Raw genomic sequence first — 58,667 nt, forward strand, 5'->3', positions numbered from 1 at the left:
AAAAACGAGATCAGGTTCGTCTGACATGACTTATTTTTCAGAAATCCATGCTGACTATTGGTGATCACAGCATTCCTTTCTAGGTGCTCACAGACTGTTTGCTTAATGATCTGCTCCAGAATCTTCCCTGGTATTGATGTCAGACTGACTGGGCGGTAATTATTTGGGTCCTGTGATGAAAATGTGATGAAAATGATGTATCGATGGTATGTAACACCAGTGAAGTTAGCAAGGATGTATAAAGGATGTAACAAATGTTGGAAATGTAAAGAAAAGGAGGGTACATTCTATCATATGTGGTGGGAGTGTAAGGAAGTAAAAAGCTTTTGGGAAATGATATATAATGAATTGAAGAAAATGTTTAAGTACACTTTTGTTAAGAAACCAGAAGCGTTTTTACTTGGTATTACAGGAAATGAGGTTAATAAGAAAGAAAAGAAGTTATTTTTATATGCAGTGACTGCAGCAAGAATACTGAAGCAAGAGGAGTTGCCTACACTAGATGAATGGAGAATGAAGATGACGGACTATGCAGAACTCGATAGACTGACTGGAAGGATCCGAAATCGACGAGATCAGAGATTTATAGAAGATTGGGAAAAGTTTACAGAATATATGCATAAATTAAGTGATAATCAAATAACGTTTGTAAGCTTTGATGAAGCTCTGTAAGAAGAAATGTTAGAATATGAGTAAAACTAAGAAATAATTTATAAAAATAATTGAAGAAAGGTTTTAGAAATGTGTAAAAAATTAAGAAGGGAAGGAGTATCAGGCAAGTTGAGGGAAGTCAAAAAGAGAATGGATATAAAAAAGATGTATGATTTGTATAAATTTTGTACTGAAAAAATTGAATAAAAATAATTTATATATAAAAAAATAAAGCTCTAAACGGCCTCAGTCCAGTATACCTGAAGGAGCGTCTCCACCCCCATCGTTCAGCCCGGACACTGAGGTCCAGCTCCGAGGGCCTTCTGGTGGTTCCCTCACTGCGAGAGGCCAAGTTACAGTGAACCAGGCAGAGGGCCTTCTCGGTAGTGGCGCCCACCCTGTGGAACATCCTCCCATCAGATGTCAAAGAGAAAAACAACTACCAGACTTTTAGAAGACATCTGAAGGCAGCTCTCTTTAGAGAAGCTTTTAATGTTTAACAGACTACTGTATTTTAATACAGTGGTACCTCAGGTTACATACGCTTCAGGTTACAGACTTCGCTGACCCAGAAATAGTACCTCGGGTTAAGAACTTTGCTTCAGGATGAGAACAGAAATTGCACGGTGGCAGCAGGAGGCCCCATTAGCTAAAGTGGTGCTTCAGGTTAAGAACAGTTTCAGGTTAAGAACGGACCTCCGGAATGAATTAAGTACTTAACCTGAGGTACCACTGTACTTTGTTGGAAGCCGCCTAGAGTGGCTGGGGAAACCCAGCCAGATGGGCAGGGTATAAATATATTATTATTATTATTATTATTATTATTATTGAAAGCCAAGTCATGAAGTTATGTGTGAGAGGCAGTGTGGCCTAGCGGTTAGAGTGTCAGACTAGGCCCTGGATCCCCACTTGCCCAGGAAGCTCCCTGGGTGCTGCCTGTCAGCCTAACCTACCTCACAGGGCTGTTGTGAGGATAGAAGAAGGAGGGGGAACCCAGAAGGAAATAAGCCAAGCGAGCATAATCTGCCATGTTTGGTTAACATTTCAGTGTGGATCTTAAATATACGTATTTGCTGTATGGGTGCCAAGCCTTTCTGCGAACTCTGCTGTGTAAATCATTAATCAAGCAGAGGTGGAATTCCCCCAAACTGACCTTTGGAACTGTTCTCAGCTTGCCTATTCCATCTTGCAAACAGAAAGTAAAATAAAGGGTAACCGGAGTATTTTTCTTTTTTTACTTCCTTTTGCAGCATACATACACACACACAAAAACCAGCTCTAGTAGCGAACGGATTTTGGTTTTAGCCTAAAATACCCCCTCTTCCATCTCTGTTATGCTCTCCGTACAGGGTTCAGTCAAGTTTTGCAAGGCCAAAAGAAGATGAGATCACGCCCTGCCTCTGCGGAGAAGGTGTCTTGACAACCGTTTGTCTGAGGGGAGTGCGAGAAATTGCAGATTTAAGAAAACCAGGTGAGTCATGAAGAGAACTGCATCTGGAGGACTGGCAGTCCCTTTTGGGTTCCCCGTCATTGTCTGTGTGTTCTAGGTGGATATGAACCACCTCCCTCCTCCTCCTAGATATTTACAAGATTAAATGGGGGAGAAGGCATAATTTACGTTTTATCAGTAGAGGACAAGCAACCATCCACACAAAAGACACTTAACGTAGATTCCGGCGTATAAGACGACTTTTTAACCCCGGAACAGAGGTTAAAAAGTCGGGGGTCGTCTTATACGCCGGGTATGGGCGACAGAGCTGCCCAGAGTATTAGGCGACTGGGCTTATAAGACGAACCCCCAAATTGCAGCTGCCATTTGGGGGGGTCATCTAATACACCCATTAAAGGGACATGGGTGGTGCTGTGGGTTAAACCACAGAGCCTAGGACTTGCCAATCAGAAGGTCGGCGGTTCGAATCCCCGCGACAGGGTGAGCTCCCATTGCTCGGTCCCTGCTCCTGCCCACCTAGCAGTTCGAAAGCACGTCAAAGTACAAGTAGATAAATAGGTACCTCTCTGGTGAGAAGGTACACGCTGTTTCCGTGCACTGCTCTGGTTCGCCAGAAGCGGCTTTGTCATGCTGGCCACATGACCCGGAAGCTGTACGCCGGCTCCCTCGGCCAATAAAGCGAGATGAGCGCCACAACCCCAGAGTCGGCCACGACTGGACCTAATGGTCAGGGGTCCCTTTACCTTTACTAATACGCCCAGTCACCTAATACGCCGAAATCTACGGTAAAGATTTGGTCTGTTTTAAACGAATTGTTAATAGTGCTATGTAGTAAGTGTTATGTAGTAATCTGTGCCAGCCCTGCTGTTAGGCACCGTGATACAACTGCCTCAGGTGGCAGATGGTGGTGGGCAGCAACAGCTACACCTGATCTGTTCCTCTTGAGCTCTTCCAGCCTCTCTTCAGACCAGTGGCGTAGCGTGGGGGGTGCAGGGGGGGCCGGCCGCACCGGGCGCGACATCTGGGGGTTAGGGTTAGGGGGCGCAAATCCACGGGTTAGGGGGCGCAAATTACTTGCCTTGCCCTGGGTGCTGACAACCCACGCTACGCCACTGCTTCAGACAGCAAGATTTCTTGGGCCGTTTCAGCAATGTTGTCATTTTTGATATGGCTGTTGTTTTGGGACTGTTTATATTCTCTGTACCACTTTGAACCCGAGTGCATTTGTGGGAAGTGTGGTTTGTTAAGTATGCTGGGAATTGTAGTTCTTTGTGGGATAAACCACAGTTCCCGGGATTCTTTGGGAGAGGGGGGAGGTTTAAAAGTGCTGCAGCAGAAGTCTGTGACTGCAACCAAAGGGGTTTGTATGCAAACCTACTATATAGATCCCATTTTTATGGTTTATAATAGCCACATGGAGTTAGTGCAAATGCAATGCTCTCTATCCCTTTACACAGTGCTATTTTTATAGAAAAAGAGGTGCCGGAACTCACCATGAACACCTCCTTTGTTCTATTAGAATGGCAACAATGGCACCCACGTGAAAGGTACCAGAACTGAGTTCCGCTGAGTTCCAGCTGGAAAAATGCCCTGCCTTTACACTGATTAAAGGTCTGGGAGTCAGCTGTTGGATTATGGCGTCCTCTAATCCTTCCAGCCTCCCACTTCCGCACACAAACTCTCCATGCTGGGCTTTGCTATGGTTGTGTATCCCATGGGCATGGAAAACCAGAGTTCATGCTAGCCAGGGCTTTAAAGGGAAGGTAAAATAAAATAAAAGCACAGGGATTTGTGTTTATGCCATACATATTTAGAACATGGGCTCACTTGGTGCACAATTTGGCGGCAAAGCCCTCCCAGGCAGCCACAAGTGGCAGTGATGGGTGGAAAGCTCACCCTGTGGTATTTCTGCCTGTCACCCCACTCACTGAAAGGACGGGTCTAGTGTGGGAGGGGGCTGGGGAGCGGCCATCCTACGGTGCCATAGAAGTAGGAAAACTGGGGTGTCAGTAGGACAGCTAGCTGCTGTCCTTTCGTTAAAAATAAATAAATTATTAGCTGTACTTTTTCTTCCCCGCTCCACCTCCTGAAATTCCTTCCACGACACATTATTCAAAGCACAGGAGATTCATTTCCCCCTTTACACTTGGCCGGCCTACCAAACACGGCATTACAAAAACGGATTGCACGTTTCAAAACCACAGAGCAGTAACCATGGCGATCGACGTATTTCTGATTTCAGAAAACTTAAGCTATCGAGGGCCCCTTTTAACCGAGGCAGAGTGTGCAAACGAGGTTTCGCCTTACAGGTCAGAAACAAGTACTGAATCGACTCCAGAGATCAGGCCAATAAGCGGCGCAGGGAAAAATCAATCCCTGGACTTGCCTTGACCTGCTTGAGATCCTTGGAGGTTTTCCATCTTCAGCTTCACTCAACAGATTGACAGAGAGGAAGGGAGCCCTATTATAGTGTGGAGATTGAATGTCATCTTTTTAGTAGGTCAGGGACATGCCTGGATGTAGCACTGAACACATCTGGCCGGTGGCGGAGTAGCAAAATTCAAAGTGTGGGAGCTCATCATTATAGCAGTTATAACCAGACCTGCAAGGAGACAGTTGGGTTGATTCATTGTTGTTAGGGATGGGGGTTGGAAATCCAATTAAGTTGGCTCTTTAAATGCAAACCTGCCCAATTTGCATTTTTCAAAATGATGTGCAAGCAGCCAGATCCATTTGCACTTCTCCAAATTTGGAAATGCAGTTCTCCAACCAAGTAACGTGTCAAAAAAATGCATGTATTAGGGTAAAATGTGCAGAAATATGCAAGTATTTGTGAAAATCATAGAAAACTGCACTATATTAGGGGGAAACTGGTTTGCAAAAATGTGTGCATTGGGCGAAATCGCATACAAAAATTAGGTTTCTTAGGATAAATTCGCACAAAAAATGCTGCTGAATTTTCACAGCAATTTTTGAAAAAGTGCAAATTGCCAAAGAAATGTGGAGAGCCGTAATTTAAGATTAGAAAAATGAGAACTTGAGAAAGCCCAAAGTGACAGATCTGACCATCCCTAGTTGCTGCAAAATGTCCAACAGCAACGGGAGGAAACTATCAATGTGTTTTATGAATGATCTCAGACAGACAGGCTGGGATTTATACATGCAGGCTTTGTCCAGGGCTTTGAGAATGCCATGGTCTTAGCCTGGGACCAGACAATGTGTGGGCAGGGCCAGAATAAGACCTTTAGGGGCCCTAAGGTCCCAGACATAGCCTGGATTCGTCCATCAAAAACCCAGCTGCATGGCAGCCCATACTGGAAGTACAGATTTTTGTTGGTGATTTTCCTAAAAAGAAAAGAGAAGTTCAACAACTTTGCCAATAAAAGCTTGTGTCCGGATTTTCACTTTTTGAAATATGGCAACCCTGGTCCCCATATTTATCTAATTCAATATATAAACTGTAAAATCACACACACACCCCAAAATGAAACGAAACCTACAGTAAGATGGGAAATAATGCTTATTTTTGTATTTATATTTTAGGGTGGAAATTCCCCTACTTTTTCTAATTGCAAAGCCTTTGATCAGGTCCTCAAAACTAAAATTACATAACACATCTGCTTCTGGAGTTGGCAGAGATAAGGCATGCCTTGTTGCATAGTTGTTCTGTTGGGATTTTTAATGTACTTCAGCGGAGAAAATGAACGCTCGGCTGAGCAATTTGTGACCATTAGTGTTAAAAATCCGGCAATGGAATGTTTCTGTGGTGCCCCCCCCTTTTTCTTGATGCATGTGTTTATTTCACTTAATGGTTAATTCAATACTGCGTATGGGTGCTTAAATCGCTTCTGGAATGAAAGGGGCAAGGTGGGTGTGCAACAGCAGCCTCTGCAATTGGCTGGCAGTATGACTGTACAGTGGTACCTCGGATTAAGTACTTAATTCTTTCCAGAGGTCCGTACTTAACCTGAAACTGTTCTTAACCTGAAGCATCACTTTAGCTAATGGGACCTCCTGCTGCCGCCGCGCCACCAGAGCACGATTTCTGTTCTCATCCTGAAGCAAAGTTCTTAACCTGAAGCACTATTTCTGGGTTAGCGGAGTCGGTAACCTGAAGCGTATGTAACCTGAAGCGTATGTAACCCGAGGTACCACTGTATATGCTTTATGGGGGGGGGAGAATGTGTCATGTGAGATGTTTCAGCTTCTCCCCAGCCATCTTCTGCCCCTCATTGCCCCACCATCTCTCATCCAGCCTCAGTCCTTGGAAACAATCACCCAACCCAAACTTTTTCTCTGTGCTTGCAGAGGCCTCTTTGCATCTAACCTGGAGCTGTTTTTCACTCTAGCAGTCAGCTAGACATCACCCTCCAAACTGGTTTTTACAATTTTTATGGTCAGGCAATGATACTACAGTCAGACCTCGGGTTGAGTGTGCTTCAGGTTGACCGCTTTCGGGTTGTGCTCCGCGGCAACCCGGAAGTAACGGAGCACGTTACTTCCGGGTTTCGCCGCTCACGCATGCACAGACGCTCAAAATGACGTCACGTGCATGCACAGAAGCGGCAAAACACAACCCGTGCAGACGCACCATTGCATCTTACGTTCCATTCAGAATGCGAACGGGGCTCTGGAACAGATCCTGTTCGCATCCTGAGGTACCACTGTATTACATTGTGCTGGGCCTGGGGGTAACCCATGGAACACAGTCAAGAACCGGTCCAGAATCCGAAGGTTCCACTGGGAGTCAGTCCGACAGGGCCAAGGCAGGACACGAGGCAGGAAACCAGGCAAGGACAGATACAGAATCTCAGGCAGGATCTACCATACAGCGATGTTGCTCCCGCAACCTAGGGCAGGGTCCGACAGCCTTTTATCTTTGTTGGGGTAGCGGCTGGTCTTGATCCCCTGGCGACTCACCTCCCTGTCTCGCCCAAAGGCGAGCACTCCTCCTGCGAGTACTCAGGTCTCTCCTTCTCTCAGACCTGAGTCTCTGCAGCTCGGGAGGCGTTGGTGGGTGACTAGACCCAGAGGCCGCCTCAGCCTCCCCTGACCCAACTGGTAGTGGAGCAGCTGTAAGTGATGGCCCAGCTGAAGGCAACGAGGTAATCCTCACATCTGGAGCCAGGGCAGGCTCAGGCCCCTGACTTGGCCCAGCTGGTGTTTGTTGTAGGGGAACCTGAGCAGACTGGGACTCTTCAGGATCAGGCCCCAGACTTGGTTCAGATGATGCCTGAGGCAAAGGATCTGGTGCAGACTGAGTCTCCTCTGGTTCCAAGTCTGAGCCAGAGTCCCAGGCCATCACACCCATATGTAAAGCTGGCCTTACTGATAGTGGATGTCTACTGCACATGTCAGCAATAGTTGTTTCCTGCCTTCCACTTCTGTAACATACTGATTAACTTTCCTGCTTTGTTTCCCTGCCCTCCCCCCCCCCCCCCGTCTCCCACAGTAAAAAAAAGAGAGAGACAAGCAAGGGAGACGAGTGGGGAAATGGAGTTGCCAGCGTCTCCAGAAAAATGCACAGAGAGTGAAATCGGCGGTTGTCTTCCCAAAGATTCTCCGCCCTTGAGTCAGCAAGGAGAAAACGAGCCCAAAAACTTCATCAGGGGTATCAGAGAAGTGCTGAGCTTCAGAGGAAACGCATCAAAATTGGCCAAAGAGAAACTGGCTGAAGCTAAAATGGATGGAGATAAAACAGAAATAAGCGGGAGGAATGGTAAATTGGAAGTGCCATCACAGCCGGAGTCTCCAGCGAAAAGTGCGGAGAGTGAAGCTGTACACTGTCCTCCCGAAGACTGTCCATCCGTGCATAAACAAGGAGAAAACGAGCCAAAAAGCTTCATCAGGGGTATCAGAGAAACGCTGAGCAACAGGAAAAGAAAGTCTCAAAGTCTCAAAGAGAAATTAAGTGACACTGACACGGATGGGCATAGAACAGAAACAAGAGAGACCGATGGGGAAATGGAGCCGACCTCAGAACCAAAGTCTCCTGCAAAATGTACGGACGGTGAAGAGGCATCAGAATCTGCCGAAGAGAAATCTACTGAAGTCAACATGGGTGAAGATAAGGCAGAAATAAGGGAGGCGGACGGGGAAATGGAGCTGCCAGCAGAGCCAAGATCTCTGGCAAAACATACGGAGGGGAGTGAAGATGGCAAGCGCCTTCCCAAAGAAAAGGAGCCCCAAAACATCAATAAGATAATAAGAATGAGCTTGAGGAAAGGTAGATCAAAATCTCTCAAAGAGAAATCGGTTGAACCTAAACTGGATGAAACTAAAACAGAAACGAAGGAGAAGGAGGAGGAGGAGAAAATGGAACCTTCAGTGAACCACACAGAAGGAGAAGGTGACAATTTGTTGTTGTCAATTGTTTTTAATGTTGTTTTTAATGCTGTAACCTGCCTTGGGACCTTAGGGTGAAGGGTGGGAAATCAATCAATCAATCAATCAATCAATCAATCAATCATTGCCTTCCCAAAGGTTATCCGCACCTGAGTCATCAAGGAGAAGACAAGCCAAAGAAATTCAAACCAATTCGGAGCTTGAGCCTGATGGGAAGTGCATCAAAACCTGTCAAAGAGCAATCGGCTGAAGAAGCGAACCCCTCCAGGTCCAGCAAGTCTTTTTCATTCTTAAAGAAAAAAAAGACCAGCCTTCCGAAGGAGAGTAAGGAGCCTGAAGAAGAAGAAGACCATGTTCAGAACGAACCACTGTCTGGTAAGAAACTGAAGATACTGTTGCTTGATGTTGTTTTTCTGGGTTGTTCTGGATGGCAAGACTTGAAAACAGGTGTACAGTTCCTTCAGCATATCACAATACAGGGCATATTTACTATACCAAATCAAATATTGAAACTGAGTTGAGTGCTGGTGCCTTCCTTGTAAATTCGGTCAATGACATTTATCAGGTACCCCTACTGAACGAGACTCAATGGGTGTCCATCAGAAGCAGGGACTTTTGGGTGGTAGTGCCATCCTGACCACTGGCTGTGTTGTTTCACGGATCTCAGGGCCCTGTACTGTTCAGCCCCCTTTACTTTTTGTTCACATATCAACCTAGGGAGGATGGTTAGATCTGAAAGATACGGCTCTGAGAGGTCACAGTCAGCTTTCTGGATGAGCAGGGAACTGAACCCAGGTGTCCCTCAGCTATTATAATTTGTGGGAACGACAGTTAGGAGATTTGTTTTCTTGCTTATAAGTGCCTCTTGGACGCTGCTTTTGCTTGCTTTCAGTTTTGCGTGAGTCTCTTTTTATCTGCTGGAATGCGCTCAGTACTTGTTTCAACTTTGCCTTGAAAGGAAAATTGGTAAATTAATTGGGGTCAGCCACTTTTTCGAAATCTAATCTTCAGCGCCTGCCAGAGCCCAAACTCACTGTCTGTCAGCGGTATTTTGGTACAAGTCGTTACTAGCCAGCTGCCTTCGCTCACATCACACACAGAGGCACGACGCAAATCATTTCTGTGCATCTGAACTACACAACCGCAAAGTGCAGAGCAGGAATTTAACTGGGCCATGATGGGAGCAGTGTCTCATTACCCTGCAGAGTTTTATCAATCTCCGTCTTGTCCTTTCTTAGCCATCTTTTTCTGAACACAAAAGCTTTCAGTACAGGGGTGAACAACCCCAGGCCTGGGGGACAAATCCAGCCCTCTGGCCTGCTCCATCTGCCCATTGGACTCTCCTCAGGCCACATGCCTGCTCCAGCCCTCCTTCTCACTCCCCATAAGTGTTTCTGTCTCTCTGGAATGTGTTCTTGAACTCTGATAATGACTCTGGCAGGGGACTAAATAGTACAGTCGCCTCCCTTGCATCCTCATTGTGAGCTTTTCCGTCTTGCTGTGACTGTCAGTTTGCATTTTTAGTGCAGAAAGTATTGATCTGATGTGTAGAGGTCTTTCCTATTCTTCTTAATTCAAGAGGGTTCTGGAAGCTTCTCTGTGTGAAAGAAAAAAGCAGAAGGTTCATGATGTTTGGGTTTGTGATGGCCTGGGATTCAGATTCAGATGCTGAACCTGAGGAATCCCAGCCTGCACAGGATCCCCCGCCTTCAGAACCAGCTGAGCCAGGGCTGGGGCATGAGCCTGAAGGGTCCTCACCTGTGCTGGATCCTCAGGTGCAGGCACCAGCTGAGTCTGCTCTGGCCCCTGAGGTGTTGGGGGACCCGTTGCCTGCAGGTGCTCCACTCACAGCCCCGTCAGAGGAAACTGAGGTTGCCTCTGTGTCCAGTAACCCTCCAGCCTCTCCTGAGCTGCAGAGGCTCAGGGCAGAGTGGCGGAGGGAACTAAGTTCCCGCAGAAGGAGTGCTCGCCTCCAGGCCAGGAGAGGCGAGTCACCTGTGGATCAGGGCTGCCTTATGCCTCGGGGCATATAAAAGCCAGCCAGCCCCAGTCCCAAGTTGCAGGAGCAATGTTGGTGGTTGTCAGTCCCTGTCTGAACCCTGCCCTGCACCCAGGTTTGACTTTTACGCACTGCCTTCATCTTGCTTCATCAGCCACGGACTGGACTTGGACCTTGCCTCTTGATTAACCCCCAGGACCGACACAGGGTTATTCCTTCAGATAAGCTGAGTACAGCTGGTTTAAACTGATATCTATTCAGTCAAGGCCAGAAGGAACCTGGGTTTCACTTTCTCTTTCTATCTCTTCCTTCTGGTGTTCTGTATGTAGTGTTGAGGTTTAGACTTATTATAAGTTATTGTAAGTTTAAGTTAAGTCTGCTGCAACTTCCTGACAGTAACTTTCTGACAGTAAGAGCTGTTCGACAGTGGAATTTGCTGCCAAGGAGTGTGGTGGAGTCTCCTTCTTTGGAGGTCTTTAAGCAGAGGCTTGACAACCATATGTCAGGAGTGCTCTGACGGTGTTTCCTGCTTGGCAGGGGGTTGGACTCGATGGCCCTTGTGGTCTCTTCCAACTCTATGATTCTATGATTCTATGAACTGGACTTCTTATGGGCAGTGCCAATCCTGAATGTACTGGATTTGTGACCATTATGTTCATTTGCCTTCAGTAGCAGTAAAGCTCTGCTGGATGAAATATTAATTGCCTCTGGTCTATTTTCTGGGAATCCTGCAATGTGTTTAAGTTTTTACTCTGCTAACTATGCATTAGAGTTCTGCTCTGGATCAATATTGAGTAGAATTCCATGACAGTGACTTCCTCGCAAAGCACTTTGTGGACAAAACCGCTTGCATCCACTGTGATCTTGACTCCACTGTTTACAGCAGATAAATATCATAAGATATGCAGAGCACTGTCTAAGGCTGGATCTACACTCATCTTTTAAACATTTTTATCATTTTAAAATGTCACAGGCATTCCCTTACCTTTAACACACAGTTTCCCAATTGCCAGTGGCTGTTTACTGCATTTGTAATGTTATAGGGAAAACATAATTTGCCCTTATACAGTACGTTATGAAATTCCTAAAGCTCCCTTAATGTTATAAACCATGAGTGTAGATCTGCCCTAGTCCTGTAGTGTTGGATGAGTTTCAGTTAGCAAGGCTCAGGGATGTGGAGAAGGCGCTTGGACTGGTTAGGGCAACCACTGGCACTCTTAGCTGATAAAAACTAGCAAGGAGGGGACAGCTGGCTGGACCAGGGAAGTGATTAAGGATTCCTTGTGAGGTGGGTTGGTCCCTGCCTACCTGAATGAGGCAGTGGTAAGACCACTCCTCATGAAACCTCTCTGGATTCAGAAAATCTAAGTAATTGCCAGCTAGTTGCCAATATCATAACCCTGGTCCTGAGAGATCTGCATTGGCTCCCAGTACGTTTCCGAGCACAATTGAAAGTGTTGGTGCTGACCTTTAAAGCCCTAAACGGCCTTGATCCTGTATACCTGAAGGAGCGTCTCCACCCCCATCGTTCAGCCCAGACACTAAGATCCAGCGCCGAGGGCCTTCTGGTGGTTCCCTCACTGTGAGAAGCTAAGTTACAGGGAACCAGGCAGAGGGCCTTCTCGGTAGTGGCGCCTGCCCTGTGGAAGATGTGAAGGAATTAAGCAGCTATCTTATCTTTAAAAGACATCTGAAGGCAGCCCTCTTTAGGGAAGTTTTTAATATTTAATGCTGTATTGTTTTTAACACTCAATTGGAAGCCGCCCAGAGTGGCTGGAGAAACTCAGCCAGATGGGCGGGGTATAAATAAATTATTATTATTATTATTATTATTATTATTATTATTATTATTATTTATTATTTATTATTATATCTCCCCTTTGGGGGAAGGTTTCTTGAGTGGGTGGTCTTTAATCAGATCCAGGCACTGTTGGGCGAAACTGATTTTCTAGATCCATTTCAATCAGGGTTTAGGCTCAGTTTTGCCACAGAAGCTGCTTTTGGTTCTCCTCAACCTCTCAGCTGCTTCTGATGCCATCAACAATGGTATCCTGAAAAAGAACATCTGGAGGTCCACAGGTTTCCTCATGTCTGGAATAGATGGACCTTCAGTGTGATCCAGCAAGTCTCTTTACTTGCACTTATGAACTGGTTAGGCTTGGACATCTCCCTCCAATAAAACTTATTATTAATAGCAGAAATGTTTTGGGGGTAAAAACAATGTCAGAATAGAAGGAAGGAAATGCAAACTTTTCATTCCAGTAGAACATTTGCCGCCTGTATTTGGGGATGGAGAACCTGCAGAGCCTTCAGAAGTTCTTGGACATGGTCAATGGCCGGGGAAGATAAGAGCTGTAGTCCTGGAATCCCTGAAGGTCCACAAGTTCCCCACAGCTGTTGTAAAGGATTAAAGCAGTAGTTTTCAACCAGTGTGCCGTGGCACCCTGGGATGCCTGGAATGGTAGTCAGGGATGTCGCAGGCAACACTGGCCTCTGTCCCTCTTCCCTTCCCTCCCTCCTCTGATGCCCTCTCACGTCTCTGCCTCCCAAAGGCTTGTACAGCTGCTTATTGCAGCAGCCCTGCCTACAAGCTTCACAGGCGAATGGTGCCTCAGGGGGTGCTGGTTGCCAGGAGCTGAGGCAGCCTTGAAGTAAGCAAGCAAGTGGGCAAGGGAGCCCAGCCAGCCACTCCACCAGCTCTTCCGGTTGGGAATGGACAGACAAGTCCCAGGCCCCTGTGCGGCAGTGTGAGGAGGCACCTCTCTTTGAGATGAGGGGGCAGCTCAGAGACCAGGGGTGGCAGCAGCAGCTGCCCAGAGGACTCCTGAGGAGAGGAGGGGAGGCTGAGGGAAGATTCTAGAAGGGAGGGTGCCCAAAAAAGGGCAAGAGGCTGCCAGCTTTGCAGGCAAGGGGTGACATAACATGGCTCCTGAGCCCCACAAGGGTGCCGCAGAAAGAATGTAGTTGGTCAAAGGAGCTGTGGAGTCGAAAAGGTTGAAAACCTCTGGATTAAAGTACAAGGAGCCAGCCTGGTGTAGTGGTTAAGAGCAGTGGACTCGTAATCTGGTAAACCAGGTTTGCGTCCCCGCTCCTCCACATGCAGCTGCTGGTTGATTTTGGGCTCGTCACACTTCTCTGAAGTCTCTCAGCCTCACTCACCTCACAGAGTGTTTGTTGTGAGGGAGGAAGTGAAAAGGAGATTGTTAGCTGCTTTGAGACTCCTCAAGGGGAGTGAAAGGCGGGATATCAAGTCCAAACTCCTCTTCTTCTTCTTCTCTTGAGAACACAGAAATAGTTCTATAACTCCTTTTATTCTTGTTCTGTATGAAAGATCCACCTCCTGCGGTGAGACAATAGACAAAGCATCTTGTTTAGGTTTCGTTTTATTCAACAGAGCATGAGTGGGACACCTCTGGCCCTCCAGATGTTTATTGACCCCAGCTCCCATCAGCGCAAGCCAGTTTGGCTAATGGTCAGGGATTTGGGGGGCTGGAGTCCAGCAACAAGTAAGAGATCATAGGTTCCCCACCACTGCCCCAGATGAACTATTCCAAATTATTTCTGAAGAGGAAAACATGCAGTAGATGTGGCTTGCTCTCACACTCCATTTCTCTCTTTAGTTATGCAGATAAATGAACTTATTAAAAACGGGCGACTTCTAGAAGCCTTCAAAAACATCAAGGGTTTAGAAAGGGAGCTTCTGGCTGAAATAGATGCCAAGAAATATGAAGACAACCCCAAGGAATGCATTGTGAAGGCCAAGGACATTGACTTGCTCTACGACTTTGTTTCTAAGGCCATCCAGCGCATCGTGGAGGAAACCCTGGAGCTTCCCAGGGTGGATGCAAAGGCTTTAAACACTCTTGTGACTCTGATCGCAGAGGAAGAAAAAGCCCATGCTGGGGCTACAAGCATCGCTGCCTCATCCGAGGCTGTGTCCAACCTTGGGTTAGCCAGGAACTGGAGGCAGCTTTGGGAAGACACTGTCAAGCGAAGTGTGGAAATCAGGGTCTCAAAAGTGCCTGTGCCACTGAAGGAGGACAACACCTCTTGGCTGTCGATACACTTAGGATATCTCAAAGAAGTCGTAAGAACAGATTTGTTGACAATCAAACACTGGGTACACAAATGCTATCCACCAGACTACAGTGTGGGCGATGCATACCTGAAGGCTTTCCACAAAGCCCTCTCTTTGCATTTACAAAGCATCCTGGAAGAAGATGAGAGCCTGGGATGCAATCAATTCTATGCAGTACTCAACTGGGTCACTAATGTATATCGCAGGTAGGTTTCCCATTAATCACATGATGATTAGGAAAAGGTAATGGACCCCTGGATAGTTAAGTCGCAGTTATTGTTTGGTCCATGTCACAAGCTATAGGTGCTGCAGTCTTCAGTAAAAAGGTAAAGGACCCCTGGACAGTTAAGTCCAGTCAAAGGCAGCAATGGGGTTGTGGAGCTCATCTCGCTTTCAGACTGAGGGAGCCGGTGTTTGTCCACAGACAGCTTTCCGGGTCATGTGGCCAGCATGACTATACAACTTCTGGCCCTACGAGACACTGTGACAGAAACCAGAGTGCATGGAAATGCTGTTTACCTTCCCGTCACAGCGGTAGCTATTTATCTACTTGCACTGGCGTGCTTTCGAACTGCTAGGTTGGCAGGAGCTGGGACAGAGCAATGGGAGCTCACCCTGTCGTGGGGATTCGAACTGCTGAGCTTCCTATTGGCAAGCCCAAGAGGCTCAGTGGTTTAGACCACAGTGCCACCCATGTCCATGTGATTTCCATGTGATCAAGATGCAGCAGGCTTGTACCGCTGACCCCTCCCACGTGCTTGTATGGATTCCTCCAGCTTCCCCTTCATATTTTTGTTACCCTGGAATCCAGTAATTACTAGGACATCATTGGAGGCTACAGAGTCACTGGCTAATGAAATGAACCTGGTTCCTGGCTCTAGGTCCGATGCTGGTAATCTGATTTGTGCATCTCTACATTTTGTAAAGCTGTCCTTAATTTTTTTAAAAAAAATACAAAACACTATGCTACAAAAAAGTGCACACAAAAAGCATGTATTATTATTATTATTATTATTATTATTATTATTATTATTATTAGTGCATACTGCCCTTCATCCAAAGATCCCAGGATAGTTCACAACAGAAAAATACAAAATAAGAATACAGAATGCATAATAAAACAAAAACAAACCAATAACCCTTCTCCCCCCAAAACATTTTAAAAACCATAGATTTTTAAAACGTGTATGTTAGTAAAAATAACACACCAAAATGAATTAGATTAGGGACCACCCCAGCTGCTGTCCTCCTTTCCTTTAAAGTGATGGGAGGGAAAGACTTTGCCAAGACCAGTAATGTATTTTCTGTAAGCCAGATTCTGTCCACAGGCTTCTGGAAGAAGGTCCCAGATGTAGAAACATCATGGAATGCTGTTTTTGTTTTTGTAGTGAAAATCTCTTAGGATGCCCAGATCTTAAACCAGAAATAAAAACTGAAGCTCTGCCGGATTTGTTAACTTCAGAAGATTTAGACAAACTGAAGAGCAACTACGTTAACTCTGTCCAGGTAACATCTCAATTTCCTTGTATAAATCAAAGGAGAGGGTGGGGAAGTTTGCATCGCTGATTGAATCCTTTGAAACCGAACACATGCTGCTTTTATTCCAGACTGTAGCGTTCAGTGCCCCAACTTCCGTTGGAATGAAGTGATCGCCTTAGAAAATGCATTTATGAATGGGATCCAAAGGCCCCTTAAACTTCCACAGGAGCAATGCATTATTTGTTGAATGGAGATTCCTTGTCTACTTCCTGGTTTACATATGGGGATGGGGGGAATTCGATTCAATTATCATTTAAAGGCAAACCTATCCAGTGCTCAGGTATGCGGGTGGCGCTGTGGGTTCAACCACAGAGCCTAGGGCTTGCCGATCAGAAGGTCAGCGGTTTGAATCCCCGCAACGGGGTGAGCTCCCATTGTTCGGTCCCTGCTCCTGCCAACCTAGCTGTTTGAAAGCACGTCAAGGTGCAAGTAGATAAATAGGTACCACTCCAGTGGGAAGGTAAATGGCATTTCCGTGCGCTGCTCTGATTTGCCAGAAGCAGCTTAGTCATGCTGGCCACATGACCCGGAAGCTGTACGCTGGCGAGATGAGCACCGCAACCCCAGAGTTGGTCACGACTGGACCTAATGGTCAGGGGTCCCTTTACCTTTACCTTTAACAGACCCTAGGCCACAACAAAGGCATGCAGTAGGGCATAATCTCCAACATTTCTCCGATGAAAATAGGGATGCAAGGAGCATTGAGAAGTGAGTGTGAGCTCTTTTCATCAAAGCCCCATGACGGGTTCATTTAGTGTGCAGGTTTGACTAATGTACACATTCTTGGAAGCAATTTCTCCTAATATAACGAAACTTTTGTACGTTATTTTTACTTTACCCTAATAATATGTATTTTATACACATTACTTGCCTGGAGAACTGCATTGCTAAATTCGGCAAATTCTCAAGGATGGCTGTGTTTTGCTGTTCAACATATCGTTTGCAAAAGGGAAGATTTGAATGGTTTGTCTTTAAATGCGGACTGAATTGAATTCTCACCCACCCACCCACACTTAGCAGTGGGCCACACTGTTTTGCAAGGCAGTTTGTCTGCCCTTGCTGATTTTTCTCAAGCAGCAGAACTTGACTAGCTTCCAAAGTATCTTTTGGATCCATTTTGAAAACTATTTTACTGGAGAGCTACAGGGAACTGGGATGCGTGTGCATAAAAGAAGTGTCTGCATATATGATTATGTTGAGCTGTGTTGTTCCCCTTTATCTAAATATTTAGCAGGAAACCAAGAACTGCTTGGAGAATATTTTGATGCTGGAGACCAAGGAAAAGTGGAAAGGACAGCCAGATGAGCAAAAAAACCCATACGATTCGTCGCTGTCCTACGATGTTCAAACGGTATTTGCTGAGATTGTTCATAGCACATGCATGTTCTTTGATTACAGGGAAATTGAAATATTACCTTCTGGTATGTAGGTGTCGCCTACTGTGCTAATTTATGTTAGTCACGTCCTCGGAGAATGTATTAGCAAAATGTAGTTTTATTACAATTTTTAACACTGCCACCCCTCGCTTCCTAGCACAAATTAAACCTGCTGTCAATTGTGTCACAGACATAATAGGCAACTGATTTTTAGAGCCTTTTTAGAAGGAAAGAGGGAGTGCAGAGAACAGGGTTGTTACAAAAAAAAAAACATTTGGTGGGGAGAAGCCACTTGCTACTAGGCCTGTGGCAGCCTCGAAGAAAGAGAAAGGAGGAGGGAGAAATTGGGGGTGAGGTGTGTGACCACAGCAGAATGACAACCTCCCACATTTAATGAGAGAGAGAGAGAAATAAAAGCCCCTGCTAGATTTAGGGATTGGGAGATCAATGAAACCAGGAGGAACTCATATTTTTGCAATTTGCAATGGGCTGAGTCATTTCAGTTAAATAAAATGCAAAAGAAATAATAAACCCATATTGGGAGAAAATTAAATTTAAGGTGAGGTGTTTTGGAGGGAGGGCTTTTTGTTCTGCTGCCATTACTAACGTTTCATGGGATCATTATATGTTTTCAATAATCAAAAACTATATGGATTAGCAGAAGTGTTGGGAATTTTGTAAGGGGGTGCAGCAGCTGCCTTTGTGTCCTGTTTGCTGGCTTCTCTGAGGATCGGCTTTGACCACCTTACAGAAATAGGAAGCTGGATGCAGCGGACCTGATTCAGCAGCAAGGCACGTCTTATGATGTTAATCTAACAGGCTTCCTCAACCTCAGCCCTCCAGATGTTTTGAGACTATAATTCCCATCATCCCTGACCACTGATCCTGCTAGCTAGGGATCATGGGAGTTGTAGGCCAAAAACATCTGGAGAGCCGAGGATGAGGAAGCCTGATGTTGGTTAAGGCACGGCCATCCCTCAGAAATCAGAATAACACAGGCCTGCTGGTAGGGATGGAGCAGAAATGTGATTCCGTTTGCATTTAAAGGCAGCCCTGCTTAATTCACACTTTCTGAAATAAAATGAGATCCTTCAGAAATTGCACTTCTCAAAAGCTACACCCCCCCCCCACTTTTTTAAACCTTTCCCTGACCTTTGAAAAAATGATGAGGTGTTTTACTACCCCAGTTGGTTAAAATTCTGGCAAATAGATTTCCCTAGCCTCACCCAGGTCCTTCTTGTTTCCTCTTTGCAAAATGCAAGCTCTGGCATGTTCTGTGTCTGCCACACCTGAAAAAATCATTGAGGTGCCCATTGTACTCATCAAACAAAGCCATTGCCTCTCTGCTTTTTGTTACATCCCTTGTCCCCTTTGGTCCAGCTCGCCAAACAACACAGAAAGGTAGCCGGCTGCATTTGCGAAAAAGTGGAAGACGCCGTTCTCAAAGGTATCGTGAAAGAAGTGACAGAATTCCTACCACGGTAAGGTCTGCTTGCTTCAAAGTACCAGTGTCTAAACTGGATCACGTTTTATGCTTAGTGGTTCTAGCAAATAGGCATGATGGAAAAGCATCAGTTGTTCTGAGGACGTAGCTGAGGCTTTAGCTCAAGTGCAGAGGCAAATGCTTCCTCTTCAAATGAATCCAAATTCTGACTCTGACATCGCCAGCAAAAAGAACTTCAGACGGAAGAGCTGGAAAAGAAATCTGGGGCCTGTTTGGCCATCTCTGCAAATCACAATGTCCTCATCACCAACTAGTAGTCAAATTCATATTGCTTCTCTAAGCATGAAGGACCCATTTTAGCTGACCTGGCTAAACATGATTGATAAAACTATCATCCAATAACTCCCCTGACTTTTATTTTATTTTATTTTTGTATTTATTTTTTATTAAATTTTCTAAATTACATTTCAAAATATTCATTTAAACAACCGTAAACCAATGACTTCCCTTCTTCTCTTTCTGTGGTTCATTTTGCATAACATACATCCCTGCATATTTTGCATACACTAAACCATTCAGTAGTCCATCAAAACTTATTTACACTGTTGGATTTATCTTAATGCTACCAGCGTTTTTAAATGAACCCAATTTTCACCCATATATTCAGTAAACATTTTCCAGTCTTCTTTATACATATGTTCTTCTTGTTCTCTTATTCTATATGTTAAATCTGCAAGCTGCACATATTCCATCAGTTTAAGTTGCCATTTTTCTTTGGTTGGGACCTCACTTGTTTTTCATTTTGGGGCTAACAAAACACGGGCCGCAGTAGCGGCATACATAAATAGGCTTTTTTAACAGTTGGGAATTATCCCCAATGAAAAGGACTCTGGTGTGTGTGTTTTTTGAAAGGTACTTTTAAACGGGTTTTTTTCCAAATAATTATATATCATTTCCCAATCCTCTTTTACCAGTCCACCACATATGATAAAATGTACCTTAAACATCATTACATCTCCAGTACTTATGTGATTCGGACTTATACATTTTAGCAAATCTACTTGACATTAAATACCATCTGTAAATCATTTTCGAAGATGCTGTTCACATGCTGTGAACTTCAAATCGCTCTCCCAAAGTTTTTCCCAGCTCCTCTGACTTTTAAAAAACCCACATTAGACAGTGGAGTTTGTTGTAAAGGAAGCCAAGCTGTGAATCCCCCAGCCAGTAGGTTATTCCTTAACCCCATGGCTCTTGGACTAGACCAGTGTTTCCCAAACTTGGGTCTCCAGCTGTTTTGGGGCTACAACTCCCACCATCCCTAGCCAGCAAGACCAGTGGTCAGGGATGATGGGAATTGTAGTCCAAAAACAGCTGGAGACCCAAAGTTTGGGAAACACTGGACTAGACAGACAGGATTTCTGCTAATCCTCAAATGCAGGATTCCTCTAACAGGAAAGGATGCTGAAGTCTGTGGTGTTTATGCTTGTTCTGTGTTTATCACTGGTTAGTGGCCATTTTTAATGAGCAATTTTATTACAGCTTTGGGAAAGCATTTTTGGACCAAGCGAAAGATCACCCCCAGTTTCTGATGTTCATGATGGCCTACCTTAACAGCTTCCAGGACTTGAGGTAAACCTGTTTTTTTTTCTCCTCACCCTGTGTTTGAAGAGGAGATGTTGGACCAGATCTTAGGATTTAGCACAGAAGGCAAATTGGTTGCGTCCTTTTGGACAACGGAACGTCCAGGGATCGTTTTGCAGGGGAAATACAATTCCTCAGTCTCCGCACATTGTGCTGGGTGGAAGTACCAGTATCAGGGGAAGTTATCCAACAAAGGTAAATTAAGGTGTGACACAAGTTCCCTATGCCCATTTTACTGCCTTACAATTTCTTTTTAGAAAGCAGCCCTGCACAAAATTTACTAGTGCACCCCCAAAAAGATGAACCTGCCCACTGAGAGGCCAGTAACCCCCTTTTCCATTCTAGTTATGGAGATAGGAAATTAGACACACACACACCGCTTTCATACCCTCCAACATTTATCCAATGAAAATAGAGGCATTTATTATTATTATTATTATTATTATTATTATTATTATTATTACTACTACTACACCACGCATCTGACTGGGTTGCCCCAGCCACCAACATACAGTATATAAAAACATAATAAAACACTAAACATTAAAAAACTTCCCAATACAGGCATGCCTTCAAGTGTCTTCTAAAGGTTGAATACAGTGGTACCTCAGGTTAAGAACTTAATTCGTTCTAGAGGTCTGTTCTTAACCTGAAACTGTTCTTAACCTGAGGTACCACTTTAGCTAATGGGGCCTCCCGCTGCCGCTGCACTGCTGGAGCACGATTTCTGTTCTCATCCTGAAGCAAAGTTCTTAACCCGAGGTAATATTTCTGGGTTAGTGAAGTCTGTAACCTGAAGCGTATGTAACCTGAAGTGTATATCACCCAAGGTTCCACTGTAGTTACTTATCTTCTTGGCTCAGGGGTCGTATAACTCCATAGCCTCCAACATCTCTCCAGTGAAAACAGGGATGTCCTAAGGAAAAGTGGAACATTCCCGGATCAAATCAGAAACTGGGACGGCTTCTGTCCCTTAAAAATGGGGACATTTGGAGGTGCATCCGCCCATAGTCACCATGGAAATCAATGCAATAAAAATTAACATGCAATCGGAAAGACAAGAGAGACAAAAACACGTTATCATCTTACAGCCATTCAAAATCTATTTAAACACAGAATATAACTAAAAGCATTAAAAAATATATATCAGTAGCCCATTTCACATATATAGTATGTTTTTAGATTTTATTTTCTGCACTAGCATTATTCTGCCTCTAGGTGGCAGGGCACCTCCAGTAATTAGCAAGACAGTAGAAGGGGCTGGAAATAAATTCAGCTTGTTACTGTCATTTTTTTTTATCCACAGAAGAAACCCAAGCAGGCAATTAAAAGAAAAACAAGAAATTATTGTGTAAATGTAAATATACATTTTTTTGTTTTGAAAGATTAGTACACCCAGCAATGTGTGGGGTGCATTTTCCCCCCTCCAAACATGGTTAAAAAACAAACAAAACAATTGTAATGACTAGGGATAAGCAAATCTGTCAGCATTGATTGTACTTAGTTTCTTGTTTTTCCCGCCTTCAATTCACCACATTTCTGCACCAGTTTGCAATTTTAAAAAGAAGCTGCTCGTGATAATTCACCTGCATTTTAGTGTACATTTCTCCTAGTATACACATTATCAACTAGTATACACATTACTGCAACCAATTTCCTCCAATATGTAGACATGTTTGTGCATCCTTTTGTTGTTGCTGCTGCTGTATGGCACCCCAAAATTCAGAGAGGTACAGATTTTAAAGGATAACTGTGTTCCTATTTGTGTATTGCGTTGGAAAGTGTGAATTAATTGTGTTAAAATGTGAAGCAAATGAATTTCACTCCTCTAGCCCTAGTTTGGGTTTCCTTTGGAATGAGGTACAGCAGAGACTTTGGTGTCTTTATGATATACAGTTTATTTACATGTATATGCGACCTGAGCCTACAATAAGGAGGACTTTGCTTCCCCCATAGCTGCAGCCTTGGATTCAAACTGAAATCAAGCGAAGCTCTCACTCTCTGCCTTCCCAGCCTGTTGCTATCCCCCTTCTAGCTCACGTCACTCAACTCCCCATGCTGGCCTTTTCTCTTTCTAACAACCAGCCGGTCAAGGAAGGAGCCCCACCCCTTCGTCATCTGGCACAGATCCATTTCCTTTGTTCCCTCAATGGCCCACAAACCTAAGCTATCCCCTCACCAGGAATTTGAATCCTTCCTCATAGTTTAACACTTGGATCCACAATAAAGTGGTACCTCTGGATACGAACGGGATCCGTTCCAGAGCCCCATTCACATCCTGAAGTAAACGTAAGATGCGACTGTGCATCTGCGCACGCGCGGGTCGTGTTTCGTCGTTTCCGCGCATGCGCGCGATGTCATTTTGAGTGCCTGTGCATGGGCGAGCGGTGAAACCGCGAACTAACGCACTCTGTTACTTCCGGGTCGCTGCAGAGCGCAACCCGAAAATATTTAGCTTGAAGCTACTTCAACCTGAGGTATGACTTTAATGCTAAAAATAATTTTATTATTTATATCCCGCCCATCTGGCTGGGTTTCCCCAGCCACTCTGGGTGGCTTACAGCACATAAGAACATTAGACATTAAGAAAATTCCCAATACAGAGTTGCCTTCAGGTGTCTTCTAAAAGTCAGATAGTTGTTCATTTTCTTGACATCTGATGGGAGGGCGTTCCACAGGACGGGCGCCACTACCAAGAACACCCTCTGCCTGGTTCCCTGTAACCTCACTTCTCGGAGCGAGGGACCCACCAGAAGGCACTCGGTGCTAGACTTCAGTAGCTGAACAATGGGTGTAGAGACGCTCCTTCAGGTATACTAGGCCGAGGCTGTTTAGGGCTTTAAAGGTCAGCACCAACACTTTGAATTGTCCTTGGAAACATTTAAAGCCCTAAACAGCCTCGGTCCAGTATATCTGAAGGAGCATCTCCACCCCATCGTTCTACCCGGACACTGAGGTCCAGCGCCGAGGGCCTTCTGGCGGTTCCCTCGCTGCAAGAAGCCAAGTTACAGGGAACCAGGCAGAGGGCCTTCTTGGTAGTGACGCCCTCCCTGTGGAACGCCCTCCCACCAGATGTCAAAGAGAACGACAACTACCAGACTTTTAGAAGACATCTGAAGGCAGCCCTGTTTAGGGAAGCTTTTAATGTTTGATGTTTTACAGTATTTTAATATTTTTTTGGAAGCTGCCCAGAGTGGCTGGGGAAGCCCAGCCAGATGGGCGGGGTATAAATAAATTATTTATTATTATTATTATTATTATTATTATTATTATTATTATTATTATTATTTCTCAATCACTTTCTTGATTAGATTGGAGACAAATTGACGGACTGGTTTCAATATCACCAGATGAACGATATTTTTAACTAAGATAAAATAAAACATGGCTTTAATAAGAGTAAATCAAACATAGAATTAATACTAATAGAAGGAAAGGCCAAATTACTAACCAGGGTCTACAATTATCTACAGTTAAATACAGATGAGGAAATCAAAGTGGTAATGACGAAATGGGCAATAGATGTGGGTCACAACATCCAGTTTGAGGCATGGTCTAAACTCTGGAACAAGGGCATAAAATTTACGGCATGCACTGTATTAAAGGAAAACATCATGAAGGTGATGTATCGATGGTATCTCGCCCCAACCAAGTTGGCAAAAATGTACAGGATTTGAAGTGAAAAATGCTGGAATTGTTTAGATAAGGATGGCGATTTTTACCACGTGTAAAAAAACAAAAGTGTCTGGGGACAGTATATACAATGAACTTAGAAAAAATGTTTAGAGATACCGTACCCTCCCTAAAAGGCCGGAGGCATTTATTTTAAGAATGGTTGGGGATGAGATACCAGATGAGAAGTTGTGTTACACATCTTAAGCACCCCTTCTCAATCACTTTCTTGAATCCATCCACTGCTTGACGGACCCCAGAGCACAAATATCTCATGCAGCACCGGTTTTTCCTCCTTTCAGCCAGCAGGTGAACAGTGTCACCATCCTGGGATTCCCTGACGGATCCCACCCTGTGGCTGACGGCTTGGGGGGAATTCCAGAAGCGTATCCATCACTCAGGAAGCGAAACACAGACCCGCTCCTAAGCCAACTGGCAAAGGGGGATGCGGAGCTAGGCATTCTCATACCCTCCAACATTTCTCCCATGAAAATCAGGACGTCCCATTCCAAAACAATCATTCTACTATTTATAACCCCACAAATCTTACTGGGTTGCCCCAGCCACTCTGGGCAGCTTCCAACATATCTAAAAACATAATAAAACATTACATTTTCCTTTTAAAAAAACAAAACAAAAAACAAAACCTTCCCTATACAGGATTGCCTTCAGATGGCTGGGGGGTCGGATCATTCTATACCCTCCAACATTTCTCCAATGAAAAGAGGGACATCCTAAGGAAAAGTGGGGCATTCCAGGATCAAATCAGAAACTAGGATGGCTTCTCTAAATCAGGGGCATCCCTGGAAAATAGGGACACTTAGAGTGTCGGTGTTATGTACTGAGTTGAATAGGATCCAAAATGCAGCAGTCTGATTGGTCCTAAAACAATGCAGCTGTATGATTGGTCTGCAGGAGCCACCCAATCCAGCTCCAGGTGGAAGTGAATCCGCAGCCTGATTGGCCTACAGGTGAATCCCAGAATTAGCCAATCACGTGGGGCCCATTGTGTAAATAATGTATATAAAGCAGACATTCTGGAGGGACTTGCATTCCTCACTACTATGAGCTGAATAAAGAGCATGAAATCCACACTTGACTCCGGGTATATTTCACATTTGCAAGAAATTTAGAAACACAGGCTTTGTGGAACTCCTCAAGGGGTATCTTCACACACCCCAATTCCTGACCTGGAGGGAGAGAGGAATCCATCTTGGAAGAATGGTGGAGTAGAAATTTGAAAAGCCCAGCCAGCACATTTGGTGAAAAGACTTCTATATAGGATCTAAAAATACACAGATATATTAAAATGTAATCAATTTGTTAACTGATTAATCGTTTAAAAGCCAAAACCTTTAATTGGTGCATGACTCCTCTTTCGATTCTTCTCTTTATCATTACTCTGAGTTCATTCTTACTGGTATGCAGCGATCAAGCTGGCAAGTTGCCATCTAGCATGCAATTTAATTTCAGGCTTTTAATTTCACCTTCGCTTCTGTTCCTAACGATGGGAAATTAAAGCTTCTAATTAAGACAGAGGTTGGCAAAAATCAATTTGGATCTTTGGGAAATGCCATTTATTTTGAAGTTGTTAAAAGAGCAAGGCGTTTAATCAGGATAACCAGTGGGAAAATAAGCGGCCAAAAGAAAACCTTAAATTTCAACATCGTTGTATTTGGCCTTCTTTGGTCTTCCTTCATCAGAAATTAAAGTGAAATTATTTAGCTGTGGGTTCCTAGACTGCTTACTCTACACTAAATAGCAAGTAATGTGGGTGGTGCTGTGGTCTAAACCACAGAGCCTAGGGCTTGCCGATCAGAAGGTCGGCGGTTTGAATCCCCACGACGGGGTAAGCTCCTGTTGCTAGGTCCCTACTCCTGTCAACCTAGCAGTTCGAAAACACGTCAAAGCTCAAGTAGATAAACAGGTACCACTCCAGCAGGAAGGTAAACGGCGTTTCCGTGCACTGCTCTGGTTTTGCCAGAAGCGGCTTAGTCATGGTGGCCACATGACCTGGAAAAACTGCCTGCGGACAAACACCGGCTCCCTCAGCCAGTAAAGCGAGATGAGCACCGCAACCCCAAAGTCGTTCGCGACTGGACCTAACAGTCAGGGGTCCCTTTACCTTTTACCTTTAATGCTTCATGACTGCTGTAAGCAGAGAAAGGGGGTTGCTCTTTAAGAGATAAAGGATTCCAATGGAGTATTGGCTTTGTAAATTACACCTTAATGAACATTGACTTGTTGGCCTTTTCACTGCAGGATGAACTTGCAAACGACTTTTCACATCAACTGTGAAGAACTGGAGAAGACCCTAGCTGGTCTGATGCTGAGATACAGGAAATGCTTTTTAAATAAATTAAAGCTGGAAACACAGGTAAGAGGAGTATTTGCAATTCAAGAAGACGGCGCTAGAACCCAGCTGCTGAGATTCCAAGCCGCAGCAGGTCTTGTTGATTTCCTCCGTGAGATGCCATCACTGAGCCAGGCTGTGTACATAGGCAGATTGGCACACCATGCATTCAAAGCACACCCACCACACATTTAAAGCACATGGCTTCCCCCCAGAGAACTCTGGGAACTGCAGTTTGTTAAGCGTTCTATGAATCATGGCTCTGTAGCGAGGAGACTGCTGCTCCCAGAATTCTGAAATGAGAAAAGGGACTTACCGTAATTGAATTGCCGTTGTGAACTGATGAAATTTTATTTTATTATGAATCATGCCTCTTTGAATCAGGGCAGGCCTCTTTGAAAAGCGGATGGGGAGTATATCTTCCGAGCAGTTTAACGGACAGCCTTGCACATGTCCTTGGAGGAACAACCCAAACCACAGCTTCTTTCATGTGCTAGGCATGGGAGCAATTCTAAGAACTCGGATAACTTAATTTCTCACCATCGCTGCTTTCACTTTCGAGCAAAGCCAAGGTTGCAAACAACAGCGATGTTTTTGGCAACTGTAAAACCCCTTGCAAGGCAGAATTATTGTCAAAGGCAGACATCATCCTCACTTGCAAGCTGCTCTTGCTGTCTGCACAGGGGCTGGTGTGCCAGCATAGCTAACAGTCAGTGGCAGTGGCAGACAATAAGTACCACTGGTCAGTGGCCGATCACCTGCTTTCATAGAATCACAGAACTGTGGAGTTGAAAGGGAGCCCAGGGGTCATCTAATCCAACCCCCGGCAATGCAGGAATCTCAGCTATAGCATCCACGACTGATGGCCATCCAATCTCTGCTTAAAAACCTCCAAGGAAGGAGAGTCCAGCACCTTCCGAGGGAGACTGTTCCACTGTTGAACATCACTTGCTGTCAGAAAGTTCTTCCTTATGTTTAGTCGGAAGCTCCTTTCTTGTAACTTGAAGCCATTGGTTCGAGTCCTACCCTCCAGAGCAGGAGAAAACAAGCTCTCTCCATCTTCCTTGTGACAGCCCTTCGGATATTTGAAGATGGCCATCCTATCTCCTCTCAGTCTCCTCTTTCCATTCAAAACGTCCAAAGTCGAGTCCCCGTTATCTCCAGGCAAGGATGAGAATATTGCCTGTTTGCAACAGTGGAGTGAGTTAGTGTCGACAATATTTAGTGTGGCTTGCTGTAAGGCAGCTCCCCATATCCTATGGGTATTGCCCCAATTCCTCAGCCACCTCAGGCAAGCTGGGGAATGTGCATGAGTTCTAAATGTAGCTCTGGCAGGGTGGAGGGGTCTCTTAACTCCCAGCACCCTTAAGAAACTCCATTTCCCAGGATTCTTTGGGTGAAGCCCTGACTGTTGAGATTTGTGGATGTAAACAGAGCCCTACTGCCCCAGGGATTTTTCACATTTCCAGGACAGAGGCTTTAAACATACAGTGGTACCTCAGGTTAAGTACTTAATTCGTTCCGGAGGTCTGTACTTAACCTGAAACTGTTCTTAACCTGAAGCACCACTTTAGCTAATGGGGCCTCCTGCTGCTGCCACGCCACCAGAGCACAATTTCTGTTCTCATCCTGAAGCAAAGTTCTTAACCTGAAGCACTATTTCTGCATTAGCGGAGTGTGTAACCTGAAGCGTATGTAACCCGAGGTACCACTGTATACTGCGGACGTTACCATAGCATCAGAGACCGACAACGGTGCAGGAGGATTTTGCCCTGAGATGTTGTGATTACTTTCCTGGCGAGTGTGGATCCAAAAAAATACAATTATTTGAGGCATGCTTTTTCTACCCCAGAGCATTTCTCAAACATGGAGCAGATGATGCTCGGTCATTCCGTATGCATCAGCACCTCCTTGTCTTCGCAACAGAAATAGACTTGTGCTACTTTTTTAAAAAGCAGAGGCTGCTGGGCAGAGCACCAAGAAAAGCTGCTCAAAGTGATTTAGTACAGCTCGTTGACCTGCTCCTCTATCCCACTTTACTTTCCCTCTGATTTACATTTTAATTGGTTCCTGCCTCTTTAATACAGTTGCCAGCTGGTGGAAAAAGCTTATATTTATCTAGGGGAATACAGTTTAGGGATCTGAAGAAGCCCAGAACTCATGGAGGCATTCCAACTGCCCATAATCCCTTAATTAGGTGGAGCATCTACGGTAAATGCACACAGGCCACCCTTGACAATTACCAAAGCGATCTGCAGCGCTTCCTGTTTTGAGCCTTCCTCCTCCCACATGCCTGAACTGTCTCTAAAATCTTGCACCACACCCTAGATTTGAAGCACTGCACACACAGGGGTTTATTGGAAACACCTTGGGGGGATAACCAGGCAGAGGAGAAAGGGAGCAAGGAGGAAAGTGCTTAACCCTTCCCCCACCGCATCTCCACTTGAAATTGTCCTCCCCGCTGCACAGTTTCAAACAAGAGAATTCTGAGGGCAAAGATGGGAAAGGGTGAAGCAGCCCTCGCCGTCGGCTCCAAATACAGTGGACGCTCAGGTTGCGAACGTGATCCTTTTAGGATGCACGTTTGCAACCCACAGCGGCGCGTCTGCGCACTCGCAGGTTGCGATTCAGCGCTTCTGTGCATGCGCAAAGCGTGATTTAGCACTTCTGCGCATGCGCGACTCCCAAAACCCAGAAGTAACCCGTTCCGGTACTTCTGGGTTTCGGCGATCCGTAACCCAAAAAAACGCAACCTGAAGTGTCTGTAACCCGAGGTATGACTGTAATTCCTCCCCAAATGTGCTTTTCTTTAAAATTGTGCTTCTGTTACATGTGTTCATGCACAGCGTTCAAGGGATTCATAAATCCTAGTTCTTCAGCTCCACCACTGAGCTGAAGCCCTTCCCCTGGATATCGACTCATGTTTTTTCCTGGAAGCTGATTATAACATATGCATCATTTTGCATGCATCTAAGAGTAAGGTGGTCCTGCACTTTGAATCTAGGGTGAGAGAAAGTTCCGGGTATCAAAAACCTGGGAAACTGTTTACCTGTCTGTCAACAATCTCTTTTTAAAGTAGGAATGATAATTAGATTTTTACACTGACATAGAAAATAAACTATTCTCCTACCGTGAAACTTAATAGCCAATACATACTGCCTTATCTTTGGGTTTAGTTCCATTCCAGTAGGGCAGGGATGGGGCTGTTGTGGTCCTCCAGAGGATGCTATGCTCCAGCTCCCTTCAGCACCAGCCAGCATGACCAATGGTCAGAGTATGGGATGATGGGAATTGAACAGCTTGTGGAAGGTCACTGGTTCCCCACCCCTGCAATAGACAGTTGCAAGAACCTGTCCCCCAAATGATCTTCCCACATTTCTTGGGCATCCTGAGCTTTTATAGTGTGTAAACATGGTCCTCAGTATCGTATGTTAAAGTCTCCATGCCCAGACGTCCATTGTGAAGGGGCTATATTTATTTCCCAAACTTTGCATACATAGTTCCTGGCAAAGTTTAAAATGTTTCCCAGTAGATTCCAGTAGTTTTGTTTTCATGCCCACCTAGGAAAGAAGTGTTAGCAGATAGATCAATGGTGTTTTAACCAGGTTATTCTTAAATGCACTTGCATATCAGCAAAACATCGACACAGAAACAGGAGGGCTTGTCTGAAATATTCGTGGAATCATGTGCCAAGTACTTAAAGCTGGTTTAAAAGCTATGGGAAAAGACCAAAGGACCATGATCAAGATTTTGAAGAATGAGAACCCAAGGAGCCACAGAACAACCTTAGGCTCCAATCCTTTAAGGCCAGCTATAAGGAACCAGAGGTGCTTTTAGGGTGGCATGATCGGTGTGGCCATCTTAGGCACCATGCTGCAGGGGGCACTAGAGCAATGAAGTAGAACAGAGCCTGAGAGGCGGGGGCGCCGGATTTTAGCATTGCGCAGGGCACCACTGAAATTTGAGAGCCTGGTGTCTGCCACTGGAGGAATCTGGCCATACCAAATGGCGCTGATGGAAGTTGATGTCCAACAACATCTGGAGGGCCGTAGGTCCCTCACCTATGCAAGAGGTTCTTCTGGGTTAGGCAGGCCAAGGATTGCCATATTCATTTCGCGTTTCTCAAACTGCACTCCCCTCGTGGCAAATGGCAAAATGCTTTTGAAATGAAGGAGGCTTTCCCATGCAGTTTGTGAGGGGACCTGAGATGAGAGGCATATGCGCCACTCAAAGGGGTGGGGGATGTCCCAAAACTCTTCTGAGTACACCCCAAACCCCTGGGTAGGCTCTGGGCCATAAGGATTTGAGTAGGCCACATCTTAGAATCAAAAGAGATGCTTTAGTGATACCCATGACTGACGTGTGTGTGTGTTTCACCAGCCATTGTTCAAGAAAATTCTAAGCCAGGCCTGGGTCGTAAGTGGCGGAACTTTCGATTCGTTCATCATAAAAATATTGTCCATCATTGAGGAGTCTTCGGAACATCTAAAGCATCTAAAGGAACCCATCTGCAAGGTAATAGTAAGAGTAATAGTAATAATTAATAATTCAGTAATGATATTTTTAAAACAAATTTTTTTTCCCTTCCAGTAGCACCTTAAAGACCAACTAAGTTAGTTCTTGGTATGAGCTTTCGTGTGCATGCACACTTCTTCAGATACACTGAAACAGAAGTTGCCAGATCCTTCTATATAGTGAGAAGATGGGGAGGGGTATTACTCAGAAGGGTGGTGGGAATGGGTGGTTGGCAGATAGCTGTGATGAGCCTGTTGACGACTCTTAACGACTGCAATAGGTCTTACAGGAAAAAGCAAGGGGTGAGAAGGTGAAAAATGGCTTTGTCATGTATAATGAGATAAGAATCCAATGTCTTTGTTCAGACCAGGTCTCTCCATGGTTTTAAGTTTGGTAATGAGTTGCAATTCAGCAGCTTCTCTTTCCAGTCTATTTCTGAAATTCCTTTGTAGTAATACAGTATTTGTTTTGACTATGGCAGACCAACACTGCTACCTATCTGTAACTGATATTTTTTTAAAAAGTTTGTTTGTTTATTAAATTTATATTCATCACAGTTAACAGAATAAAATACAAGATAAAAACACAAGTAAGTAAATAAAACAAAAACATTCCTAACCTGTTGTAATGGTTCTAGGGGTTGCTCGTGCGTAAATCGGCGCCACACCTGGCTGGGTTACTTGGGTGAACTCTTTCTGTCCGGACAGCCACTCACCCATGGCTGTCTCAATCGCTGGCAGAATCCGTCAGTGGGCGTTTCTTGAACCTCTTCCAGCATAGAAGTTCTTTGACGCCAAGTCTCCGCCTACTCTCCCTGCGCGGAAGTCTTCTGCGCAGGGAGGGTGTGGGCAGCGGAGGACCCGTGCTCTCCCCGCTGGTCTCCGGCGAGGAGTCATGGAGCCACCTCACCGATTCCCCCATCTGCCGCCCTTCTCCACTGGTGCTACGCTGATTTCCTTCCCCAGAAGATGGGCTGCTTCTCTCCCTCCCGGGACGCTCTCCAGAATCCCTCTGGAGCCCTCCCTCTCCCTCTGCCTCCGATGGCAGTTCCCTGACACCTGTCTTTCACACAATGTACACATGGCATAGCGTATATAGAGATGTTTTGAACTATTGTCAGCCCTCATTCTGGCTGGGCCTCGTGGATGTTGTAGTCCCAGGGTGAACATCCTGTGCCCCTCCAGATGTTTCCGGACTACAACTCCCATCAGCCCCAGTCAGCATAGCCAGTGGTCAGGGATGATGGGAGTTGTAGTCCAATGCATTTGGAGGGGCATCCAGTTAGATTTCATTTATAGAGACCCTGAGGACTGGGCTGAAGCCTGACAAAATCTATTTCTTATGTCCATAGGATAACAACAGATTTCAAAAATGTAATAAGCAACAAATATATATACCCATATATACCCAGATATATAACGACCCAACTTATTTTAGTGATAGTAAGTTGTTTTTAACTGTTTTTAACATTAGGTTTAATTGTTGCAAACCTAGGACCTGAGGGTGGAGAGAGAGTAGATGATGATGATGATGATGATGATGATGATTTTCTTTTTCTTTTTCTCTCTCTTATTTACCTCTCACCATGTTTAGTGCACATCTAATTATGTACTTTTTGACCTTTCAATAAAGATGTTAAGGAAAATTATTATTATTATTATTATTATTATTATTATTATTATTATTATGCAATTTTAGTATTGTTGTTTTGCTTTGTATTGTTGTGTATTATTTTTGTTTTGCTTTGGTTGTAAATTGATTAGGGACATTATTAGTGGGATGCAACAGGCAGAATTAATAAGCCTAAAGGTAAGCATTGCAATACTTTGCAGTGACACGAATAGAACTTGATCTTACAGGCGGCTGTGCACTGAAAAACTCATCCAACAGGTTTCTTTTGGGTTCTCTGAATCTTTCCCAGTCCTTGTGGATTGGCATGGCAATAAGCCCCTGGCTGTGCTCTTGTGCTTTGGCCAACCCACTGTTGTTATTTTTATCGTTCTTGTTGTACGCAGGATTTTCTCAACGAGGTTCACAAGGATGTGGTCAAAGAGTATATCACGCAAACTCTCAAGCCAAGAGGCAGAATGAGGAAAACGAAACGGGACAAGGTCAGCAAAATAATGATTCAGGATGCCACAGATATTAACAACACAATGCAGAATCTGATAAGGAATTTCTGCCATTTGTATCTACCGTATTTTTTGCTCTATAAGACTCACTTTTTCCCTCCTAAAAAGTAAGGGGAAATGTGTGTGCGTCTTATGGAGCGAATGCAGGCTGCGCAGCTATCCCAGAAGCCAGAACAGCAAGAGGGATTGCTGCTTTCAGCGATCCCTCTTGCTGTTCTGGCTTCTGAGATTCAGAATATTTTTTTTCTTGTTTTCCTCCTCCAAAAACTAGGTGCGTCTTGTGGTCTGGTGCATCTTATAGAGTGAGAAATACAGTACATCGTAGCAGTGGATTGATGTGAAAGTACCTGAGGTTATTTAAATGCAAGTGAGCCAACGAAACCTCAAGATCTGTAACCTTTAAAGTTGATTCTTTCCTAAAATGTGTTAACAATATTCATTTTAAGAGTAGTGGGGTTAAAGGTAGAACATTAGAAGCTGTCTTAAGTGGAGTTCCATCAGCACTGACTACATCAGCCTTTTCCAACCAGGTGTTTAGGAATACAAGACTGTTGGGATTTACAGCCCAAAACATCTGGAATTGTTCGGAACCACAATATTAGAAGCTCTTGCAGATCAAGAAAAGTACCATCAAGGCCAGGCATAGGCAAACTCTGGCCCTCCAGATGTTTCGGACTACAATTCCCATCATCCCTAGCTAACAGGACCAGTGGTCAGGGGTGATGGGAATTGTAGTCCCAAACATCTGTAGGCCTGGAGTTTGCCTATGCCTGATCAAGAGGAAGTCCGTGTGGTAAGAGTCAAAAAATGGTCATTAGAGGCAAGACATCTTCCTTTAGAACAGGGTATCAGTTCCCAACACCCCTGACCACTGGTCCTGCTAGCTAGGGATGATGGGAGTTGTAGTCCAAAAACAGGTGGAGACCAAAGTTTGGGAAACCCTCCTTTAGAAAATGTAAGTCTTGTTGAAACGTGGAGAACAAAAAGGGACACAAACTTTGCAAAATAAATGCAAGCAACTATAAAAGATGCTGGAAAAAACCAACTTGAGGAGTACACTGCTAAAAAGATAAAGACCAACAACAACAAAAAGTATTTAAATACATGAGTAGTAGGAGACCAGCTAGGAGTGTGATCAAACCTTTGGGTGACAAAATGTTATCAGAGATACATTGCTTTTTCGAAACCTGAATGCTTCCATCTTAACTGCAGGTCATTTGGTGGGGGGGAGAATAACCAGGTATTCTAACATATTTCCAGGGTTCAACTTCTGACTGGCTCACTCCTGCCATAGAATACATTGCTAGAATAATTGGCGAGGAAGAAAAACCCAGAATCAAGGACCACGTTAACTGTTTATACCAGGATTATCCAGACATCAGGTATGCCAACCCATTCTGAATAGCTGTAACTTGCAGGTTTGATTATTACGATCTTTCTCGTTCTCTAGGTGGAGGTTTTCTGTGCTGCTTGTGGGTGCAAAGTAGAGTGCAAAGGGACTCCAAGGAGAGATCATATGTATGTCACATCCCCCCACCCCACTGCCGTATTAGTAGCTGCATCCGGGGTGGGGGCACTCCCGCTTTTTCAGTTTTATTGCAATTAGGAATGGGCGAACCTGCCAGTTTTGGGTTCTCTCAAATTGGGACAATGAGAAACTGAGAGAGACCTAAACTGGCACACTCGCCCATCCTTGGGCCTTATAGATGCTCCCCCATTTCCTTCTTTGTGGGGGCACATTGCTGCTTTGATTCATCGGTTTGTTTTCAGATATATTTTACTCAGAGTAAAGGTAAAGGGACCCCTGACCATTAGGTCCAGTAGCAGACGACTCTGGGGTTGTGCGTTTATCTCGCTCTATAGGCCGAGGGAGCCAGCGTTTGTCTGCAGACAGCTTCCGGGTCATGTGGCCAGCATGACTAAGCAGCTTCTGGCGAACCAGAGCAGTGCACGGAAACGCCGTTTAACTTCCCGCCGGAGCGGCCCCTATTTATCTACTTGCACTTTGATGTGCTTTTGAACTGCTAGGTTGGCAGGAGCAGGGACCGAGCAACGGGAGCTTACCCCGTCGCGGGGATTCGATCTGCCGACCTTCTGATCGGCAAGTCCTAGGCTCTGTGATTTAACCCACAGTGCCACCTGCGTCCCTTCCTTTACTCAGAGTAGACCCTCTGACATTAAAGGCCATCGCCAACTTAGGTCCTTCAATTTCAGCAGGTTTATGCTAAGTGTAAATAAATAAATAAATAAATTTTTGTTTATACCCCGCCCTCCCCAGCCAGGGCCGGGCTCAGGGCAGCTAACACCAAATATGAATTACAATAAAACGTATTAGAGAAAAACAACAACAACAACCACCACCAAACAGTTAATTAAAATACGGCTTAAAATGTAGCCTCATTTTAGTAGTAGCCCATAAATCAAGACCATAAAGGGAGGAAACACCAGATAATCACCCAAGCCAGCTATCCATGCTGGTCCTACATGGGCCAGCAAAAAAGCCAAGGGAAAATTTATATACTAAATCCCATATAAGAGGTCAGAGTGAGTCTAAGCCGAAGGCCAGGAGGAACAGCTCCGTCTTGCAGGCCCTGTGGAAAGATGTCAAATCCCACAGGGCCCTAGTCTCTTGTGACAGAGCTTTCCACCATGTTGGGGCCAGTGCTGAAAAGGCCCTGGCCCTAGTTGAAACGAATCTAACCTCCTTGAGGCTTGGGACTTCCAAAGTGTTGTTATTTATGGACCTTAAGGTCCTCTGCTGGGCATACCAGGAGAGGCAGTCCCGTAGGTACGAGGGTCCTAGGTCGCATAGGGCTTTAAAGGTCAAAACCAGAAACCCATTCTATTGCGTGGACAAGCGGAGTCCCCAGATCCTGAGCGGTCCCCCCCCCCGTCATGTGGAATAACGACTCAAGACAACGTGCTATGGGATTAAATTGGCCACAACTTTATTAAATTTCAAATGTGGGTAGACCTTGGCTCAGGCATTGGGCGTTCTCCCTCCCCAGTCCCCAGCCGGGGACCTAGGGAGCTTCAGGGTTATCCAGTGGGGGGGGATGGGCCAACTCTGGAGAACATATGTTCAAGCAGAGATAGCTGCCCCCGTTATGCCGCCGCTGCAGGGGAGAGCAATGACGACCTTTCGGCGTACGGTCAAAGCCTCCCTTCAGAAACCCCTTTTAACGGGGAACCCTGGTATCGCCGCCGCAAAGAGGAAGATGGACTAAAGGATTCCGCCCAAGGCCTGATACCGCCAAAGTTGTGACGTTTTGCTACGGGAAAGGCGAAACCTGCCAATGCAGGGAAATTCCTTTCCGGCCCTTTAACAGCGACCTTAACGTAGCAGCGCCCGCATACCTGTGAAGAAAAGTTAACCTGCAAAACCTATGAAGAAAAGTTAACCTGCAAAAGAAGACATTAACTGAGGGTGGGTAGGGTGGGAGAAGCTCTGGAGCCAAGTGAGGATTCCCAGGTAAGATCCTCCCTCTATTGTGTGGGCAGGTAATCCCTCCCCTACCTGGCCTGGTCTCCTTGGCAACACTTCCCCCAGGTGGGATTGGACAACTGACTGAGGTAGGCGGAGACCTCCAGGTATCCCACCTGAGGGAAGGCAAAGCCAAGCCTATGCTGATGGGGCCGCTCCAGATCTAGGGGCTGCGCGCGTCCACGCAAAGGGCGCCCCCCGTTTTAAGCGGGGAGCGGTCATTCTGCTGCTTTTTTCATTTCCCCCTGAATTTTGCTTTAAATTTATCAGGTGCGGTTGGGGGCCCCTTCAGTGCATTCTGTACAGGGTTAGCCCATCTTAGCCCTTCTATAACACCATGTGAGTATTTTTTGGGAGAGGAGGCAGAGCAAATGATCAGAGTTGGCCAAACATCTTGGTGCCTGAGACAATTAAATGGTTGGCCCCACCCCAAAAAACCCCCACACTTGAAGTCATATTGTTGTGTTTGCGCAAGTTGTGTTTGCGCAAAAACTCCCCCAACTACCTCTCCACCTTTCTGGCAGCGAAAACCCAACAATAAGAAATTAAAATTACTAACTATTTGTTGCCCTTTCATGACAGCTATCATCATCTTCCCCTAGGCAGCCACCCCACATTGCCTAATGATAGGGCCGGCCCCATAGAAGGTGGAAGAGCAGGGAAGAGGCTGCACCAAGTCATTGCCAGCCAGCTTTGCTTGTTTACAGGGAGGGATATAGAGAATTGGCTAGGATTCAACTAATGAATCCCATCACTGGAAGCACTGTGTAAGGACTTCTGCTTGTGCAAGAGGGTTGCCTGCATCTCCTCCCCACAAAACAAACAATCAGAAGTGTGTGGCATCGAATTCTTCCCATTTTCTCTTATTCCATGTTCCTCTTTCCTCAATCTACAGCAGAAGGAGACACTAATTTTACTTTTTTTAAAAAAAAAAAGATGTTTAAATAAACATTCCTAACCAGCTTTTTTTAAACAGAAACTTAGCACAGCTGCCAACCCTAACTGTCATAATTCTTGACACACTGGCTATTATTGCAACAACAGTGAAATAACCATTGCCACAAAAAAGCGCAAACAACTATTTGCCAGACGAGACGTGCCTCCTTTCTGTATGCACTGGGAAGTTCCAGGGCTGTTCCTCTTTACAGGGTCTGCTTCCTCATGATAAGAAAGAATTCTGCAGATGGTGGGGTAGGGGGAAAACTCAGTTAAGTTTGAAGCAGAACACATATGAGAACCAAATACGATTTGCGAACCAAAGCACAGCCTTCCTTCAAAAATCGGCATTTCTCTTAAATATGCAGTGCTGTTCTTCAGCCAAGTAACATATTGCAATAATGTGTAAACGAGTGTAAAGTGTGCGTAAAAATGCACAATATACAAAAATGAGTTACCGTATTTTTCTGTGTATAAGACTAGGTTTCCCCCTAAAAAATAATGTCAAAAATTAGGGGGTGTCTTATACACGGGGTCATCTCCCCCCATTTTCTTAAATCTGAGTCCCCCAAAACAGGAGGTGTCTTATACATGAGGGCGTCTTGTAGACGGAAAAATATGGTAATATTGGTGGGAAATTCGCACGAAAATGCTGGTGAATTTTCACAAGGTTCTTTTAAAAAAGACACACAAAACGATCACTAGTTGTTGTGGAAAGGTAAATTTAAGACTGGAAAAATGAGAAACTTCAAGAACTGAAAGGAACAGAGAGGCCCATCCCTACTGTAGATTTAGTGCCGTCTCCGCCACCCTGCCACCCTCCTAATGCCGGGGGCTAAAACTAACTTCAGCCCCAGTTAGCACAGCTGGTGGTTCATGTAATCCAAAATGGCCACGTTGGCTGGGAGTAGTGCGAGTTGCTATCCAAAACATTTGGAGAGCACCCGGTTGGTGAAGGCTGGCATATGGTGTCTTTATAATATCTGTTTCTTTGCAAATATACAAGCTGAACATAATGGAAGCAATTGAATTCCTAGAACAGGCAGCACAACCACTAACTGATAATATAACATCACACAGATATAGGTGCTTTCTAAGGTATGGCAATCCTAGGTAGGTTAGGACATTCAGAGTCACTCTCCACCTTGGCTAAATGCCCCCCCCAGACCCTCCTATGTCAGTGGGCCAGGTGGCAAAAACAGGCTATAGCACTCTGAATCAGCACTGGGCAGCTAGAAGCTGCCATTTAATAATAATAATAATAATAATAATAATAATAATAATAATAATAATAATAATTTATTATTTATACCCCACCCATCTGGCTGGGCTTCCCCAGCCACTGTGGGCGGGGAAGTATTAAAATACAGTATTAAAAATACAGTATTAAAATACTGTAATACATCACACATTAAAAGCTTCCCTAAACAGGGCTGCCTTCAGATGTCTTCTAAAAGTCTGGTAGTTGTTGTTCTCTTTGACATCTGGTGGGAGGGCATTCCACAGGGAGGGCACCACTACCGAGAAGGCCCTCTGCCTGGTTCCCTGTAACTTGGCTTCTCGCAGTGAGGGAATCGCCAGAAGGCCCTTGGCGCTGGACCTCAGTGTCCGGGTAGAAGGATGGAGGTGGAGACGCTCCTTCAGGTATATTGGACCGAGGCCATTTAGGGCTTTAAAGGTCAGCACCAACACTTTGAATTGTGCTCGGAAACGTACTGGGAGCCAATGTAGGTCTTTCAAGATTAGTTGTAGTTTCCGGGTCACCTTCAAAGGTAGCCCCACGTAGAGCGCATTGCAGTAGTCCAAGCGGGAGATAACCAGAGCATGCACCACTCTGGCGAGGCAGTCCGCAGGCAGATAGGGTCTCAGCCTATGTACCAGATGGAGCTGTTAAACAGCTGCCCTGGACACAGATTCGACCTGTGCCTCCATAGACAGCTGTGAGTCCAAAATGACTCCCAGGCTGCGCACCTGGTCCTTCAGGAGCACAGTTACCCCATTCAGGACCAGGGAATCCTCCGATTTTAATTTCCCACAATGCCTCCCTCCATGTAACATTTCTCCAGGTGCATTGTGGGGGTGTCAAAGTGGAAACTCCTCAACTTAGCCACTTTCTACAAGAAAGGACTTTGCAGAATTCCCTCCCCTCACACCCCACCACCCCAGACATGGGGAAATGACTTTGTAATTTAAGCCCTTATGGTCTTTTACCTACAATTGACCAGATTACAGCTTATTGGATGACAACAGCATTTTAGAAACTCCAGGCCTCTATGATCATTTGGGTGTCAATGTTTGCCAATGAATGATGGGAGCTGATCTTTTTATTGCCTCGTTTTGCTTTTGTTTTACATGTATATTTCCCCCATTTGTTTCTTGGAGAATTCACCTTCATTGCATTTTGCAGAAAGGAGCACATTGTCGCTGTTCTTGCTCTTCGAGGATTGAGTCGAAATAAGAGGCGAGCGATAGCTGACCACATGAAGCAGCCGTCAGAAGAGTTGGGATGCAGGACACTCTTTGCTGAAATAGAAGTCCCAAGAACCACCCAGTGCTTTTTTTAAAATCTGCAGAAATGAAATGTTGAGCTATGCTTGTTTCCATGTATTTATGAACATACAAGCACTTGAACAGAGTCAGGCCATTTGTCAATCTCTCTGTGGCTCTCCACATCTTGCTCCTTGATGATCCTTTTAGCAGAATAATAATAATAATAATATTAATTTATTATTTATACCCCGCCCATCTGGCTGGGCCTCCCCAGCCACTCTGGGCGGCTTCCATAAAAACCAAAAAACCTAGAAGATGCCTAGGATGAGTCTCAGAAGATTATATACTTGCTAAAAATGGACACTACTTAAAAATGGAAAGCGTAATGCTGGTGGTCAACAAAAGAGGTCTAAAGAATCTCTCAAGGCAAATCTAAAAAAAATGCAGTAGAAACACTGACAACTAGAAAACACTGGCCTGTGAGCGCTCCAATTGGAGAACAGCCTTTACCAAAGGTGTCATGGACTTTGAAGATGCTCAAACTCAGGATGAAAGGGAGAAACGTGCTAAGAGGAAAGGACGTTTGGCGGTGCCCTCACCACGATCAACTCCTGCCCAGAAACTTATGTCCCCACTATTGAAGGATGTGTGGATCCAGAATTGGCCTCCACAGTCACAGACTCACTATTAAGACCGTGTTCATGGAAGACAATCTTACTCAGCTATGAGTGATCGCCAAAGAAGAAGAAGAAGACTACTTCTGAGCCATAGTCCCTCTCCAATTTAATAATGAGAAGGTCTCCTTACTGTCTTTATAGATGTGTTTGCCTGTCCTCTCTCAGGTGTGGGAAACCTCCAGCCCACAAGTCAACTTCTTCCCTGCAGGGGTCCCAGCTTAGCATACAAGATCATTCCCTGCAAACCACAGCTGCCTACCCTACAACTGATGCCCTGTGTGGGGCAGGTGGGTGTGGTTTCAAAGGCACAACTGGGAGATTAAAATGATCTTCCTATTATTCCTTTGCTAGAGAAAAGCACATTCCCATTGCCCAACAGATAATTATTAATTTTAGAAGGGTTTTTAGAAAAGCGGGAGTGCCTTCAAAAATATGCCCATCAATCATGTCAGGTGACTGAAAGATGGGTGACCTCACCCATCTCTCAGATTTGATCCCTGGAATACTCTCCCCAGGGAAGTTCACCTGGCACCTTCATTACCCACCTTTCGGAGTCTGGTGAAAACTAACTTCCTATATCTATTTAAATGTGTTTGAGGGAGGCGGGGGTTATTGGTTTGTTTTGGTCTTGTTCTTGTTTTTATTCTGTAGTTTGTGCTTTTATCTTGTATTTTTTTTATGCTGTGAACAGCCCTGAGATATATGGATGAAGGAAGTACAAATTTTATTAATTAATTAAAGGAGGAGACACGATATGGGGAACTCGACTAAAAACATAGCCCCGCTCCCAAGAAACCATGGCCGCACCCGACACGTGAATAGAATTACTATGACCCTGACATTCCCCAAAAGAAAACAAAGAAGATCTGTTGGCGACCAGCTGTCACATGTCAAACACCACAACAGACCTTCTCATCGCTTGATTTTCCTCCTGATACCATACTTTTCAGAAGAGGAAGTTCAGCCAGTTTTTCTGAATAGTTCAGTCAAGTGATACGAATCTTACCTGTCACCTCAGAGCGGATGTAAAGCAGGCCTAATAACATCAGCATTCAAATGTGTTTGTTTTGGTTTGGGTTTTTTCCCCCTTCTTTCTTTTTTTCTTCCCCTCCCCCTTTCCCTCCCTCTTTTCTTTTTTTGTGCCTCCTTTCTTGGTCTTTCTCTTTTTGATGTGTTAAGAAGGAAATAAAGAGATAAAAGTGTAACATGAAAACTTCAGTAAGTCAAAAGTGATGTTGTGTAATTTTTCTATTACTATTTATATATTGTTAAAATCGGTGAATTGTAATGAATTGATGTAACAATTACTGTGGTTTTTGCCTTTGTTATTGTTTAATTCTAAATAAAGTATTATTCTTCTGTTTAAATAATAATAATAACATCAGCATTCACATCTTTTGCCCTAGCGCAGCCCCACTGCTGAGCCTTCACCTTAGAAAACATGTCTGCCGCAAGGAGCTGCCATTTTAATATCCCACAATGCCTTGGAGGGTGGTTTCTGTTTAAAATGGAAACTGCTAGGGCTGCCACTAAGTAAGTCAGAAAGGGCAGAGGGGAATCAACAAACATCACTGGTTTGGTGAGTCAGTCCCTATTTAAATACCTCATTTGTGCTTTCTGAAACAATACAAAAAATGAAACACAGCCATGCTTCAAAATTCGCACTTCTACAAATTGTGCAGTAGATTTCAGATCAGCTTTCCACAGCTTTTCCCAAGGGTTCATTTCTATATTATATCCAAGAACTTTTAGCCCATTGTATCATCACTGATTTAACCATTTCATCTTTCATCTCCCATTCTAATAACAATTTATACATTTCTGAAACCGGTTTTTCTGTTCCTTAGAGCAGAATCTTTTCAAAGTCAGAACTTCAATCTATAAAATATTTTAATAGACCCTTTTTAAAAAAATACTCATTAATTTGATAATATTGAAACCAGTCCAATACGAATTCTACTTTTCAAGCCACGGGACCACAGACATAAAAAAACAACAACCAGAATAACACATCTCAGCAGAGTGAGAAAAACAAGTTAAGGGAATTCCTTTGGTCTTTCATAATAAATACAGAAAATTCATGCAATGCTGGAAATATATATTTATAGGGAAGTAGCAAGGCTTTCCTCACATGGGAAAGCGAAACTAGCCAAATTATTCCCCAGCACAGTTATTCAAGATAACAGGAGCCCTGTCATCTGTTATAACTGATTAACCTATGAAGAGTGAATCAAGCCACACAAGCAATTCGGGGTGGGCTGTGATGCTCTGATAGTTGCTGGAATTCAATTCCCACCATCCCTGGTCATGCTGGCTGGGGCTGATAAGAGTTCAACAATGTTTGGCAGGAACCAGGTTGAGAAAGGCTGCTCAATGAAATAACCCATTTGGTTTGAAGAGCTTCTGGTTTGACTAATCCGGGCATGGCCAAACTTGGCCCTCCAGCTGTTTTGGGACTACAGTTCCCATCATCTCTGACCACTGGTCCTGTTAGGTAGGGATGATGGGAGTTGTAGTCCCAAAACAGCTGGAGGGCCAAGTTTGGCCATGCCTGGACTAATCCCTGGGAAAGCCAAATTCATGGGTTTCCCCCCGTGATGATGTGAAGCAGGGACAGGCCAGGATGAAGCACTGCCACTTATTTCACAGCAGAGGCAATGATGTCATCTCCAGGGAAGCTATGTGCCAATCTTCTGGGTGCTTTCTTTTTTTCCTCAGAGAGAAACCCGTCAAATAAACAAATGAGAGGATGAAGTAGGTGACTTGAGCATGAATGACTAAGGATTTCATTTTGGAAATATTGCCAACCAAAATGTGACAAAACAAGTGAGCAAGGAGATTGTTTTGCAGACTAGATGTTAAATAAAAGGGCTGGTGGTGAGAGAGAGAGAGAAGTTTGCTTGGTATTGATGTCTGCACTGTTCAACATTTTATTTGTGTTTTACAGTTTTAGAAGGGTTGCCATGAAAAGCACCTGCGTTTCATAATTTCCCGCCACACCACTGAGCTTTTTGCAGTAATCCCACACTCTTAAAACCAGCAAACCGTAATGGATTGTAGCTATCCGAAAAAGCCATGCACAAGAGTAGACCCACTGAAACCAATGGACTTAACAAAATAAAAAATTTCCTTCCAGTAGCACCTTCAAGACCAACTAAGTTTGTTATTGCTATGAGCTTTTGTGTGCATGCACACTTCTTCAGATACCACAAGAAAGCTCATACCAATAACAAACTTAGTTGGTCTCGAAGGTGCTACTGGAAGGAATTTTTTTATTTTGTCTTGACTACGGCAGACCAACACGGCTACCTACCTTAAGTAAGTACGGGCCATTGATTAACTCTGAGTATGACTTAATTAAATTCATCGCAAGGCAAACAACAAACAAGCAATTGTCTTTTAGTTTTCTGGAGCTGTGCAAGAACATGTTCAGATTTTTTAAACGATCTCCTTTAAAGGCCCTCTAATTTGCACTTGGGGAATAATTCTTTTGCAGCTTGATTGAGTGCACTAAGAACATACATGCAAATGGTTACTAACGGACAGTGTGTTCTCAGAGGCAAGTGGCCTTGTCCTTCCGATGGATGTAATAAAGTTAGCACAGTGATAAATGTACATTAGACTGCTAGAGCAAGGAGAACAGACCCCCATCCTTGCTCATGCTCTTGAGTAAGTCCAATTTCCCCTCCATTGTTGTTAATGTTTGTTTTGGCTTGTTTTGATCACAATCTAATCAAATAATGCCATCCTCTCCAATATTTCAAGTGTTATTTCATAAGGAGGAATTGGGGTGGAAAAGAAATAAAGTACTTTTTATTTAATAACTAAATCTCCAAAATGGAGGAGAATATGCCCTTTCCCCCCTAACCACCGCTAATGTTGCAAACTAACCATTGCAAAACAACAGCACTTGTATGGTATTTTTTGCATTCAAGCCAGTTGCTAGAGAAGCAAGGAGCCAGGCAGAATTTTTCCTCCTTTTGGCTTAGGAACCTAGGAAGTTGCCTTATACTGAGATCATTTGTCCATCTAGTTCAGCATTGTCTACATTAAGTGGAAATGGCTCTCCAGCATTTCATAGGCACATGGTTGTTCATGTGAGATCACCATTGAACTCAGATCTTGTTTGTGGGGCTTCCTGGTGACCGGAGTGATATTGAACTAAACCAGACTAAATGGCCAAGTGCTAAGAAAACCCCGTGTGAGCACATTTGAATTAAAAAAGGGGAACTTCCCCCAAATGAGGGAATTGGTAAAAAAGGAAGTTGAAAGGCAAGGTCAAAAACACAATAACTGGAAAGAAGGAAAGGTACCATGAGAGCCAAGATGGTGCCAATGAGATTAACAAGCAAAGAAGCTATTGGAGGCAAGAAGGCTTCCTGCCAAATGAAGAGAACAAAAAGGGAAATACTGTAACCTTTGCAACTACAAAAAGTGCAAGCAGGCAGCATGGGTTGCTAAAAAGAATTTGAGGAGCACATTGCTGACACCTTAAGACCAATAACAAGAAACGAATTAAATACCTTCGTAGCAGGAGACCATCTAGGCAGTTGGACTCTTGGATGATGAGGGAGCCAAAGGTGTGCTAAAGGAGGATAATGAGATTGCAGAGAAGCTGAATGAATGCTTTGCATACGTCTTCACTTTGGAAGATATGGGGCAGATCCCAGTGCCTGAATTAATTTTTGTAAGGGGAATTGAATCTGAGGAACCAAGGCAGATAGTGGTGAAAAGAAATGAAGTTCTAAGGCCTAATCGACAAAATGTTGTTGTTGTTGTTGTTGTTGTTTAGTTGTTTAGTTGTGTCCGACTTTTCATGACTCCATGGACCAGAGCACGCCAGGCACTTCTGTCCTCCACTGCCTCCCGCAGTTTGGTCAAACTCATGCTGGTAGCTTCGAGAACACCATCCAACCAGCTCGCCCTCTGTCGTCCCCTTCTCCTTGTGCCCTCCATCTTTCCCAACATCAGGGTCTTTTCCAGGGAGTCTTCTCTTCTCATGAGGTGGCCAAAGTACTGGAGCCTCAGCTTCACGATCTGTCCTTCCAGTGAGCACTCAGGGCTGATTTCCTTCAGAATGGATGCGTTTGATCTTCTTGCAGTCCATGGGACTCTCAAGAGTCTCCTCCAGCACCATAATTCAAAAGCATCAATTCTTCAGCGATCAGCCTTCTTTATGGTCCATATCCAGTTGTTCCATATCCAGTTCTAACTGTAGCTTCTTGTCCCACATAGAGATTTCTCAGGAGACAGATGAGGTGATCAGGAACTCTCATTTCTAATCAACAAAATAGAAACCAGCCAATCCCCAGTTCTGATGGCAGCCACCCAAAAGTTATCAAATAACTCAAATGTGAAATTGCTGATTCTCTAATAAAAATATGTATTTTGTCCCTCAGATCAGCCTCCACACCTGAGGACATGATATAGCCAATATAATACCATTTTTTAAAAGGGGGGGATCCAGGGGAGATACTGAAAATTACAGGCCAGTTAGGTTAACATCTGCTCCAGGAAAACAGGTGGAAAATATTGTTAAGGAGAAACTAACCAAGCATATAGAAGACATTTCTAATGGACCAGCTTCGAAAATTTGCACTTCTCTGAATTTTGCAAAGCAGTTCTCCAGCCAAGTAATGTGTACAAAAAAAATGCAAAATGCAATGTGAAATGTATGTTAATATGCATACATTAGAGAAAATAAATGTGTTGGGGGAAATGGCATTGCAAAGAGGTGTATATTAGTCAAATCTGTAAAAATATTAGTCAAATCTGTAAAATAATAAAAATATCACAAACTGATATGCCAAGTTGAAAAAACAGAACTATCCCTAACTGTAGTCCACAAAAGCTTACACTATGATAAATGTGTTAGGTGCCACAAGACACTTCATTGTATTTGCAGCAGGAAAGTAACATGACTACTCTTCTCCAAATTCATTTACACAGGCATTCCAGCTTTTATATACAGTGGTACCTCGGGTTAAGTACTTAATTCGTTCTGGAGGTCCGTACTTAAGCTGAAACTGTTCTTAACCTGAAGCACCACTTTAGCTAATGGGGCCTCCTGCTGCCGCTGTGCCGCCACCGCCACCCGATTTCTGTCCTCATCCTGAAGCAAAGTTCTTAACCCGAGGTACTATTTCTGGGTTAGCAGAGTCTGTAACCTGAAGCATCTGTAACCTGAAGCGTCTGTAACCCGAGGTACCACTGTATTGTTAAACGATCATTATCCTTTGCAGCAACAAGCTTTATAAACAATAACCACCAGGGCTTTTAATAGCTGTCCTTAACAAGTGATGAATTGCCTATGTTTCTCAGCAGAATGTGGGTTCAGGGCTGAACATTACACAAGGGGTATTCCAGAGAGCCCTTAAGGGAGCAACTGCAAATAATGCAATCATTTCTAGGCCTCTGCTAAACTGACCACTCTGCATTGCTGTGTTGCTCTGTGAAGCAACCGACAAAAATCCCCCACTGTGTTGCAATTTCCACTTTGGCACAAGCATGAGCTAACCTCCAAAGAATGGGAATCAATGGATATCTAAAGATGCTTTGTTCCTAGAGAAGGGAGCAGAGCTGGCCAGGAAGAGTGAGTTGCTTGCTCTGAAAAGTCAAGAATTCGGAAATTCTTGATTTCCTCGCTCTGAAATTGTCAATATTTTAGTTACCTATGAGCAGCGGCGTAGCGTGGGTTGTCAGCACCCGGGGCAAGGCAAGTAATTTGCGCCCCCTAACCCCTAACCTGCCGCCGCCGCCAGCTTCTTCTTGCTGCTGCCTGGGCTGGGGTATTTACAGTAAGGTAGCCACGACGGCGGCGGGGGGTCCGTGTCAGGTGATCTGAGGCGAGTTGCCACTGCCGCCCAAACGACGCCGCTTGCCCGGAGGAGGAGGAGGGCAGAGAGGCGAGGAAAATGCAACATGGCCCAGCAGCTGCAGTGGCGGCGGCGGCGGGGCGGCTGTGAGGAGGGGCTGCCTGGCGCGCCCTCTGCGGCCCTGACGCGCGGGGACCGCAGCGAGCGCTGAGAGCCGCTGCCTGCCGGACGCCTTCAGCCCGGACGCGTGCACAGCTCGTCGGTTCCGCGAGACATGGGGCTCTGCTACAGCCTGCGCCCGAGGCTCTTCGGCGACTCCGGAGGCGGCGAGCGCCCCCACCCCCAGATGTTGCGCCCGGTGCGGCCAGCCCCCCCTGCACCCCCCACGCTATGCCACTGCCTATGAGGCTCAGAGGTGCCTCACAATTAATTCTCATAATGTCAGGTTCTCGACCTGGGCCAAACTGTGTTCTTAGGGGATGCCTTGTTTCCCATCAGTAGGAAATACTCACTTCTGCTTTAACTCGCAAGCATATTGCAGAAGTCATATGAACACCTGTTTCCTGTCTTGCAAATGAAAAATGGAAAGTTATTATCATACAAAAAATGAACTGGGGGAGGGGGGGTGAAGCAGTCCCTCTCATCACCACATACTCTGTCACTCAAATTTGTAGTGTCCTCTGAGGCTCATTTTTTTAAAAAAATAAAACCAATAAACAATAATTAAATAACAGAACAGCAGCCCTACTGGGATGGTAAACCAATCTTTACTATACAGTGGTACCTCGGGTTACATATGCTTCAGGTTACATACGCTTCAGGTTACAGACTCCACTAATCCAGAAATAGTACCTCGGGTTAAGAACTTTGCTTCAGGATGAGAACAGAAATTGTGCTCTGGCGGCACGGGGGCAGCGGAAGGCCCCATTAGCTAAAGTGGTGCTTCAGGTTAAGAACAGTTTCAGGTTAAGAACGGACCTCCGGAATGAATTAAGTACTTAACCCGAGGTACCACTGTACTTGGTAAGCCAAGAATGACCATTGGTTTGACACCATGGTTTGTTTGGAGTTAAACAAGCCAGAATCCATAAACTAGGATGACTGGATATTATACAATGTGTATTCAGGATAAGGAGGGAGGAGAAAATTCCATTTTATTTGCATTTTGATCCACTTTTATTTGCATTCTCACTTCTCAAACCAATATGTGAAACGAACCACAGCTGCCCTTCAAAATCCACTCTTCTCTGAATTTTAAAAAGCAGTTATTCAACCAGTGCAGAGAAAAACATATATCGGGGGTAAACATACATACAAAAATGCATTAGAGGAAATTGCTTACAAAAGTGGGCATGCGCCTGCACAAATGTGAAAATTGCAATAAAATGCTGGTGAAATTTCATGAGGATTTTTTTCTTTATTAAAAAGACCACAAATTCTGCAGAAATGTAAGATAATAAAAACACAAGAAGTGACTACTGGATCAGGCCCATGGCTCACCTTAGTCCAGCATCCTGTTCTCACAGAGGCTAACTACATACCTATGGCTCCATAGCCACTGACATGCCCTTTTCTTTTGCTTTAATCATGCAATAAAGTTCACCAAATAGCAGTGATGTATCTAACACAGCCATTTCATTAAAAGTCAGGCTAGTCGAGAAATTAAGAGACTACATATCTTGGCTGGCTGGCTTTCATGGAATAAGGAGAAATACATGATAGATAGATGATAGATAGATAGATAGATAGATAGATAGATAGATGATAGATAGATAGATGGATAGATAGATAGATGATAGATAGATAGATAATTTATTATGGTCGGAGACCAGCTTATAAGACACACTTGGGGGTACAATACCAGAAAGAAAACAAACAGTTAAAACAATGTACAACAATAAATTTAAAATTTATAAATGTGATAAGCATATAGACACTTAAAACTTTAAGATAAGCTACCACAAAGATATGACGCAGAGTCACCCATGGAACAGAGTTTGGGGATTTTCTTCACGAACTAGTTTGAGTCGGGGGATGGTCTGTGCCTACAGATCTGTACACAGAATCTGGCGACCATCCAGGTCGTCTTATGATCTTTGCCTAACAGGAAAAGGTCGAATTTTTGCTTTTTCGGGAGGTCAGCGAGCCTCACCAGTAGGGAATCAATGGTCTTACTTCATGCCTCTTCATAAAAGGGACATCTAAATGACAAGTGCTCTGGGCTTCCTATCTCCCCCAATGAACAGGCGCAAAGACTCTGAGAATATGGGACTTTTTCAAAGGCTCCTTCCAGGACCGGCGAGGGCAGAACCGAGCTTCTGGCGAGTGTAAAGGCCCTTCTAGCATTTTTGGATATGAGAAAAAAGAGATATGCTGCCGGTGCGGCTATATATCTCTTGATTTCTCCAGTTTTATAGCTGGGGCACCGTGAGCAGTCCTGTTGTCTCTCGGTGTCTATGACTCTTTGCCTGACTGTAGCTTACATGCATGTACAGTCATACCTCGGGATAAATATGCTTCAGGATAAGTATTTTCAGGTTGTGCTCCGTGGCGACCCAGAAGTAACAAAGTGCATTACTTCCGGGTTTCGCCGCTCGCGCATGCACAGACGCTCAAAATGACATCACGTGGATGCGCGGATGCGGCGAAACGCAACCGTGCATGCGCAGATGCGCAGACGCGTCTTATGTTCTGTTCAGGATGCAAACAGGGCTCCGGAACGGATCCCGTTTGCATCCCGAGGTACCACTGTATTCATACTCCTTGATAGCTCAGTCAGTAGAGCATAAGACTCTTAATCTCAGAGTCATGCGTTCGAGTCCTGCATTGAGCAGAATAGTCTTGTATTGTAGTGAGTTGGACTAAATGACCCTTGTGCTCCCTGCCAACTCTAAGTTTAAAAGCACGTGCCCCAATACTGATCCTTAGGGGACTCCACTTTCTCCTCTCCATCCAGAGGACTGTGCAATTATTCCTATATATGAGAATAGACGAATAAAAGAATTAAGTTAAGGCAATTTGGAGTATGCAGGAAAGGATGAAAATAAATGTAAGGAACATCAGAAAGAGGGGAAAGGGAGTCGAAATTGAACTCAAAGAAGCTTTTCCCTGAACAGACGTGTATAAAATGGTGCTCACTGTCCATTTCTCAAATGAGACTCAGATCACTGGTTGAGTGTCCATGTGCCCTCATTCTTCATTCAACACATTGGTGCTGTAATGCATACAAAAACCAGCTGTGTTTATGAGAAATGGCTTACATCATAAAGACCACAGAAGTTTTCCAGATCCGTGAACTAGCAGCTAAGTCTTTCTGCTTATTATTATGCAAGAATCCACTATCAAGCCTCACCATTTGACTTTAGGAAATTTATCAGCTACAGAAAACCTGGTATTACAACATGCTTTTCTTTTTCTCTATATAGCTCAGCCCAACCTCAGTGCGTGCTCTTGATCGTTAAGCAGAAAGCAGTAATTGCTAAAGCAGTTCTGTGGCCCATAAAGGCCCTATGGGGAGGTCAGGTGTCAGTAAAATGATTAGCCGTTAAACCACTCTGGCAACTGTAGCTCTGAGGAGAATAGGAGTCTCCTTACAACTCTCTGCGCCCTTAACAAACTACAGTTCCCAGGATTCTTTGCAGGAAGGCATCATACTGCTTTAGGTGTATAACACAGACGGGGCCACTGTCCCAGCTACAAGGAAACCCCCTGCATCCACCCCACCCAGTCACAAATACAGGAACTTTGCAAGTGAACAATAAACGCTGAGCTGCATTGCTTGCCCTTACGCTTCATCCAAACCGCATGCTTTTCGCTCAATTATGCACCTGCTTTGGCACTAATCTGTAAACTAGCAGAGCAGCTGCCTGATGATTCAGAGCCAAAACTATGCAACATGTTGCCATTCTCCAGAATTACTCACACACAGTTACAAAGGGCTGCAGATGTGTCTGGCCTTCAGCTAAGTCGGTTATCTTCACCATGTGCGTGGGAATGTTCATCTCTCCACCAGACCCACACAACTAGAGAAGTCCTGGAAATGAGGGAAAATATTGCTAGCCTCCCATTTTGCTGTTCTTGCATTGGCAACACACAATTTTATCCAATTTTTTTTTGCCCCAACGGTGGGTTTTTACATAAATAACCCCATTGTGTTTTCCTTTTGTATTGGCTCTAGAGGCAAATGCATCTCATTCCCTCCATAGAGGTGGGGCAAAGCCGCCATCTGCCTGAATCCTAACCGTGTCTACTCAAAGGCGTCCCATTGAATTCAGTGGGGATTACTCCTAGGTAAGCCTTTGCAGATACAGTCCCACTGTTCGACACAGTGAATAGCTATTGCGTGGACAGGCGGAGTCCCCCAAACCCTCGGCAGCCCCATGTGGAATAACGACTCAAGACAACGTGCTATGGGATTAAAATTGGCCACAACTTTATTATGTTTCAGATGTGGGTAGACCTTGGCTCGGGCACTGGGCGTTTATCCTTCCCTGGCCCCCGCCAGGGATCTGGGGAACATCAGGGTTATCCAGTGTGGGGGGGGCTGGCTCTGGAGAACATATGTTCAAGCAGAGAGAGTCCGTCCCCATTACGCCGCCATCGCAGAGGAGAGCAATGACAACCTCTAGGCGTACGGCCAAAGCCTCCCCTCAAAACAACCCCTTTAATGAGGACCCCTGGTATCGCTGCCACAAGGAGAAGGGGGGCATGGGTCACCACTACACCCCACCCCCATTTAGGGAAGATAGACTAAAGGATTCTGCCCAAGGCCTGGTACTGCCAAAGTTGTAACATTTTGCTACGGGAAAGGCAAACCTGCCAATGCAGAAGAATTCCTTTCTGGCCCTTCAACAGCGACCTTGACGTCGCAGCGCCCGCGTACCTGTGGAGAAAGGGTTAACCTGCAAAAGAAGTCTTAAGTGAGGGTGGGTAGGGTGGGAGAAGCTCTGGAGCCAACTGACGATTCCCAGGTAAGATCCTCCCCCTATTGTGTGAGCAGGTGGTCCCTCCCCCTACCTGGCCTGATCACCTTGGCAATGCCTCCCCAGGTGGGATTGGGCAACTGGCTGAGGTAGGCAGAGACCTCCAGGTATCCCACCTGGGGAAGGCGAAGCTAAGCCTGTGCTAACGGTGCCGCATAGGGTCCCAGGGGCTGCGTGCGACCCCACAAAGGGTGCCCCCCGTTTAATGGGGGTGCGGTCATTGTCCAGTTATTGTTACAAGACCCCTAGTCACGTCCCAGAACTACAATTTCCAGAGTTCCTTGGGGATTGATTGTTAAACCACTCACGGGGGAAGGGACTAGAGGTCTTTTAGGAAATCTCACCATCCGTAACAAACTACAGCTTCCAGAATTCTTTGGGGAGATAAGCCATGGCTGTTTTAAGCAGTATCACAATGTTTTAAATGTATGTTGTGAATGTGGCCTAAGTGGGTTTAGGATCGCAGTCTTTGTTTATGTATGCTTATTCAAAAGTAAATCCCACCCCATTGTTCAGCCCAGACACTGAGGTCCAGCTCCTGGTGCTTCCCTCACTGCAAGAAGCGAAGTTACAGGGAACCAGGCAGAGGGCCTTCTCAGTAGTGGCACCCGCCCTGTGGAATGCCCTCCCATCAGATGTCAAGGAAATAAGCAACTATCTGACTTTTAGAAGACATCTGAAGGCAGCCCTGTTTAGGGAAGTTTTTAATTTTTTATGTTTTATCTCTGATTTATTATTATTGTTATTAATATTCTGTTGGGAACCGCCCAGAGTGGCTGGGGAAACCCAGCCAGGTGGGCGGGGTATAAATGATAAAATTATTATTATTATTATTATTACTACTACTACTACTACTACTACTACTACTATTATTACTATTATTGGACAGCACAATGTCCCTGCAATGTAGCAAACACTGCAATCTTACCCAAAAGTAACTACTATTGAATTAATGGGGCCATCACCCAGGTAAATGGGTTTGAGCTTGCAACCTCAGACTATGTAAGATGATGATGATGATGATGATGATGATGATGATTACTTCTACTATTATTAAAAAGTATGTCCTGCTGCGTTTAGGGAGAACTTTCTCCCTTTAGAAAGCAGACCGCAACATCCTTATGGTTCTAGACTCAGGTAGGTAGCCGTGTTGGTCTGATGCAGTTGAAATAAATTAAAAAATTGTCCAGTAGTACCTTAGAGACCAGCTAAGTTTGTTCTGGGTATAAGCTTTCGTATCTGAAGAAGTGTGCATGCACACGAAAGCTTATACCCAGAACAAACTTAGTTGGTCTCTAAGGTGCTATTGGACAATTTATTTTTTATTTATCCCTATGATGTAAGTGATCCCTTGATCACTGAGTAAATAAGGCACCTTTGTTTGGGGGGGGCATTTGCTCTGTTTCTGGAATGAGCCCTGTTTATTGCTCTGCAAGTTTGGTTGCTGTCAGAAAAGCAAACAACCCCCCCCACTATGTTTCTTTCTAGAGGGTATTATTACAGAGGTAATCCTATGCACGCTTGCCCAGAAGTAAGTTTCACTGGGTTCACTGGAGCTTGCATCCGGGAAACCTAACGTGGATGCAAGTTAATTAATGATAGATATTTGTAGCTGCGATAGTTGCCGCTGGCCTTTTTCTGAAGCTGATCCAGTGCTGACAATGAGCGAATATGCAAACAGAGGCAATATCCACACTTATTTCTGCATCAAGCAGAGTTCTCTGACATCCCAAAGCACCGGTAATCCAAACCATAATCAGCATGGGAGCAAGTCCAGGAGTCAGGTACATTTACAGAATTTCCTGACTGGCTTTGGTAAAATTCCTGGAACTTTCATTAAGGAAACAGATTCCATTAAAAAAAAATGTGTAGACACTTCTGAGAAGTCAATGCTTTTGTTTACATACCCTGTCGTGAGCGGGGCTCCTTCATGATGAAAGTGCTTTCCTGCTTTTGAGATTACTTTAATTCATATCTCCGGTGATTAATCATTAGGAACCTGGCTCCAAACTCTACACAAGCAAGGGAGATCTTCTTGCCAACATTTTAATTTTAATGTGTGTGGTTTTTTTTTTTAAAAAAATCACCCTGTGCATAGCATAATGTATATGTCCGAGGGCAATTTACAATGGAAATTAAAAAGTACAATGCAAATTAAAACAAATCAACAAGAGATACAATAAATCCTAAACATAAAGTGACCTGACTGTGAAAGAGCTCCTTTGGAAACAATTGCATATGCTTCAGTGTACATGTGGATGAAATTGGATTGTGAGCCAATTAAAAACCAATAAATACAGTTTAAAACAGTCAAAAAAGCTTGCAGTTAAAAAAATAGTCACCAAAAATAGAGTGGGTCTAATTTACACCTTCTAAAACAATGAGAACCAATTCATAAATGTCTTCCAAATTTTGCGCTGCTCTGAATTTTGCAATAAGAGCTCTCCAGCCAGGTACAAAAATGCCTATTACTGAGGTAAAGCGTGCTTAAAAATGCATATATTGGTGACAATAACCTACAAAAAATGCATATACAAGTGAAAGCAACATCCAACAATGCATTATATTAGGAAAAATTGCTTTGCAAAGGATATTTACATTAGGCAAAACTGCATACAGAATGTGTGTATTAGGAGAATGTTGATGAATCTTCAAGAGGCCTTTAAAAATATTGCAAATTGAAGAACTAAATTAATGACTGGAAGAATGAGAAACTGAGAGAAGCCCAGATTGGTGGTTTCACTCATCACTGCTTTACATGGAAATCATTAATCTGCTTGAGGGAATAAAGTATGTCTTAAAATGAAGGGTGAAAAGATCATTGAGTGGGCACCAGGCAAGTCTTCTTTGTTTGATTATTTCTTTAACAGAGTAACAATCCACTTCTAACACAGTTATAATCCAGCACTGCCTTCCCAGAAGATGAATCACTGCTGCTGACCAGAAGAGAGGGAAGAACAACGCAACGGGGAGGTTGTTGCCGTGCAAACTTGTGTAGCAGTTGCACTCCACACAGCAAGCAGCTTTTAGAAATCCTTCTCCTTTGTTATAATAATAATAATAATTTTTTATTTATACCCCGCCCTTCCCGGTTCAGAAAGCCAGGCTCAGGGCGGCTAACAACAAATTTAAAACACTTAATTGATGCAACAACAAAAACAACATAAAATACAGTATAAAACATGAATAACAATAAATTCAGAATTCAAAAATCAATTGAGGGGGGAAATCCATCCAATAAACATTAGATGATCACCAGGGCTAGCTGGCTAAATTAGTCCTATTTGGGCCAGCGAGGAGACCAGGGGAGAATTAGCTGTGGGATCCCAGAGCAGGTAATCTTCATAAAAAGGGGAGGGGGAGAGAAGGAAGGGGAATAAAAGATCAGGCTAAGTTCAAACTGAAAGCCAGGTGGAATAGCTCTGTCTTACAGGCCCTGCAGAGGGAAGTTAAATCCTGCAGGGCCCTGGTCTCATGGGACAGAGCATTCCACCAGGTTGGAGCCATCATTGAGAAGGCCCTGGCCCTGGTCGAGGATAATCTGACTTCCTTAGGGCCTGGGACCTCTAAACTATGATTATTCATGGACTTAAGGTCCTCTGCGGGGCAGACCAGGAGAGGCGGTCCCTCTCCTGTTGAACTCTGACTTTAGTCACACTCTGAAAGGTCCATGCTTTGGAGAGGGAGAGCCAATCTCAAAGATTCCCTCAGAGAGGGCGAAAGGAAGGTGTTTTTGGTGGCGGGGGGGGCACCCACTGGGAGAGGATGTGGGCTCCCTGAATCCAAAGCCATCCTCTTTCCTCAAAATGCTTCCAAAATGGGGGACAAACTACACTAGCCCTGCAGCAATTGTTTCCCTCCTGCTGGACTCAACAAGATGGAAGGAATTCAAAAAATTCTGAACAGGAACGAAAAAAGGAAACCCGCTGTTGGAGCAAGCCAAACGTTGCATAGGTTCTTTTCCCATCCACTTTTGGTTTGGTTTGTTAGGTTTTCTTTCCCAGTATGTGTCTTAATTCTGTAAACTGTGGAATATGCTGATCCCATCTTGTTTCTCATCGGCCCTCACCAGCTAAGTTCGCTATTGGAGGAAGCGAGAATGAGGATTGTATATTTGCACCCATAACCCTTCTTCTCCCTGAACACTCTGAGAAGCTGACACAAACTCAGGAGGACAGGAAATGGGTATTACTGACTCCTCAGGAAAATTAGATTAGCCCTGGCAACTACAGGGGAAGCCAACCCATTGACAAAGGGGAACGGAATAAACATAATTCTCCTTCTTGGCTGGCTGTGAGGGAACAAAAATACAAAACAACTAGACTCAGATTGTTAATTATACTCAGTGCTGTAAATGTCAGCTTTAAGAATGAGTTTAACTTGCATAAATATGGTGGCGCTTGGGGAAATGGCATTTTGTGTAATAAACTTCATTTGTGATAAGTACTAAACTCCACGTCAAGTGTCAGAACCTAAGAAGAGATTGCATATTTTTTTGTGATGGCTTTGTCTAAAGATATAATATTTGTATGGTCCATCTTGTCCAGCATCCTGTGGTCAAACAGAGGCCCTTGGGAAACTGGCAAGCAGGATTCTTCCCTCTTGTGGCTTCCAGCAACTGGTTTTTAGACACATTACTGCCTCTGACCATGGAAGCATGACACAGCCATCGAAGCTAGCAGCCATTGAGAGCCTTATCCTCTATGAATTTGTCCAATCTTCTGTTAAAGCCTCCCAACTTTCTGAGTCTGCCCATGAGGTAGGCCTCTAGGCCTCCACAAGTGACTCCCTGGTCTTGTTTCAAGGGCTTCTGCTAGCAGGCCTCGATCTCTCTTTCGCTCTGCTTTCTCCACCCTGCTCTCCATCATGTCGATGCCACCATCATGTCAGTGTCTTAGGCCCAGCCCTGCAGTGGACTCTGTCTCCAGAGTGGCCTTCCTGTTGACGTAGGAATAGAGGAAGCTGCCTTATCCTGGTCCATCTAGCTCAGTAATGAATATCCGCAGTCACTCGTAGAGGCTCTCCATGGTTTCAGAGCAGGAACACTCCCAGCCCTACCTGGAGATGCCAGGATTTAACCCAGGGCCTGTCAGTTTGTATTTCTTAGTACAGAAAGCATTGATCTGATGTGTAGAGATCTTTTCTATTCTACTTAATTCAAGAGGGTTCTGGAAGCTTCTCTGTGTGAAAGAAACAAGCAGAAGGTTCATGATGTTTGGGTTATTCCTTCAGAGAAGCTGAGTACAGCTGGCTTAAACTGGTTCCGTTATCTCTTCTGTCAAGGTCATGCTGACTATAATAATAGGCCAGAAGGAGCCTCAGTTTCACATTTTCTGTTTCTATCTCTTTTCCATCTGGTGTGGTGTTCTGTACAGTGGAACCTCAGGTTGCGAACGTGATCTGTGTGGAAGGCACGTTCACAACCCGCAGCATTCACAACCCACAGCACCGTGTCTGCGCATGTGCGGATCGCGATTTGGCGCTTCTGCGCATGCGCAAAGCACAATTTAGTGCTTCTGTGCATGCGTGAGCGCCGAAACCAGGAAGTAACCCATTCTGGTACTTCTGGGTTTGGCACAGTACGCAACCCAAAAACACGTAACCTGAAGCATCTGTAACCCAAGGTACCACTGTATGTAGTGTTAAGGTTTAGTCTTATTGTAAGTTATTTTAAGTTTAAGTTAAGTCTGCTGCAACTGGACTTCTTATGGGCAGTGCCAATCCTGAATGTATTGGATTTGTGACCATTATGCTCATTTGCCTTCAGTAGCAGTAAAGCTCTGCTGGATGAAATATAATTACCCCTGGTCTATTTGTGGGGGGGGGGGGAATCCTGCAACGTGTTTAAGTTGTTACTCTGCTAACTATACATTAGAGTTCTGCTCTGAATCAATATTGAGTAGAATTCTAATGACAGGACCTTCTTCGTGAAAGGCCACTTCACCCGACCACTGAGTCCTTCCTCCAGTGTTATATCCAGATCCAGACCCGGTCCAATATGGCTGGCGCTTCAACTCCTTTAGATGGTCTGCCGTTTCAGGACCACGGCCAGGTGCATTTCCGCAGGGCATGTGGTTTCCCACAG

At 44.6% G+C, this 58,667-nt stretch overlaps 1 protein-coding gene across 1 annotated transcript; it reads left to right on the forward strand.

Moving 5' to 3' along the window:
* The first annotated feature begins 1,840 nt into the window (after positions 1 to 1,840).
* On the forward strand, positions 1,841 to 33,339 carry EXOC3L4 (exocyst complex component 3 like 4). The gene is made up of 11 exons (XM_083612256.1): positions 1,841 to 2,122; positions 7,554 to 8,450; positions 8,585 to 8,821; positions 14,066 to 14,729; positions 15,912 to 16,029; positions 17,294 to 17,413; positions 18,819 to 18,919; positions 20,425 to 20,514; positions 26,461 to 26,575; positions 30,932 to 31,066; positions 33,082 to 33,339. Exons 2-11 carry the CDS (start codon positions 7,595 to 7,597, stop codon positions 33,307 to 33,309), a joined length of 2,664 nt encoding a protein of 887 aa, XP_083468382.1. The 5' UTR covers positions 1,841 to 2,122; positions 7,554 to 7,594; the 3' UTR covers positions 33,310 to 33,339.
* Positions 33,340 to 58,667: the final 25,328 nt, after the last annotated feature.

Source organism: Podarcis filfolensis (genome assembly GCF_964270895.1).
Source record: "Podarcis filfolensis genome assembly, chromosome: 1".
Lineage (NCBI taxonomy): Eukaryota > Metazoa > Chordata > Lepidosauria > Squamata > Lacertidae > Podarcis > Podarcis filfolensis.

Excerpts from the sequence above, each read along its gene's own strand:
- EXOC3L4 (XM_083612256.1), top strand. The coding sequence starts at position 7,595 with ATGGAGTTGCCAGCGTCTCCAGAAAAATGCACAGAGAGTGAAATCGGC. Across the intron at positions 8,451-8,584 it reads GAACCACACAGAAGGAGAAG|GTTATCCGCACCTGAGTCAT; the intron begins GTGACAATTTGT and ends GCCTTCCCAAAG. Across the intron at positions 20,515-26,460 it reads AACAGCTTCCAGGACTTGAG|GATGAACTTGCAAACGACTT; the intron begins GTAAACCTGTTT and ends TTTTCACTGCAG.